Source organism: Schistocerca gregaria, chromosome 4, assembly GCF_023897955.1.
Source record: "Schistocerca gregaria isolate iqSchGreg1 chromosome 4, iqSchGreg1.2, whole genome shotgun sequence".
Classification (NCBI taxonomy): Eukaryota; Metazoa; Arthropoda; class Insecta; order Orthoptera; family Acrididae; genus Schistocerca; species Schistocerca gregaria.
Window position 1 is genome coordinate 93,462,569 of NC_064923.1, and position 72,089 is coordinate 93,534,657.

At 44.9% G+C, this 72,089-nt stretch overlaps 1 protein-coding gene and 3 non-coding genes across 11 annotated transcripts in view; all 4 read right to left on the reverse strand.

Annotated features, from left to right (window-relative positions):
- The window catches only part of LOC126365747 (adipokinetic hormone/corazonin-related peptide receptor variant I-like), a 1,043,803-nt gene extending 1,039,369 nt beyond the window's left edge, over nt 1-4,434 (reverse strand). For 3 of the 8 annotated variants that reach the window (XM_050008214.1, XM_050008209.1, XM_050008219.1), the window contains exon 1: nt 4,215-4,380. The gene's annotated coding sequence lies outside the window, so the exon portion shown is untranslated. Of the gene's footprint in view, nt 1-4,051 lie in introns of all 8 variants that reach the window. The other 5 variants (XM_050008221.1, XM_050008222.1, XM_050008213.1 and 2 more) reach the window with 4 other exon arrangements.
- A 31,663-nt stretch (nt 4,435-36,097) lies between these two features.
- Nucleotides 36,098-36,172, reverse strand: Trnas-cga (transfer RNA serine (anticodon CGA)). Its single transcript has one exon. It is a non-coding gene; the product is annotated as a tRNA-Ser (tRNA).
- Nucleotides 36,173-36,397: 225 nt separating this feature from the next.
- Trnas-cga (transfer RNA serine (anticodon CGA)) lies at nt 36,398-36,472 on the reverse strand. The gene has a single exon. It is a non-coding gene; the product is annotated as a tRNA-Ser (tRNA).
- A 225-nt stretch (nt 36,473-36,697) lies between these two features.
- On the reverse strand, nt 36,698-36,772 carry Trnas-cga (transfer RNA serine (anticodon CGA)). Its single transcript has one exon. It is a non-coding gene; the product is annotated as a tRNA-Ser (tRNA).
- Nucleotides 36,773-72,089: the final 35,317 nt, after the last annotated feature.

Genomic DNA, 72,089 nt, shown 5'->3' on the forward strand with positions numbered 1-72,089 from the left:
AGGTTTTGGCTCGTAACCGTGATCTGCGTCCCTAATTATGCATTCAAAATAACGAATCGACATTGCGTCGACATTACATTTGTGCTATATGATATACTGGAATCGTATTTGAAGTACTGCCCGCAATTTTGCTATAAAAGAGTGACAAACTTTGAGTAGTCATTCCACGCAGCGACAAAGCACACTGAAGATTAGATTTGATCGGTAATAGCACGCCTCTTCCATTTACATTACGTAAAGTAGAGCGCAGTTGCCTATATTGTCACGGCACCTAATCTGCGCAGCTGCAATAAAATTCGTAGCTCTTTTATATCCGACATTTAGTGAAGCCAGCGTACCTACGTGATTCTGGGAGCCATTTTCGTCAGCTATGAGCTCCACGTGTTCAGGAACACGTCATCTGAAGACAATGTTGATTTTGCTGTAATTTTCATCCTAATTTTCGTGGACGTGGCGAAGAGAAATGCTGTTATAAGGTAAGTTGAAACTTCTATTTTAGTGAACCGCTGTAAGTTTCCTATATTCTACCGCTTCAATTTAAGAAAATTTCTGGGATAGTGAACATTAAAAATACGTTTATCATTATTAGTCCAACGAAATGTCTGAAAGTGATGTGAATTTTTGATGCGTTCTTTGTAGTAAGTTACTTATTACATAATTTGTATTACAGCATGGCAACAGAAAGCTGTTATGGAAAGGGGAGACCATATGAACTGCATCAAAATGGGTATCATGGATTAAATGGAATAGCATACACAGACTATACAATGTGCCTAAGCTAACAATTAAGACACATGCTGAAAATAAAAACAAAACTGCAATTGGTGGTATAAAAATATATGTCCCCAGTGAAGTTTAGCCAAACGAAGATGAGCGTATTGGAAGAGCATATTCTTACATTTGAAAATACAAAGCTCGGTTTAAGCACGTCGAACATAAGAAAACTCGACTTCGACATTGCTGAAAGTAACGCATTGCGCCATGTTGTGAATGTAGTGGACGCTGCTGCAAGCAAAAAGTGAGATGAAGCGGTCTACCCAAGAAACATACTCAAATCCGAGAGAACTGAAGAAACCTAAAAGCAAAACGTGAAGTCCTAGTTGAAAAGCCTGTGCTCTGACTACTAGAAAAGAGAGAGAGAGAGAGAGAGAGAGAGAGAGAGAGAGACTGCGGGGAAACCTCCAGAAAAAAAAGCCCTTCGCAAAACAGGGATGGTACTGCGAGTTGTACTAGGTAGGCCGAATGGAAGAAATGATTAGACGTGTGAAACGTAAATTTTAGATTCATACAAAGCGTGCAGAGATGGAGAAAAGTGTGAAAATGTTGTATTGCAAATGCCTAGAAATGAGGACGTAAGAAAAGAAATACAGATAATGTTGTTAAACTCAGACCGGTACATAGCTACAAGATCGGATATGTAGTTTGTAAAGATGGTACCATTTATGCACACATTGCTACCAAATTAGGAAACGAGACTGCTAATTTTTACCACTTCCAGTTGTTTGGTAAATTAAGTGTAGCGTGTATATTTTTGTAAAAATTTCCATTCTTCGAGTCATATGAAAAACAACATATTGCAATTGACGATGGCATTATTTAAATAATTTTTATCTTACTGTTTAGGATACGATAAATGTAGTGCAATTTAGGCATCTCCTAAGTGTGTGGCGCTTACTAATGAAGCAAACGGAGGAACATTTGTTGGCACGCATCCTTAGGAACGTGATGGTCGACCATTCGTATTGTTGAGAGCAGAATCCACCGCAGAGAGTTATTTGCCAGAAGAACGTACCAAGTGCTTTTACCCGACTTAACTGTCTTGTCGACAAAGTGAAATTACTGACAGGTGCTGCAGCTTTCAAAGTTTTAGGACCATGGGAGAAACCGCAAAAGAACAGAATCGAAGAGTGTGTAAGTTGTTGACGCAGAAAGATGCTGGAAGTAGGCGGATAAAAAATGAGAAGGGTGTCCCAGAATCTACGATAGGAATATGTGGAAACATTACCTACATGAAATAACAATGATAGAAGATGCGTTAAAACGTCAGGGAATAACTTGTAATAGCACTAAAGGAACAAAATTTCCATGAAGATGGAAAGTGTAGAATAAATGATTGGGGACATTGGATGTAAGTGAATCTGTGTGTTGAACGGACGGGAAGGTGGCGGCCGTAGCAGATACGAGAGAAGAGAGCTGGCGCCGCTCTCCTTCCCCCCTCCTCCCTCCCCCCGTCATCTGCCCACCCACACAAGGCCACTTTCCTCGGCCTTCCCCTCCCATAGGCCGCTTTGTCGTCCACATTGTCACTTCGACATTTTGCCCAGGGCGACGAATTCGCAAACCCGATGTCAGTTAACGCAGTTATAAATGATCATCTTCAAATTTTTCTTTCTTATAAATTATTTCACTCTACACGTTTTACATATTGAGTAACGGTTTATTTTGCCAAAATATTGGCTGCATAATATTGGGATATGTTGGTCTAATTTTCCTTTAACGATGTGTTTATGGGTCAGGCATCAACCTGAAATAAACAAATTAGATTTACTAATATAAAAGGAACAGAGACCAATAAACCGATAGTGCCCTATATTAGGCTGCAGTGGAACAAAATATTAGAATTTATTGAAGATAATGTGGCGTATGAAAAAATGCAAGATCATCTCCATCGACCGAAGCACCAACAGTTCCAAGCGATGATGCCGCCTCTCTCTCTCACCCACTCACCCTTTCGTTTGCTGCCGAATAGTAGTATTGTCAACTGGGAGAAGCTTTAGTTGTTTACATATCTGCGGTAGCGAAAGTAGACATTTTGGTTCGAGGTCCCACAAATAAATGGTTTAAAGGAAGTCAGTTTTCTATGATTACTGTTCTTTCATTACGAAAAAAATATTTCATTTCATTATTTGGCAGCTGAATTTCTATCCCTTGGGCTTCAAGCGACAATACTTAAGGTAACATACTGTTATGTCTTATGTACGCTGGTATGGTCTGACAACCCGTAAAAAGAGTTGCACTGTTTCCATTTTAATAGAATTGTGTTTGGTCCCTTGTTTGTTCGGTACGGAGTTTGCAATTGATTTTAAAATAACTTCCCGACGATCTAGACTTCCAAACGCCTTGACATTGCAATATTAAGTTTCTTAAGTGTCTGGTGTGTGGGGGAAGGTGTTCTGTGTACCAATGCTGTTTCCACCTTTTGCTGTTCTAACTTCAAATATTTCGTGGTAAGAGCTGTGAGCTCGATCTCCTGTAATTTTTACCTTCGGGGACTTTTCGGGAGAATCGTGGGAAGCAGCACTGTGTTTGTTAGAACAAGTGAAGAAAAAATTCTGAAATTTACCACATCAGTGTTGCAATCTCATCGAAATCTTTGAAAAAATTTACACACCTCTACAATGCGGGAAATAATTATTAAATGACGTACTTTTCAAATAACGCGTTTTTAAAGCCGACTAGAAAATGTAAAATAATTATTCCTAACTCCATACTGATATTCCCGAAAATATGTACGTGTGAATTTTTAATAGCTATGAGAAAGTTTGCAGAATTAAAAACATGGAGCGCATGCTATAGATAATAGTAAAGAAGTGAACTATCCAAGCATCAATTACATATTGCATGCGCCCCACTCTTCTCGTTATAAATTCTGCAAGCATTACCATAGCTACTAAAAAATTACAATATTTTTTTTCAGAATTATCTGAATGGAGTTAGGAATCTGTACAGGACTATGAGAAATTTTATACTGTTTGGTACGTTTTAAAAACGTGTTATATTAGTTTTCCATTTAAATAATTACTTAGATACTCACTTCATTACTCTGGCAGTCCTGCCACTAGCTCTTAAGCCTTTGCGAATTTCTTGTAAGGGGTCTGTTCCTTTTGCTCACAGCAGTGTGAATATTCACTTGCTGTAAGCATAACAATTTCTATTGTGATGTACCTTCATAATGTTGCAGGCGGTGAAATAAGTTAACTTAGAAGGAAAAGGAGTTCCCTTAAAGAATTTACGGTGGCTGTGAATCGGTACAGAAAAAATAACTACTTACAAACAACACAGCGTATTTCGAGCTGCTTCAGTTGTAAGCAGATCCCCTATACATTTTGAGTGCTTTTGTCGGAGAAAGCGTTGTCTGAAGTGTTTCGAACAATAGATCACTCTTCGTCCTCAGGTAGCAACAGTCACGCGAGACAGACGTAGGCTGTATTTACCGTGTTGCTGGCGTGTCGCGCAGCGCTGGCGGCGCGCGGCAGCTGCTGGACAGCTGGTGGCGCGGAGGAGGAGCAGAGGACGCGAAGCACCAGCCGGGACTGCGCCAGTGGCCGTGGGCGAGGCTGTGCTAGTGGCCGGCGCCGCGGCTGGACCACGACTGGCGCTCGCGCTGGCGCTCCCTCTGGCGCTCCTGCTGGCGCCACCGCGGCCGGGCATGCGCTGCGCCATGCCCCTGCCGTCGCAGCAGCGTAGGCCTCCCACCGCTCTTCCGTACCGTCGTAGCGCCGTAGGCCGCCCACCGCTCCTCCGTACCGTCGCAGCACCGTAGGCCGCACACAGCTCTACGGTATCGTCGCAGCACCGTAGGCCGTCTACTGTCCCCCCGTAATGTGGCAGCACCGTCGTCCGTCGGCGCGCGGGGCGACTTCGCTAACGTTGACGTGGCGCTCTACGAGTTTTGTGACGTCACAAAGGAGCTATTTCGTCACGTCAAACATGAAAAGTTGTGCGTTATTTCGGCCACGTGTTATGCAAATTAGGACCAACACTCTCTACGTCACAAGCAGTAAGCTTCAGGCCCGCAGAAAGCAAGGCGCCATACTGGACTTGTCCCTTTTCAGTGGAAACTCATATTTGGTGGGTTCTACACTGAAGAGCCCTAACATCGTTAATGGCCCCCCAAGCACGCAGAAGTACCGCAACACGACGTGGCATGGACTCGACTGAAGTAATGCAGGAAGGAACTGACACCATGAATCCTGCAGGGCTGTCCATAAATCCATAAGAGTACGAGGGGGTGGAGATATCTTCTGAACACGTTGCAAGGCATCCCAGATATGCTCAATAATGTTTACGTCTGTGGAGTTTGGTGGCCAGCGGAGGTGGTTATGAGAATGTTCCTGAAACCACTCTGGAGTAATTGTGCATGTGTGGGATGTTGCATTGCCCTGCTGGAATTGCCCAATTCCGTAGGAATGCACACTGGACATTGATTGAACCTCTCAGTCTTATCTAGACTTCTCAGGGGTCTCATATCACTCCAACTGCTCACGCCCCACACCATTACAGAGACTCCATCTTGAACAGTCCTCTGTTGACATGCAGGGTCCATGGATTCATTTGGAACGAGACTCGTCCGACGGGGCAACATGTTTCTACTTATCAACAGTCCAATGTCGGTGCTGGCGTAAACGTTTGCGTCGTATAGTCATCAAGGTTACACAAGTGGATCTTCTGCTCCGAAAGCCCATATCGATGACTTTTCTTTGAATGATTGACACGATGACACTGCCGGCCGGTGTGGCCGAGCGATTCTAGGCGCATCAGTCTGAAACCGCGCGACCACTACGGTCGCAAGTTCGAATCCTGCCTTGGGCATGGATGTGTGTGATATCCATAGGTTAATTAGGTTTAAGTAGCTCTAAGTTCTAGGGGACTGATGACCACAGATGTTAAGTCCCATAGTCCTCAGAGCCATTTGAACGATTACACTTGCTGATGGTTGAGCACTGGACTCTTGAGAAATATGTGGAAGGGTTGCACTTTTGTCAATCTGAACGATTCTCTTCAGTCACCGTTGGTCCAATTCTTGCAGGAACTTTTTCCGGCCGCAGCGAAGTCTGAGATTTGATGTTTTGCTGGTTTCCTGATATTCACGGTAGACTCGTGAAATGGTCATAAGGGAAAATCCCTACTTCATAGCTACCTCGGAGATGCTGTGTCCCATCGCTCGTGCGATTGCAGCAGCAGTAATTGATCTAATAACTGCACAGGACACTTTTTGTCTTTTACAGGCGTTGCCGACCGCATCGCCGTATTCTGCTTGTTTAAATATCTCTGTATTTGAAACCGCATGCGTATACCAATTTCTTTGGAGCTTCAGTGTGTGTTATACCTTATACCCCATGAGTATGTTCTAAGCACCAACACATTTAATGTCTCGGGATCGAATTGTTAATAGTACGATTTATTGTAATAAAACTGCAGGGAACGTAATATTGGTGGTTAAGGAATTTTCGTGTTTAGTTACTTTCGCCTTATAGGCTAACTAGCATGTTGTCAGAATAAGCCATTTCAAGGCAACGTACCATTGAAGATTTTCTTGAAAAATATATCTCCTTGTTAGAATTTGTTATAACTAAATGTAAATAACATCGGTTATTGAAGGCTATAGATAACTATAGGATAAAATGCAAAGTCTGTTTCAGGAAAGCTACAACCTGGCTTAGTGTGTAAGGGCACCATGTTACGGTGCGGAGATGGGCTCGGGATAGGTTTCAAATCACATTGTATCTAATACTACATCACTTTCATGTTTTACGAAAGGTAATGGGACATTCTTACGAAATTAATAGAAATAATTTCTTTAATTTTTAATGTAATGTAAGTGCGTCCCCTATCTGTAGTGAGTTTCTTCGATATGGTGAACAATTTTAAAGCGATGTCCTCATTGACTCGGATATACATCTTTCTGTTTGTGAGTTACTGTATGTTCACAGACATTGAAGGTTTTATTTGCGTGTACCGCCGATAGAACACGACTAGCGCCTGGACAATGGAGGAAGTGTGCGTTTTAGCAGAGCTGACGAAGGAATTTTGCGCACGTGCGTTTTTATGAACAAACTATATAGTATGCGAGGCAAATAAAGCCGACAACTCTGATGGAGATAGCAAAATCACGTTAGCTAGCTCGTGCCGTGTGTCCCACGATGTTGGACAGAGGGTCTGCGTGCACGTCTACGTTAGCTGCCTCGTCCCGTCTGTAGTAGGCAGCCCAAGTTGCATTAAGCGAGAGGACGCTGACACAAGCAAGCTTTTACACTCGCTACAGAACTAGTTATGGCCACGATGCAGACCATTGATATTCAGATACGATTTTTTGCGTGGCAAAGTGTTAGTTCTGACCAAGTAAGAGAAATGGCGAAGTGAAAGAAGGCTGAAGTAGGTATAAGAATTTATAAGATACCGTGGAACCTGTTAGTTTCAGATTCTGTGGGTTATTTGTACTATGAATCCTAACGATGCGGAACGGTATCCTATAAACTGCACCCAGTGAAATCTCCACCCATTGAAATTTGCAACCGGAAAGGTCCAGGAAGGGTGAGCTAATCCCCCAGTCCCAACTTCGCGACTTGTCCAGCAGGTAGGAGAAACGAGCATTCGCCCAGACCAGCCCTTATATGGGATGCTCAAGAAGAGTACTGGAGGTGCTCTAACAGGGATGGTACACCTCAGTTTTTATTTAATTTTTGTCAGTCATTCTTCCGTGAATGAATACAACGTGAACTAGGAATGTTTTGCAATACAACGCAACAATAAGCCATAGAACGCTAATTCTTGCTGTGTTCTGACAGTACTTCGTACTTGCATTGTAGCCGATGTGCCAAGTCTGTGGACGCAGTGGTTCACTAGCAGGGTTATTCTGAAGTGCATGTTATGGCATAGATTCGGGCAGTTTTGCCTCACAACTTCACGCTTTGTTTGAACATAGATCAGTGCTTTTGTAGATGTGATTCTTGCACTCTGTGATGTGTGTCCACATCGTTCAACTACATTCAGGTAGTAAAGACAATTTCAAACGAGAAATTTCACTCTGCAGGACGCAGAGGGGCCACGATCATCAATTACTTAGGAAAACATTGATGCTCTGCAGAAAATGCTAGACGAAGACAGACGAGTGACCTATGAGCAGATGGAGGATACCTTAGGGCTAAATACACTAGCACTTCGTTTGTTTCTGCATGACCATTTGCAAGTAAAGAAACTTTGTTGTCTCTGGGTGCCGCATAGACTGACGGAAGAGCAGATGACACCGCCTGTGGCTTGGTGCCGGGAGATGTTAAAGTAAGTTTTCTAAGCGACAATCGCAGTATGTGAATAAAATCGTAACATTTGATAAGACTTGGCTGTACTATCATGACGTGCCGACTAACACTCAAAACAAAGTTTGGATCTTTGAAGATGACGACACACCCGTAGCTGTCAGGAAATCCCGATCAGCAAAGAAGGAAATGATGGCCTTTTTTTTTCAAATCGATTGAAATTGTGGAGACAAAATTTTGGACAACACTAGACAGTGTCAGTTAATTGGTACACTGGGCACCTGTCAGCCCAGAGTAATTCAATCTTTGAAGAATCTGCAACCGAAGTAAAGAATGGACACTTGGCTCCTCCATTATGATAACGCTCCGGCCCACCGCGCCAAAGCATGCACCGAATATTTGTGGTGTACAGGACAAACCTCTTGCTTGTCAACGTATGGTTTCGCCATACCATTATTTAAATTACGTTCGCTGATAAACTATTTGACACTAATATGTCGGTGTGGGGGACTATTCAAAGATAACGTGCCAGAAAGGGATTGAGGACACCTTTTCTCAAACGTCACAAAAACTGACTCAGTAATTGAACGTCACGCAGTACAACACGTTACTGAGCTGCTCTGTATGACATCAATTAGTTCGCTTTTTTGACAATTAAGAACAAGAACTAGAGGGTGTTCCAAAAGAAAATATTTGGTACTGTGATGAGTAATCTCCAGGATGATCCTGGGCTTTTCATGTCATTGTAAAAAGGGAAGGGCCACAAAGAACCATGATATCATAGGAAACCGCCGCATTTCTTGCATTTCAATCATATGTGGATGTAGTGCTGGGGAGATAGCTCCTGTGTATGTTACGTGCAAGGCAGATGAAATGAATAGCATATGGGTGGATGGGGGATCATATGAAACCCATTTCAAACGCTCAAAGAGTGTTTGGTTTGACCGTTCTGTTTTTACTCCTTCAGTTCTAAAAAGACGTGGCCCCAGAGTACTGATAGGTGATAATTCGAGCTCTCACCTCTGTTTCCATGCACCGATATACGTACCTTACACCACGAAAACAATATTAAATTTATTGTACTGCCATCTCGCTAAACTTATCTTCTACAGCAACTCGACGTGTCCTTTCCCTGGAAGAAAAAAAAGACACGTATCGGGAAGACTCTTTAATAATTGAAGGAAACTAGAAGGTAGAAAAATGATGACACTTCCTAGACAGTTTTCCCATGTCTAATGAAAAACGTTGATGGATGAGCTTGCTGCCAGCATTTGCGCTGTGTTCAGATCTTGTGGTTCAAAATGGTTCAAATGGTTCTGAGCACTATGGGACTTAACTTTTGAGGTCATCAGTACCCTAGAACTTATAGCTACTTAAAGCTAACTAACCTAAGGACATCACACACATCCTGCCCCTGGCAGGATTCGAACCTGCGACCGTAGCGGTCGCGGGGTTCCAGACTGAAGTGCCTAGAACCGCTCGGCCACTTCGGCCGGCAAATCTTGTGGTATCGACCCTCTGAATCGTTCAGTAGTGCTGTAACGTGATGGAGTCAACGACTGATTACTTCCAAAATGTCACTGGAGACTTTCTTTACGAACTTTGAAGGAGACGAGAGGCAATCTAGACCACGAATCAAGAGACGCAAAAATTAATGTGGTACCTGTCAAGGGCTTAACGGTTTATGAATTGCCAGAAACGTATGAAACTGCTCAAACAGTAAACAAAACACGCGAGCCTAAACAAAAGGGCAAGGTAAGACGCCGACAAGGGCATGACACACGACTTCGCGGCTGAAAACTGGAAGCCGTGGGATAGAGCCCATGACTGCGCCTTGTGGATGGCTTCCTGTAGGCGCCGCTCAGCAACACCAGTACTGGAGGAGCAATACGAAATCCAAATGTCACCCGCATACAGATATGGAGAGACCGATGGTCCTACAGCTGCTGTTAGGCCGTCAATGGCCACTAAAATAGAGACACACTCAATAATGAGCCCTGCGGGACGCCATTCTCCAGAATACGGGGGAACTATGGGAGGCATCAACTTGGACACGGAAAGTAAGGAGCGACAGAAATTTGTGGATAAAAATCGGCAGTGGGCCTCAGAGACCCCATTCATATGTGGTAAAGCTAGGATGTCCCCATGTCGTATCAAAAAGATGGCAACCAGGTGTTTACGTCTGGAGAAGGCTGTTCAGTCGGCAGAATAGAGAGAAATAAGATTATCAGTAGTTGAGCGACCCTGGCGGAAGTCGCCCTGACATGGAGCCAGTAGGCCACGTGACTCCAGGACCCTTCCCAACTGCTGACACACCATACGTTCCAAGAGCTTACAGAGAACGTTGGTGAGGCTGATGGGCCGATAAATATCCACTTCATGCGGATTTTTGCCGGGTCTTAGCACCGGCATGATGGTGCTCTCCCGCAAGTGTGATGTGTAACGCCCCAAGGACAGAAAAATTCAATTAACAAACTTTGTGGAAACTTAAAGTAGGGAAGTGAGTCATGCTGACAGTGACGGCAACTATTGACGACAAAATTTACACCTATGTTATTCAAATGCTTGGAATACAATACAAAAAGGGGAGACGAAAGGATTGTCATAGATTATTTACCAAACATCTGTAGAATAAATTCAAAATGATATGAACGAAGGTTAAATCCAAGAAAGTAATTCAGTCAAAGATAACATTTACCATTGAAGAGAGTTGTAGCCGCATCGAAAACTAAATTCAATGCGACCACTTTGCAACTCGGATATGGAAATGTTCAGTTAGTTGCTCTAGAGTACTTTTGCGATAGTTGTCTGGACGCAAACGCTATTAGATTGTTTCAGTTTTGGAAGTTTGATAAATCGTGAGGTAGGGACTGAAGTATTGCTCAGTCATTCGACTGATGAAAGTTAATCTTTACCTTTCTCAACGCGACGGCATATTACGACGAGTGTTAGACTTCGATTGAGTGATATTGGTTTATCGGACTTAACCTTCGTACTGATGAACCTTGAGAGCAATAGATCAACGACAGAAACAATTCGTAGTCTTGAGTAGAACACAATAAAACGAAGACACGAAGAAAGACAAGGACGCCGATTAGTTAAAAAGTTGTCATCAGCGTTACAATTACTGAACTGAACAGAGATTAATCTTGAATGACATATCGGTGTGCGTGTGTTCTAGGGACAAACAATTAATTACAGAAAGAACAATAAAATCTGAATCAAAAGATAAATCTTACGTGTCGCCTAACTCTTTAAACATTGTAAGAGACTAAGTGAGTACAAGAATAATGGACAGTGAAAAGTGATTAGTTTAAACCAGTATTACAGCGTATTAAAAAAAATTTACTCCAACATATGTTATCTCTGGAGTTACGTCGGACCGTTGTTATTAACTTGGAGTAGCAACGGAATAGTAGACAGCAAATTCCATCCTGATGTGAAAAACGACCGTACTGATGAAGTCAGGTCTCCTGCACGATAATGCCGCTACACCTACATTAAAGCCTTGAGAAATAATTATTCACAATAGCAATGTACACATAAAATTAAAATATTAAAAATATTATACAATGAGCCTGGTGCGACTAGAAACAAACTGTAGTTCAAGCACAGGAAGTATAAAACTGTCCATTCCTTGGACAGAGGCTGAACTCACAAAAATTCCTATAGATATGTGCAAGTCATACTCTGCTGTGGAGGACTGTACGTACATATATGTGAACCAAGTTGTACTACAACATAGAGAAATATATATATACATATGTATATCACAGTTATTGCCACACGAAGAGGAGTATGTGACCTAAAACAATAAAACATGGAGTACATATTATTCATATCATGTAGGCAGGAACAGGGCTGATTTTCAAGGTAGGACTGTACAGGAGCAAACATATTTTAATGAGTAAAGGTCTCAGCTAAATGACAGCTCTGAGTGCAAATTATTTTTGCAATAGGTCACTTCAGTAGTGTAACTAAAGGTAACACCATAGAAGAAAAATCAGCCCATTGGGCTATTGTTACTGCTACGAAGATATGGAATCCAGTTTATGTTGGCCCTGCGGTATTCGACTGCAATTGCTGGCATAACACATTTGATATGTTGCACTGGTTCGATCTGTAGACTCCGTTGGTCTTTGCCTGAGCGGTTCGTGCTCTAATGGCAGATTACTCTTGAGGCCTGAAAACGATGCTTTTTGGCGTCGAAACAGAGCATGATTTGAGTAAACGTTGGATTACAATACAGCTGTTCGTTTCAGTTATTATTCAAGTACATCATGTCCGGCAGCTGTCCTACCGTTCTCGATGGATTACCAGAGAATTAAGCCAGTGTGTGTCACACACGGAAAATTGCATGTCCAAAGCGAGGTGTAGAGCGTGTTTGCACGGTGCATCGCTGCAAATTGGCTTAATTCGCCTCAATCCGGCTTGCATGTTGATACTGCCGAATGCATTTACAGACGGTTTATTCAACACTGACAGTTACTAGAATAATGGAACAACCTGTTCCGAACAGAAGCAAAGATTTCTGGAAGTCCATTTAAACGGGATGGAAAGTTTTCATGTTTCTAAAATGTGGTACAGTAATTACCTGTGTCTACTGAAAGACACTACAGCAAACAGCATCCAGCAACAGTAGTGAAATTATAGGGAACGCCAGAGAGGAAAAGTAAGGAAGGTGCAAACTTTGTATCCACAAATGACGTTTCTCTCAATATTTTAGCATGTCTATGTTGGTTAGAGGTCCTGCGAAGTAAACTGAAGTCTCAAATCTGTATTCGTTATCGTTTTCGTTTGTATTATTCCTCACGCAATCATTTTTCTCTAATTTAGGGCCAAGAAGATGAAGGTTGCTGCGAAAGGAATCTTAGAGATAGCTGTAAAGTTGCCCTACGTTCAGCAACAAAAAATATTTTGTTGGACGTAGTAGAAACAATGAATAACACGTTAGCTCCTGCATACAACAGAATACCGCTTTCTAGTGTGATAATATTTTGGCTAATCAGCGACATTGCTGGGAATTTGCGTGAACAATTGGCAGCCGGAACTGAAAACCACCTAGCGTACTCCATCGCACTCTGATCCACGGGTATTAGTAACACGGACGAAGAGCCACATCCAATGAAAGACCTTTTGGATCTGTTTTCCATGAAGGACAATGCTCATGAGCGGATATTTTAGAAGTCGTCGAAGTTTCAGCTGAAGGATCATGGCTCAATTTGGAAAACTTTTTTTTAACCACAGACGGGGCGCCAACACTGAGCGGTAAAGTAAAAGGTTCAGCGGAAAAAGTGTAATATGTCGTATGTACCTTCCGCACATTGTTTTGAACACCAAGAGGCTCTTTGCGCAAAAGATATCAGTCTTCAACATGTGACGAACGTAGAGATGCGTACCGAGAATTACATTCATTGTCACGGGCTCTTTCATCGCCAGTTGAAAGAATTTTTGACTTTACTTGAAGAGCAGTATCCAGATATCCCCTGCCACATTGAGGAACGCTGGTTGAGCAAAGGAGAGGTGCTTTATCGTTTCTGCTAAGCCACACCGTGGCTGCTGGACATGGGACGATCGGAGCCACTTTTGCTTGATTATGAATGGCTAGTTTATTTAGGATTATTACCAAACATTATGCTTATCCGAAATGAATGAAGTTTTAAACTCGAAAAAGAAAATAATCTCAAAGGTATGATCGGCAAAATAAAAGCTTTCCAATGTAACCTTCAGTTTCTCAAAAACTACGTTTCAGGGGAAAGTATGCAATACTTCCATGAGCTAGGTAAGATATACACAAATTTTTCCTTTAATAAGGCATCCGGGTTTTTAAAAGCGTGTTATCCAAAAGGGTGCTATTGTTTTGTTTAACAGCATCTGTGCGTGACGGAGCATCCTTTGTAAGATACGTCGAGGTGTTACAACCCCTTGAAAGTGATTTAAGCGACCGATTCCGTAATGTGTAGGTATGTTATCTGTTGTGTTGGGCGAAGAGCCAACGCCGTGTTACTAGTGGAGGCCGAAATGCACGCGTTTCAGCTCATGCAGGCTGGCGCGAGGAGGGATGACTATACTGACGTGAGGTCTGGAACATGACAAGGAATTAGAATTCAGAAAGCGGACGTAATTAGTTAAGTATCAAATTTTAATCCATTAATGATGAACGTCGCTCTTGACGGTACATGAGTCACAATATTATCTGTTCACATAGTACTTATAGTAACTGAATATGGCGCCTTCCAAGGTCGTAGCAAATGACTTAGCTGAAGGCTATGCTAAACTGTCGTCTCTGCAAATGTGAGTGTATGCAGATAATGAACCATCGCTAGCAAAGTCGACTGTACAACTGGGGCGAGTGCTAGGGAGTCTCTCTTGACTAGACCTGCCGTGTGGCGGCGCTCAGTCTGTAATCACTGATAGTGGCGACACGCGGGTCCGACGTATACTAACGGACCGCGGCCGATTTAAAGGCCACCACATTACCAACAGCAAAATGAAACTGATTTTATTAAATGTACAAGTGTAACATTACATTAAAAACTGTAGTTCATAGTACGTGTTTATTAAAATATATTGCCTTTTAGTTCTTCAAAGCAACTTTATGCATGCACTGCTTTCATTCACTAAGATTTGATTTTGTTTCTGTTACAGAAAAATACTAACTTTCAGGCAACACTTGAGTTTGTAAACCCCTTTTCAGTAGCAACTGAAAGTTCCCTTCCCGATTTTCGTTTCGAACTAATCGATTTGCAAACGGATGATCATCGAAAGGATTTGTTTTTATAACACCAAAGATTTGCTCGAATTCAAACGGAATTTGTGGAAGGAAGAAGTTCCTAAGCTACACAGACAAGCAACGAATATTATTTCTATGTTTGATTCCGCATGTGTATCAGAAAGGTTTCTTCCTGTTTTCTTTGGTATGAAAACTGGATTGCGCGCAAGTATTTCTGGTTGTAATACAAAACATGATCTAAAGATTGTTGTTAGCTGATTTCTTGCTCTAGATCTTAGTAGTAGGAAATAAAGGACAAACCAAATTTATTATTATTATTAAAATCTCTTTTGGACCGATTATCTTGCCCCCCCACTCCCCTCAAACTAATCCCTCCGCTTACTGCATATAAACATTTGGCAATGACGAAGGAAACAGAGGTGAAGTTTTGGGAAAGATCGCGACAGGCAGAGCGACCGAGACTAGTTAAGGAGAGAGGGAGGGACAGTGGAGAGGGGGGGGGGGGAGAGAGAGAGGGGGAGAGGGAGAGAGGGGGGGGGGAGAGAGAGAGAGAGAGAGAGAGAGAGAGAGAGTCGCAAAGTTGAGAGGTAGTGATTTGTACCAGCGTTGACTCAGAGAAACCGTCTTCTGCACTCACAAAGGACACTCCCCATGGCACCCCCCTTAGATTTACTGGTAAGATTGGCCGGTGGACAGCCCGTCAAAAACTGAACATAGATCAAAAACGAAAACAGGAGGAAGGTGTACTGAACTGTGAAAAAAGGAGCAAAAGTGAAACAGTGAACGGTCCACGTTCAGGATGTGCAACTGCGTGTCCAATGTTTGACAGCGGAGAGGGAGATCCATGATCAAATCTCCATCGCGCCCACTTTTTTTCACCAACTTATGAACTGACGTGTCTGTTCGCTGTATTCAGATTCGGGTCTGCGTCGTGGTGTAACGTCCGTTTGCAAAATTAACGTGTAACGACGTACGTACCTCCTACTTGTTCTAGACAAGTACCGCTTGTTATGACTCTTCCGTTCCGTTTTCGAAGTTTTTACTCTTGAATTCCTTTGTTGTAACATACTTCACACCATTTGTTGTTTTCACTTCTGTGAGTAGTCTATGCGGCAACTGGCCTGCTCTCACTATTCATGACATTAACTTGCGACGGTAAGATATTCTTAACACGTGACTCGTAATCTGTAATCAATGTATAATAAGATAACTGCCAAGGCTACAGAGTGAGAATAAAAGCACATCAATGACCGGGCGGAAAGTTCAGAATTTTGTGAAAAGGAAAGGGACACGACGAAGATTTGAACGCTGATTTCCCGCTTTACAGTCCTACACCGTGATCACACAACCACGACTCCGTAGTTCTTGCCAGTCGCTCGATGTTGCACATGTTGAGGATGGAGCATTTACTGTTTCGTTTTGCTTCTTTTTTCACAGTTCAGCGATGTGCTGGTCCAAACACCGTGAAAACCCCCTGCCTTAAACGAACACCTATAGTTCCGAAACAAAAGCATGATTAAAGTCTTTAAACCATTGCATGCAACTATATGATACTTTGGTTCATATCTTTGTTCGAAAACGCTGTTTTTTTCCTTGACCTACATGGACTCTATATTTCCTTACTGATTGTACGCCAGACGACACTGTAAACCACACCCTGTTTTGTATATTTTATGTAAACCTTATCTCTCCCCGCCCCCTTTTCGCTTATTGTAATATGTTGATAAACTTACGTTTTTTATTTTCAGCACATACTTGTATTGATCGTTTTACTCATTTTTGCTACATATTGAACTCATTTTTATAAAATTTATTTTATTCCTTTTTTACCCTTCCTACGTCCTTCCTTTTATACTACATTTAATTTACTTGTCAAAAAGATCTAAATAAATATCATACTAATGCATCACTGCGACAGTGTTGGACGTTTATCTCGCTATTAGCTTTCAGCAAGCGGCCCGCTCTACACCACTTATTCACCTGGCGTTGCAACTACCAGTGTCTGTTCTTTCAACAAGCTGCACCTGTTGAAACAATCTTTTGTTTCCATACAGGACTTTATTCCATATTTTGTGCTATTTGACTTCCACTCGTTAGCTTTATAATTTTAACGTTATGGAATTCTGCAGCTAACAGTTTTATTCCGTGTTATTTTTAATGTTGTCAAGCATTCAGTATTTTACGCTTTTTATAGTATGTTTAATACGTTATAGAAGAAGATAACCTTAGTGGTATAAAAACATTGTCAAGCTTTTTACATAAAACTTGTGGAACTGGTTGGCTGTAGGTTTTATATATTGAAAATTTAGTTACGGTTGCAGCTGTCAGCCAGTGATACTGGCATATATAGAAAGAATTTACACTCGTAAATGTACAATACATTGCTTTCTGATACACCGAGTCTTGGGGAAAAGGAAGTTTAAGGAGCCTGCACCAGCTAAGAATACTGGAAAATGAAAAAAATATACAGAATGAAATTTTCGCTCTGCAACAGAGTGTGCTCTGATATGAAACTTCATGGCAGGTTAAAACTGTGTGCGGGACCGAGTCTCGAACTCGAGACCTTTCTCTTTCGCGAGCAAGTTCTCTACCAACTGAGCTACTCAAGTATGACACAGGCCGCGTCCTCACAGATTTTATTCCGCCAGTATCTCGTCTCCTACCTTCCAAACTTCACAGAAGCTCTCCTGCGAACCTAGCAGCACTAGCACTCCTGGAAGAAAGGATATTGCAGAGACATGGCTTTGTCACAGCCTGGGGGATGTTTCCAGAACGAGATTTTCACTGTGCAGCGGAGTGTGCGCTGATAGGAAACTTCCTGGCAGATTAAAACTGGTAGAGCACTTGCCTGCGAAAGGCAAAGGTCCCGAGTTCGAGTCTCGGTCCCACACACAGTTTCAATGTGCCAGGAAGTTTCGAGAAAGATATGATTGGAAAGAAGGGAGTATACGGGTAACGGGTGCGCACGGGGATAGTGATAGTCATTGCTTTAGCTGAGATGTAATTCGCTGCCTTCTGAAGCTGGAGATCTACAACGTAATGTGGGAGATTATTCCAGAGATGGGTTCCTGCTATTGAGAACCGAGGAAATGGCTGAACGATGAAGTGGGACAGAAAGGATTTTGCTCTTTTGGGAACGCATTTTTCTGCCATGTTGTTCAGACAAGAGAGTTAAGGTCGAGGGGGGGACATGTGGGACAGTAGAGAAGACGAAGGATACGGAAATGACCGTGCTTGTCTATGCGCAGCCAGTATAGCTGCACATATGATGCTGAAATATGAAGATGAATTATAATCAAAGGATCGAATATCGCAGATATAACCAACAGGGGCACTCAGGGCAGTTCCTTGAGCCGTGATCTTTCTTGAGAAAGACGTTGCAGGATAACATCGCTGTAATAAGTAATTGGAAGTGTAAATGTTTGCACAAGTTGTTTATTCACGTCAAGATGGGGCAACAACTTACATTTATGTAGGGCACAGAGATGCTAATGCCTTCAAGCACACTGCAGTTACGTGCTGAAGGACAGTTATAGTGTTAAACATGGTAAGGATTCCCGATATTTCGAGGTAATGAGTCAAGAATGACCAACCAGTACCACTCGAGTGTTCGTTTGCTTGAGGTTTAACCCTATGCGCTGTACCCATTTTGACAGTGCACACAGGTCAGTACCGAGATTCTCGATAGCTACAACCGGAAGTCGTTAGCGTACATGCTGTATTTGCAGTAGGACAAAACTGATGACACATCATTGACATACAATGAAAATAGTACTAGACCTAATATCGAACCCTGAGGAACTCCTGATACTACCTGCCTTCATTTTGATTTTATGGTGCCAGACAACGCGTTGCTGGCGAGACATCAAGTGTGAGCGAAACCATTTCACTTCCCTCTGGCGAGGGATTTAGGCTGCTAAGTTTGTTGAGCAAAACATCGAAATTTGCAGGAAATTTGGAAATTTGAGGTAAGCTCTATGGGACCAAACTGCTCAGGTCATCGGTCCCTAAGTTTACACACTACTTAATCTCAAACTTACACTAAGGACGACACAGACACCCATGCCCGAGGGAGGAGTCACACCTCTGGCGGGGGCAGCCGCGTAATCCGTGACAAGGCTCCTAGACCGCGGGGCTACCCCGCGCGGCGAAATTTACAGTGTTGGAGGCTTTGCTGGAGTGTAATAAGCATATGAGAGTCGCCTCCTGTGCGTACATGGCAAGCCTTAGGTTATCTTTTACATTTACTGAGGCAGATGATGTGCTGCGATGTTTACGGAAACCTGACTTGTTTTCGTATAGTATTTTTTTGTGGTTAGGTATTTTCTTAGATATTTTGTCAGGCCTTGGATAGTGTGGGAAGAACGCAGATAGGTCGTTAACCAGAGGGTACTGTGGCAACGTCCACATTTCTGCTTCAACGAAGAGTGAGAGGAGAATGTACGACAACACAGTAACTTTGGGAAATGTGAATGATGTGTTAATATGTATTGCTTGTAACACGCGTTTAGCTTTTCCCAATAATACATTTGTGAGTCTGCCTCATCACAGTTGTTCAGCAGGCTGTAGTTCCGCAGTGTTTAGATTCGTCTACCTGCGGAAGTCCATCATACGTAAACTCGGGGTTTCCAAGATTAAAGACCTCAACGAATGATAGAAGAGACATCTTCATGTTTTTAAATCATGTTGACTCTATTGCAACCGTTCTAGTGGGAGTGCTGCCCCATAAGCGGACATGTCTTGGTCGGGCATACATATAGTGTATACTCGATAGAGTGACGTGTTCGTGCTTCAGAGGTTGGACATATTCAGCAGGAAAATAAAGATCACGGTCATCAAATTCGGATGTGGCGGCAACAGGAGTGAGTTTCAGCATAGTTTCACCGATGGTGGTAATACAGGGACGTAAATATACAACTGGAGCGGTAAATACATCATTCACCTTAAGATAAGGGACTCAACTTACATCATCAGTGCCCGAGAAGTGTGGTGTTCACTGGACTGCCTTTTTTAAGGTGCGTGAAACAAAACGTGCGACAGTGATAAGGGCGATTTTGAAAGGTCCACGAGCGATACAAATTTGTTCATAGGAATATAAAAGAAATATAACACGAATTTACAGTGCTTGAAATTTACAATGACAATCGCATGACATCACATAGGCCGCCATTTTCCTTCAAATACATTTCAAGTCTCATGCGAGATAGACATCAACTGGCTTGGTTCAAATGGCTCTGAGCACTATCGGACTTAACATCGGAGGTCATCAGTCCCCTAGAACTTAGAACTCCTTAAACCTAACTAACCTAAGAACATCACACACATCAGTGCCCCAGGCAGGATTCGAACCTGCGACCGTAGCGGTCGCACGGATTCAGACCGCAACGCCTAGAACCGCTCGGCCACCACGGCCGGCCAGACACCAATTCCTGGATGCTGTGTGATAAGTCTCACCGGAAGACGAGATTTCAAATGACCCCAGAGGAGGAGATCAGACGCTGAAATGTCATGGAATCCTTGAGACTAGGTAATGTTCCCGTTGTTGGAGAGGAGATGACCAGGGAAGATATTCTGTAGCACGTTAATGGAATGCTGTGAGGTATGGCATGTGGCCTCTCGTTGGAAGAATGTGTTTGCAGTTACAGGAATCTGTCACTAGGAAACGGCTCTACGTGTAAAAATAACGTTCTGTATTCAAAGTAACAACAACGCCCCGATCGTACTTAAAAAAGGCCCTATTGTTACAAAAGATAATACGCCACAATGCACTACCACTTTCTGACTGAAGTGGCGTTATACTGAAGCATTTGGAGATTTTCGTATGACCAGTATCTGCAGTTTTGCTTGCGAACAGAACCTAATACGTAGAGACAGGACTCATCGCTCAAGAACAGATTGACGTACAGGCTCGGGATGTCTTTCGCGATACTTGCAACAACCCTTTCTGTGTAATTGCTGTATTGTAGAATTAATTATTTAATTTCGTATAAGTGAGTGTCGACTGCTACGTGTGGTTTTAAATATCCGCGCAGGTGTCAGTCGTAACCTACAGCGATGATAATGTAACTTAGCAGTTTAAATTCTGAATACTGTTTTTGGAACGCCACGGATGTTTTGAGCACGAGTAAATGCGTCTTAAACATATGTACCGTGACTTAATCCCAATACACAGGCAAAAAGTTATTTATTATTAATGGAAATGTTATGCTCTCTTTCAATGAATGACAACGTAACGTAACCTGCAACTAACCCAGCCATAATATAGAGCATGAAATGATTTCTTTTCCCAGCAAGTTAATCTAATGTTACACAGAAAGAAAGACTGTACCAAACACCTGCGTATTATTGAAATAATTGCAAAGAATTTCTTTAAATTTATCTCTTTAAGAACTGAGTTAACTTTTAAGCCTTTGAATTAACTGAAAATATTTTAAACCAGAGGTGAAGCCTCGCCTAAGACTTGCGGTGTTAAATCACTGAACAAATTTCATGATCAAAAATATTGACCAATTTTAATATAGAAAACTGACTAAAAATTCATAAAAACTATTAGAATTATTTTTCTTTGCGAGCGAAGCTCGCAAACACTGAAATATTCTTTAGTACACGTAATGCCCGACTCAGCGCCACCGAAACAGTCGAAGCCAGATGGGCAATCGACAGGAACGTTATTATTATCTTTAAATCAATTTCACACGAAGGGAGAGCTATTTTTAAAAAGGAAACATAAGATACTTTCAATTAAAAATATATTGTAAGCTCATAACTCATATAGACAGCTAGTTATACCCTACATCGTCTACAGGAGACAGAGAAAAACAGGGGAAAAACGGAGAACAAACAGGCGAACAACATGGCTTTTGTGTGTAATATATATATATATATATATATATATATATATATATATATATATATATATATATATATTACGCTTGAAGTTCCATGCTTTCATGTAACATATTGAATTGTCGTATTCTTTATCTTTGCGATTAATGGAAAATATTTACAATATTTGTCACATAATATTAGGAGATTCGAAAAAATGACTCATAATATTATATGCATTACTTTTTTTGTTTTGCATTACATCCGTATCAGTTGAATAAATCGCATCATACATTAGATAGGCTTCCAGGTGAAGCCACAACCGCAAAAGCGTAGTCTTTTTGGGTAGCCGTCCGCATTTAGATTTTGTACTATGTGAATTTTGTATGGGTGATATTTCAGTCCCTTGTGTAACATTCGCCATACACTGCGATCAGATACGTCAAATTTCAGCGTATACTTGTGTGCAGAACGATTGCGATCTCGGCTGAAAGCTTCTTCCACTACTGGAATGTTCTCTGGTGTGCATACCAGTTTCTGTAAAACGCCTTCGCGACAATAGCGCATTATTCATTCCCTCCCGACTGAAAGTCGATGTGTGTCAATATCAATGGTTTGTTGTCTAAATGGCACCATTGCCGTTTTCTGACTCCTAGCGTAATATGCTATTTCCAGGGTTAGCAAATCGCCTGTTTCACTAACGCACCCCTTATTTTCCAGTTTAATTTTTACACGCTGTATATTTAGACGTATGTTCCATGAATAACACAAATTCTCCAGTTCTTATCGTAAATTCGTAAGTTTTCCAACACACAAGACGAGCCTAAATCATTGTACATGCGCGTAAAATAAATGCTAAACGTTTTCACGAATTACGTCTCCTGGAGAAACGTCAATGAGAGCGCGCGTAGTACGGCTAGAAAATGCCCCTTGGTAAGCAACGCCCAGCCGACGCTACACAACCCCTCTTCCCACCTGCATCAGAATTGCAAAGCGAACGGACCGTCACTCCACAATGTGACGTTCTCTTGTCTCAGCGTCCGTCGATTGGGCTCACAGTTTCAGGTGCTACAGCTATCACCAGGAATCGGACTGCAAACTCATTCCGGAGAATGGGAGCGGACACAGTCTCGTTTCGCACTGCACTATAAGAACAAGCCGTCGTGTCCTACGAAGCTGTGTCACACGTGATGACAGAGAGTTTGTAATTAGTGTCTATTAGAATTTTCAGAAGGCTTCAGACGTGGCGGGGCATAATAGCCCGACCATGGCTCTCTTTTACCACAGTATCAATCACTGACGAACGTCATACGTTGAAACCGGTGGAACCGCGTACATGAAATAAATCGATTGAGACCGATAGTCAAATTTCGTTCCCGCTTCGATCTTTCCTCAGATTACTTGGATCGTATAGGATAAAAGCTGTAAACGTCGCGTTTAAGACTGTGCAGGACACAAGAAGCACCTCACTACACGCCTAGGTGTCAGCGTCGAGGGCGGTAATTTCGTCAATTTCGCCAGCTAGGCAACACCAGAATATTCCAGTGAACTGCTGATGAGGAAGAACCGCAAACGACAGTGACAGAAAGCGGTATTTAAGGACTGGCAACCAGGTTTTCATCATCGACCATCTACCTCTCCGTCCGTCCATATGGGTGGGTGTTTTCGGAATTTTCTAAGAGATTATGCCATACGAGCTAGTAGATAACAGGACGCTTCTTCGCTCAGATAACAATCTTATTACAAGCTCACTGAGATAGGGTTCCAGTGCCAGGGGCCTCAGGAACCCTGCATTCGTTTGTTCAATACAGCGTTGATGCCCCTGGGATTCCTGAGCTTTGTTCTGGTAAATAACGTCACTCATTGATCAGGTGCAATACATTGGTTGTTGGCTCTCAGCGCGACTTTTCCTTCCGCTCGTAATATTGTCGGCGGCAGACGCTCTCGCCCGTGTCCGCTGCTGTTAATCTACCTGCGCTGGCATAAGTGGAATCTGCTGTCTCAGCAGCAGGGCTACGCCTTTGCTAAGGCGTGCCACAGCAGATGGAGCCACGTGCCACGGGTCTCTGTTGTGATCGCGGCTGAGGGGCTGCTGTTGCTGGTTGGTAACTGCTGGAACACCAGTCTGCATAGGTTGTACTTCTCTCTCACTGACCTCCACTGGATGGAGAGACTTCTTTGGTGACGTGATTGTGAGGACACCGTCCGATGACGGTTAGGCGTGCAGCTGTTCAGTCACCACGTCCTTCGGCAACAATTAGGGATGGTGCATGTGGCGTGGTACGTAACTGTGCTCATCTTGATGCTCTTCATGTTTTGCGTCTACCACCACACTGGTGTCGGCCAGTGTGACTGAGCGGTTCTAGGCGCTTCAGTCTGGATCCGCGCTATCGCTACGGTCGCAGGTTCGAATCCTGCCCAGGGCATGGATGTGTGTGCTGTCTTTAGTTTGGTTTAAGTAGTTCTGAGTTCTAGGAGACTGATGACCTCAGATGTTAAGTCCCATAGTGCTCAGAGTCATTTGAATCACATTGGTGCCCACCACTTTCACCGTCAGTTTCTCCGGTTGGAACTGCTGGACGTCTAGATTAACATTGAACCCATCTTTGTTGTTCTGGATTGTAGATACGCCAGAGTTAAGAGCCGGCAAATGACGTGATCTGTAGTAACCAGACAGAACAGGAACATCAGACAGACGAGGGAAAAGCAACTCGTCATTTGTCAACCACCAGCCGAAAAGCTGATCGAATGACATGTGACAGTGGGCATCGTCCAACAAGCGGGAGATGATCTTCAGCAAAAAACATTATTTTCACTCTATCCGAGTGAAGAATTCCTTCGGTTGTAGTAAACTCTTTCATTTCCATCGATGAAAAACTAGATAAAATAATCACTTTTACATACATTGCAACACATGGATCTTATGAAATAGCCTTTTAGAATCTTTATATTCCTCACACCAATGCACTAAACTACAATGGGCTGGTTAGTTTTCAAATCTTAAATATTCTTGTTGAAAGTTATTCTAGACTTTAATATGAATACAGGGTGGTCCACTGATCGTGACCGGGCCAAATATATCACGAAATAAGCGTCAAACGAAAAAACTACGACGAACGAAACTTGTCTAGCTTGAAGGAGGAAACCAGATGCTTAGCCCGTTAGATGGCGATGACCTAGGTCAAACGGATTTAAACAGGAACACCCATTTTTATTACATATTCGGGTAGCACGTAAGGAAATACGAATGATTTAGTTGGACCACTTTTTTCGCTTTATGATACATGGCGCTGTAATAGTCACAAACATATGGCTCACCATTTTAGACGAACAGTTGGTAACAAGTAGGTTTTTTAAATTAAAATACAGAACGTAGGTACGTTTGAACATTTTATTTCCAATGTGATACGTGTACCTTCGTCAACTTGTCATTTCTGAGAACACATGTTGTTACAGCATGATTACCTGTAAATACCACATTAATGGAATAAGTGCTCAAAATGATGTCAATCTCAATGCATACGTGTAACGAAATTCATCTCAACAGCGAGTAGTTCGCCTTCCGTAATGTTCGCACATTCACTGACAATGCGCTGACGCATGTTGTCAGGCGTTACCGGAGGATCACGATAGCAAATACTGTCCCCACAGATAGAAATCCCGGGACGTCAGATCCGGTGAACGTGCGGGCCATGGTAAGGTGCTTCGACGACCAATCCACCTGTAATGAAATATGCTATTCAATACCGCTTCAACCGCACGCGAGCTTTGTGCCGGACATGCATCATGTTGGAAGTACATCGCCATTCTGTCATGCAGTGAAACATATGGTAGTGACATCGGTAGAACATTACGTAGGAAATCAGCATACATTGCACCATTAAGATTGCCATCGATAAAATGGGGGCCAATTATCGTTCCTCCCATAATGCCGCACCATATATTAGCCCGCCAAGGTCGCTGATGTTCCACTCGTCGCAGCCATCGTGGATTTTCCGTTGCCCAATAGTGAATATTATGCCCGTTTACGTTACCACTGTTGGTGAATGACGCTTCGTTGCTAAATAGAACACGTGCAAAAAATCTATCATCGTCCCGTAAGTTCTCTTGTGCCCAGCGGCAGACCTGTGCACGATGTTCAAAGTTGTCGCTATGCAATTCCAGGTGCATAGAAATATGGTACGGGTGCAATCGATGTTGATGTAGCATTATCAATACCGACGTTTTTGAGATTCCCGATTCTCGCGCAATTGGTCTGCTACTGAAATGAAATGTCGTGTGACGAGGGCCTCCCGTCGGGTAGACCGTTCGCCTGGTGTAAGTCTTTCGATTTGACGCCACTTCGGCGACTTGCGAGTCGATGGGGATGAAATGATGATGATTAGAACACAACACAACACCCAGTCCCTGAGTGGAGAAAATCTCCGACCCAGCCGGGAATCGAACCCGGGCCCTTTGGATTGACAGTCTGTCGCGCTGACCACTCAGCTACCGGAGCAGACGGTCTGCTACTGATGTGTGGATTAGCCGCGGCAGCAGCTAAAACACGTACTTGGGCATGATCATTTCTTGCAGGTCGTGGTTGACGTTTCACATGTGGCTGAATATTTGCTGTTTCCTTAAATAAAGTAACTATCCGGCGAACGGTCCCGACACTTGGATAATGTCGTCAAGGATACGGAGCAGTATATACAGGATGTTACAAAAAGGTACGACCAAACTTTCAGGAAGCATTCCTGACACACAAAGGAAAGATGTTATGTGGACATGTGTCCGGAAACGCTTAATTTCCATGTTAGAGCTCCTGCACATTTCAGTCGAAGTGTTCGTACGCTTCTCAACAACAGATTCGGTGACCGATGGATTGGTGGAGGCGGACCAATTCCATGGCCTCCACGTTCTCCTGACCTCAACCCTCTTGACTTTCATTTATGGGGGCATTTGAAAGCTCTTGTCTACGCGACCCCGGTACCAAAGGTAGAGACTCTTTGTGCTCGTATTGTGGACGGCTGTGATACAATACGCCATTCTCCAGGACTGCATCTGCGCGTAAGGGATTACATGCGACGGAAGGTGGATGCATGTATCCTCGCTAACGGGGGACATTTTGAACATTTCCTGTAACAAAGTGAAGTCACGCTGGTATTTTCTGTTGCTGTGTGTTTCCATTCCATGATTAATGTGATTTGCAGAGAAGTAATAAAATGAGCTCTAACATGGAAAGTAAGCGTTTGCCAACACATGTCCGCATAACATATTTTCTTTCTTTGTGTGTGTGAGGAATGTTTCCTGAAAGTTTGGCCGTACCTTTTTGTAACACCCTGGATAGTACACGCTCGTTGGGCATTATGATCACAATAACCATACATCAACACGATATCGACCTTTTCGCAATTGGTGAACGGTCCATTTTAACACGGGTAATGTATTACGAGGCAAATAGCGTCCGCACTGGCGTAATGTTACGTGATACCACGTACTTATACGTTTGTGACTATTACAGTTCCATCTATCGCAAAGCGAAAAAAGTGGTCCAACTAAAGAATTCATATTTCTTTACGTAGTACACGAATATGTAATAAAAAAGGGGGGTTCCTATTTTAAAAAACGCAGTTGATATCCGTTTTACCTATGGGAGCGCCATCTAGAGGGCCAACCGTAGCGTCATCTGGTTTCCCCCTTCAAGCTAGACGAGTTTCGTTCTTTGTAGTTTTTTTGTTTGACGCTTGTTTCTTGAGATTGGCCCGGTCAGTATGAATGGGCCATCCTGTATAGAATGTTGGTATTTGTAATGGTAGAGAGACGAGCTGCTAATTTTCAAGCTATACCCTGCCGTTGTTCACAAAATAGTCTTCTCCTGGATAGTTGTGAAACAGAAATTTTATTTTTGGTCTTCTTGTATTTTCCTTAACCTTTTCCGTAACTAAAAGAGTAAAGCCACATTTGTGTAACAAGTGATACCTCTCTTCAGGTGGATGACAAAAAGACGGACCGGGGCCGGCGGCAGCCGGTGCCGACGCCAGAGACGGGAGGACGCGCCGCGCGCACACACCGGAACATACGGAGACGTAGGGACGCCAGAGGGCGGTGTAGCGTCGCGGTGCACGGTGACAGCGCCGGGGAGGGCGCCGCCATCGCCATCTCTGCGCTGTCACAAGCTGGCAAGTCCCAGGGCGGAGGAGACGGGGCTGCACCCACTGGCGACAACGGCTGAGGCGACGATGGCGTGGGGGGGGGGAGGGGGGTGCAGATGGTCCGACCGCAGCAGCAGGCTGTGGCAACGGCCCTGAGGCCGGAGGCGAACCAGCGCCCGGCTCTGGGAAGCTTGTGCTGCGCCACTCTTTAGATACAAGGAGCTCGTAGGGATATACTATGTGAACAGGCTCGAACAGCACTGCAATACGAGGGTGAAAGGCAAAGTCGGCCAGTGTCTCACTCTCGTAATACTACAGTAACTTGTCCTGACAAGATCTTGCCTGCGCTGAACGACGTAATCTGTGTGATATGGAATAACAGTCTGACTGCGTGGCCCCTCCCACCAGAGGTTCGAGTCCTCCCTCGGTTATGGGTGTGTGCGTTGTTCTTAGCATAAGTTAGTTTAAGTAGTGTAGAAATCTAGGGACCGATGATCTCAGCAGTTTGGTCCCTTAGAAATTCACACACATTTGAACATTTGAATAATCGACTGCACTTACACAACGACGTCACGTAAGATTTGATATTCAGCTTCTCACGATATAAATTACACTACGGGTCGCTACGACATCACAAGGTACAAATGCAGAAATAACACTTTTGTGGTGTAATGGGGTCGGTGAAATTAATAACAACAGCCCATCTGAGTATCAGGGTTCATTAGGTTCTGTGCCGATGGTAACATCGCCACACGTCCGACGCCTCTGAATGCAGAGCGCAACCTTCCCGCGCCGGTACTGCGTTTGTCACCCTCTCCCGACTCCCATGAGGGACGGCCGAAGCCAGCTATGTGGAGAAGGGTTGCGATCAGAGAGAGAGACGGAAGAGCGGAGCTACGGTCTGTGTCACCTGCTACACGACATGTTCCGGATAGAAGATCCCTTTGGCCGGTATCGGTGACACCGTGGATAGTACCAATCATTAATCTTTTTGAGTTCTAGTGAGTTGGAATGGTCATCGCCAAAGGCCTGAATACCAGGCGTCTTCTATATGGCTCAGCTGTGGCGTATATTTAACCAAGAGAACTCTGCCGGAAGGGGACTCCGAAAATATGTCATGCTACTCATATATACTGTATTCAGATGGTTATTTTCGTGTCCCTTCCAGAGACAAATTCTGATAGTTGTTTCCTTTTCTAACTGCTTGCATTGAGAAAAGGTAAGACGAATGAGGAACTGCAGTAATTTTAAAAGGATGAGCGCATATGTTATATTCACGTCTGGTTGTAAAGTTTTTCTTGGCCAACGTACCACATTAAATTAAACGTTTCATTGTAAAGTTGTTTTGACATATTGTTTAAAAAACACTTATTTCGCGTTGTTTTTAAAAGTTTGGTTTTAAGTGTATCAGTGGATTTTACTGGATGGTTAGTTACAATAAAATTATGCTTATAACTGTTGTATTACGCCTCCCTCCTCGCCCCCAGCCCTTCCACTCAATGCTCTGTTACAGTTTCGAAAGATAAACTACCACCAAAGCCCCAGAAAACACGAAATGCGTGAGTCTGTGTGGAGTAGTAATGATACATTTACTTTAGTAATATCAACAATTTATAGCGAAGCTTACTCTGTGTATTCGGACAACACAGCTAAACACTTTCTCAACAACGTGGGTACCAGAGACGACAGGAAAACTGGAAATTTGTGGTCAGTTCCTATGGGACCAAACTGCTGCGGTCATCGGTCCCCCGGCTTACACACTACTTGGTCTAACTTAAGGGGAGTTAAAACGGAATTTTTCTTCAAATTTTCGGATTTTTATCTCATAAAATTTGCAATTTTCCAAATCTGGAAGTATTTTATTTATTTTATTTCTTGAATGTAATCCACACTGGTTGAAAACATTAAAATTTAAATGCATTACTTAAAGATCCTATAAAATCAGCAATTTTTTAAATAGAAAGCTGTAGATTGCTGTGTTATAAAGGTTAAATTACGTGTTTGTATTGGTAGCACTGTCAAAAACAGTATCGTATCGTTTCATAGTATAAACACGCGTTGTATGTGGAAGTGCTAACGTTTTTCCGAGGAAAATTGAATAGATTGGTAAATCTCTCAAAAAGTAAAGTACGACGTCAAAACGAATTTTTTTTTAAGAAACTTGGGTTTCATGGTAATAGATTTTCGAGTAAAGGGAAACATTGTGTTCAACATGTGGCGCGTGAAGTTACAGACAATGAAATACAGGCAAACTCGTTAGTATTTAGAGAAACACCCATTAGTGTTTCGAAGATTAAAATAAAAATTGTGATACACAGTTTACTCAAAACGAAAGTGATTTAAATGATAGGTTACGTTATATTCTGATATATATACACATCCTAACAAGAGTGTTCTGTGAAGGCGTGAGTTGTAAAATATGTGGGGGGGGGGGGGGGGGGCGTATAGTTTTTCAAGAAGACAGTGAGTTATCAAATGGACTAGCCAGTAAACATCATTAATTGTGCCAGTTGTATACATAAGTGTAAACATAATTATTTTGGTTCTAGGGACATAGTTATTTGCAAAGGACACATTGCAGCAGAAACAATGTTTGCCGTGATGAATATGCCAAGCACACCTTGTAAAATCGACAAGTATGCAGGATTTATTGGAGCTGCTGTGGAATCTGTAGCATGTGAGTCAATGAATGGTGCTGCAAATGAAGCTGTTAAAGTAAATGATGGTATGACTGACATACCAATAGCTTTTGTCGGCACTTGACAGAAGCGTGGCTGCAGTTCTAAGAATTTTGTTGCCACAGTGAACAGTGTGGGTACTCCAAAGGTAATATATTTCCGGATTGTAACCAAACATTGTTATAAGTGTAAATCAGATAATGAAGAAGGGCATATCTGTAACAGAAATTATGAAGGAACAACTGGTGGTATGGAGGCCTCTACAGCTATTGAAATTTTTAGTCAATCTGTGAACGAAAGGTGAATTTACACTAAGTTCTTAGGTGATGGAGACTCAAAATCATATAACAGTGTAGTAGCCGCTGAGCCTTATGATGAGAAGATTATCACAAAGTGGAATGTGTTGGTCATGCCCAGAGGAGGATGGGTACCAGTTTGGGGAAGTTGATTGGTTGGTTGGGTGTGGGATTGAAGGGAACAGACTGCTAAGGTCATCGGTCCCTTGTTCCACGATAAAATCACACGAAATAAAAACCGTCAGTCGTTAAAAACGGAGAACTGAGACAAGGGACGACACAATACAAGAAAGACAGACAAAGACCAGACAAACGGAACTAAAATCACACCGAGTGTGAAGGTGGTTGGCCGACCACGAAAATAAGGAAAAGCCAACCACCAAATGACATTAAAACCCACAGTTTAAAACCACAGGCCAAAGGCCCAAGTCAATACAGGAAATAAAAGGACAAACACTCAAATCATACGATAAAAACCCCCTGCCCGAATAAAACTCAACACGAGGTCCGCCATAGCAACGTCATCACATAAAACGGCAGGGAGGGTATCAGGCAACGCAAACGTCTGCCTGAGTCCTGTTAAAAGCGGGCAGTCCACCAAAATGTGGACCATCGTCAGAGCTGCCCCGCAGCGACATAGCGGTGGGTCCTCCCGGCGCAACAAATGGCCGTGCGTCAGCCACGTGTGGCCAACGCGCAGCCGGCAGAGGACGACAGAGTCCTTCCGAGAGGCCCGCATGGAGGAGCGCCACACACCGGTCGTCTCCTTCACCGCCCGAAGTTTGTTGGGCGTGGGCAGGGTGCGCCACTCGTCACCCCAGGCACCAAGCACTTTCTGGCGCAAAAGCGACAGGAGATCACACTCCATAAGGCCGAGTTCCAGAGCCGGTGAACTCACTGCCTGTTTAGCCAGCGTGTCGACCCGCTCATTGCCCGGGATGCCGACATGACCTGGGGTCCAAACAAAGACCACGGAGCGGCCGCAACGGGCAAGAGCATGGAGCGACTCATGGATGGCCATCACCAGACGGGAACGAGGAAATCACTTGTCAAGAGCTCGTAAACCACTCAGGGAGTCACTACAGATGACAAAGGACTCACCTGAGCGGGAGCGGATATACTCTAGGGCGCGATAGATGGCAACCAACTCGGCAGTGTATACACTGTTCCCGGGTGCCAGCGACCGTTGCTCACAATGATCCTCTAGAGTAAGAGCGTAACCAGTGCGACCAGAGACCATCGAACCGTCGGTATAGGCCACGGCAGATCCGGGAAACTCGGCAAGGAGAGAAACAAAGCGGCGGCGGAGGGCCGGAGGAGGGACCGAGTCTTTCGGACCCTGTACCAAATCCAGCCGAATGCATGGTCGGCGCACACACCAAGGGGGCAGACGGAGATTGGCCCGGAAAACAAGCGGGAGAGGAAAAAACTCAATCCCACACAGTAGAGCCCGGATGCGAACCGCGATCGTACAACCTGACCCGGGCCCCCTGTCTGGAAGATGGACGATCGAGTGCGGGAACAGGAGACGGTAGTTGGGATGCCCTGGCAAGCTACAAACGTGGGCAGCATAGGCGGCCAGAAGCCGGTCGCGCCGGATGCGCAATGGAGGAACACCAGCCTCCACAAGTAAGCTGTCAACAGGGCTTGTCCGAAATGCTCCTGTGGCGAGTCGGATCCCGCAGTGATGGATGGGATCCAGCAATTGCAATGCTGATGGCGATGCCGAACCATAAGCCACACACCCATAATCAAGGCGGGACTGGATCAGCGCTTGATACAGCCGGAGAAGGGTGGACCGATCGGCACCCCATCCGGTGTGGCTAAGGCAACGGAGAGCGTTTAAATGCCGCCAGCATGTTTGTTTAAGCTGCCTAATATGAGGCAGCCAAATCAACCGGGCATCAAATACCAGTCCCAAGAACCGATGCGTCTCTACCACAGCAAGAGGTTCACCGTCAAGGTAAAGGCGTGGCTCAGGGTGAACCGTGCGACGCCGGCAGAAATGCATAACGCAGGTCTTAGCGGCCGAAAACTGGAAGCCGTGCGCTACAGCCCACGACTGCGCCTTGCGGATAGCGCCCTGCAGCTGGCGCTCAGTAACTGCAATGCCAGCGGAGCTGTAGAAGAGGCAGAAGTCGTCTGCATACAACGAAGCTGCGACGGACGATCCCACCGCCTCAGCGAGCCCATTGATCGCAATTAAAAACAGGGAGACACTGAGGACAGACCCCTGTGGGACCCCGTTCTCCTGGACCCGGGAGGAACTATGGGACGCAGCAACTTGCAAGCGGAAGGAACGAGACGACAGAAAATTCTGAATAAAAGTCGGGAGCGGGCCCCTAAGACCCCACCCATGAAGTGTGGCCAGGATGTGATATCGCCAAGTCGTATCGTACGCCTTCCGCATGTCGAAGAAGACGGCAGCCAGATGTTGGCGGCGTGCAAAGGCTGTACGGACGGCAGACTATAGGGAGACCAGATTATCGACGGCAGAGCGGCCTTTACGGAACCCACCCTGAGACGGAGCCAGAAGGCCTCGAGACTCGAGGAGCCAACTCAACCTCCGGCTCACCATACGTTCTAGCAACTTGCAAAGAACGTTGGTGAGGCTTATGGGGCGCTAGCTGTCCACGTCCAGCGGGTTCTTGCCAGGTTTCAACACGGGGAGGACGATGCTTTCTCGCCATTGAGACGGGAACACACCCTCAACCCAGATGCGGTTGAAAACATCTAGGAGGCGTCGCTGGCAATTCACAGAGAGGTGTTTCAGCATCTGGCTGTGGATGCGGTCTGGCCCAGGAGCCGTATCAGGGCAAGCAGATAGTGCACTCTGGAATTCCCAGTCGCTGAAAGGAGCATTGTACGACTCCGCGTGGCGCGTGTGAAAGGAAAGCCTCCAACTTTCCAACCGCTCTTTCCGGGAGCGGAAGGCCAGTGGGTAATTTGTAGATGTGGAACACTGAGCAAAATGCGCTGCTAACCGGTCCGCAATCGTGTCGGAGTCAGGACACACCACTCCATTCAGCGAAAGCCCAGGGACAGAGACAGGCGGCCGATAGCCATGGAGTCGCCTAATCTTAGCCCAAACCTGCAATGCAGAGGTACGGACGCCAATGGTGGAAACATACCGTTCCCAGCACTCCTGCTTCCGTTGGCGAATAAGGCGTCGGGCACGGGCACGGAGCTGTTTAAAAACAATGAGGTTCTCCAAGGACGGGTGTCGCTTATGGCGTTGAAGAGCCCGCAGGCGGTCTCTAATCGCCTCTGCGATCTCGGGCGCCCACCAAGGCACAGTCCTCCGCCGAGGGGACCCGGATGAACAGGGAATCGCAGATGCCGCCGCAGAAACGATGCCGGTGGTGACCGACTGAACCACCGCATCAATGGTGTCAGGGGAAGGAGGTGCGACAGTGGTGAGAGAGGAGAACAAGCCCCAATCAGCCTTATTCAGAGCCCATCTGGAGGGGCGTTCAGAAGAGTGACGCTGTGGTAGTGACAGAAAGATGGGGAAATGGTCACTACCACATAAGTCGTCATGGACACTCCAGTGGATGGATGGTGAAAGTCTGGGGCTGCAGATAGAAAGGTCGATGGCCGAAAATGTGCCATGGACTACGCTGAAATGTGTCGGCTCTCCCGTGTTTAAGAGGCAGAGGTCAAGCTGCGAGAGAAGAGTCTCCACATCTCTACCCCGGCCAGTAATGGCGGCGCTACCCCACAGGGGGTTATGGGCGTTAACGTCGCCCAGTAACACAAAAGGAGGAGGCAGTTGTGCTATCAATGCAGCCAACACATGACGCGAGACATCACCATCTGGCGGAAGATACAAACTGCAGACAGTAATAGGCTGAGGCGTCCACATCCTTACAGCGACAGCCTCTAAAGGTGTGTGAAGAGGTACACATTCGCTGTAGACAGAGTTAAGGATGTAGACGCAGACTCCACCAGATACCCTCTCATAAGCTGCCCAGTTCTTGTAATAACCCCGATACCCACGTAGGGCAGGGGTCCGCATTGCCGGAAACCAAGTTTCCTGTAGGGCAATGCAGAGGAAAGGGTGACTGCTGATGAGTTGGCGAAGCTCAGCAAGGTGGTGGAAAAAAGCGCTGCAGTTCCACTGGAGTATCGCTTTGTCCATGTCCGAAAAAGGCGTGAAGGGGCCGAGGAGGCAGATCACGCCACTGGGTCACCTGCTGCCACCGATGTAGGACAAGTACAATCTGCTTCCATGGTGTCTGAGGGTCCGGCGAGATCCAGGTCCTCATTTGGCGCCCGGATCTCCACCTTATCCTCGGACGCAGAGCCTGTAGGGAGCAGTGGGGTGGATGCCACCGCGTGGTCCTTGGCCTTAGAGGTCTTCTTCTTCGTCTTGTCTCTCTGGTCCTTGGGTTTCATTGGCTGGGAGGGCTCCAGCGAGTCTCTCCGGGACGGAGGAGGAGTGGGACGCCCTGCGATCAGCCGCTGGTCTGCTTTTCTTCCATCGGCTGACGTCACCCTTCCCAGAGGCGGAAACCTGGGAAAGAAGGGACCCAAGGGACCCTTTCCGTGCTATTCGAGCCGGGGAAGTTTGAGACTTCCCCAGCTTAGAAGTGGGGACTGATGTCCCCGATGGTTGGGAGGTTGCTGCTCCTGAGGCAGGTAGTGCAGGAGCAGCAGGGAGTGAAGTGCCCCCCACCATCAAGGGGGCAGGTGTAGCATTCCGGCTCTGAGAGGTGGCAGTCTGAGGGAGAGCTAATGGGGCCATAACAGTAGTAGCCGCGGCGTAAGAGGCAGTCATTCGAACAGGATGGAGGCGTTCGAACTTCTGCCTGGCCTCAGTGTATGTCAGGCGGTCCAGGGTCTTATACTCCATGATTTTGCGCTCTTTCTGGAAGATCCTGCAGTCCGGCGAGCAAGGCGAGTGGTGCTCTCTGCAGTTTACACAGATGGGAGGCGGAGCACATGGAGTATTGGGATGTGATGGGCGTCCACAATCTCGACATGTGAGGCTGGAAGTACAGTGGGAAGACATATGCCCGAACTTCCAGCACTTAAAGCACCGCATTGGGGGAGGGATATATGGCTTGACGTCACAACGATAGACTATCACCTTGACCTTTTCAGGTAAAGTATCACCCTCGAAGGCCAAGATGAAGGCACCGGTGGCAACCTGCTTATCCCTTGGACCACGATGTACGCGCCGGACGAAGTGAACACCTCGCCGCTCTAAATTGGCGCGAAGCTCGTCATCGGACTGCAATAGAAGGTCCCGATGGAATATTATGCCCTGGACCATATTAAGACTCTTATGGGGCGTGATTGTAACTGGAACATCCCCCAGCTTCCAGAATGAGATTTTCACTCTGCAGCGGAGTGTGCGCTGATATGAAACTTCCTGGCAGATTAAAACTGTGTGCCCGACCGAGACTCGAACTCGGGACCTTTGCCTTTCGCGGGCAAGTGCTCTACCAACTGAGCTACCGAAGCACGACTCACGTTCGGTACTCACAGCTTTACTTCTGCCAGTATCCGTCTCCTACCTTCCAAACTTTACAGAAGCTCTTCTGCGAACCTTGCAGAACTAGCACTCCTGAAAGAAAGGATATTGCGGAGACATGGCTTAGCCACAGCCTGGGGGATGTTTCCAGAATGAGATTTTCACTCTGCAGCGGAGTGTGCGCTGATATGAAACTTCCTGGCAGATTAAAACTGTGTGCCCGACCGAGACTCGAACTCGGGACCTTTGCCTTTCGCGGGCAAGTGCTCTACCAACTGAGCTACCGAAGCACGACTCACGTTCGGTACTCACAGCTTTACTTCTGCCAGTATCCGTCTCCTACCTTCCAAATTTTACAGAAGCTCTTCTGCGAACCTTGCAGAACTAGCACTCCTGAAAGAAAGGATATTGCGGAGACATGGCTTAGCCACAGCCTGGGGGATGTTTCCAGAATGAGATGTTCACTCTGCAGCGGAGTGTGCGCTGATATGAAACTTCCTGGCAGATTAAAACTGTGTGCCCGACCGAGACTCGAACTCGGGACCTTTGCCTTTCGCGGGCAAGTGCTCTACCAACTGAGCTACCGAAGCACGACTCACGTTCGGTACTCACAGCTTTACTTCTGCCAGTATCCGTCTCCTACCTTCCAAGCTCTACAGAAGCTCTTCTGCGAACCTGTATAACCAGAGAATGACTGGACGGAAGGGGAGGATAATCACAGTTGGAGGGAAGTGGGAGCTGTTTCAAACAAAGTTCTGTGTGGAGTGTTGGTTGTCTGTTGTCAGTGGAATGCAGGGCAGTTGTGTTTCTACTGCAGAGAATCAGTAAAGAAAAGAAGGTCATTTAAAAGTCCAGCATGGCTGAATTTAGGTTTTGGTCTAAAGATGAAAGTACTGAGACTTCTGACACTCCTTTTCTCAAATAGCTCCCCAGATATGACCATTCATGTCAGGCTCATGAACCACCAACAGTGCTTCCACTTTGACAGCTGCCATAATTTCCATGTGAAAAAATCTCTTCCAAGCAGCATCACCAATAATGGTGGACGCTGTATCTACAGTGGTATGCAGGCATCATCAAAACATACCAATAACCTTTCCATATCAGAGCCTTTGTTGACAGATAATATCCAATGCAGCTCATCCATAAACAGATCTCCCATGCCATCACCTACCTTGACACCACTAATCCTGGTAACCAGCCACCAGTCAGCAGTCCTCTAATCACCCACCAGTCAGCAGTCCTCTAATCACCCAGGATGATCCTGGCGTTTAAAAAGGTCAACCACATCCTTCATCAGGACTGTGACTACCTCTCTTCATGCCCCGAAATGACGGATATTCTACCCACATCACTCAAAGCAGTGTTCTGCCACTCACCAAACCTACAGAAGATCGTTGATTGTCTCTAGTCCAATCCTGCACCCCATGGCTCGGCCCAGCTGTAAGACCTGTTCCATATATCCACCCACTGCCTCATGTCACAGTCCATCACAGCCATCTCCTGCCCAATTAAAGGCAGGGTACCATATGAAAGCAGCCATGCAATTACTGTACAGCATTCTGTGTGGCATACAAGTAACCAACCATCCATTCATGTGAATGGCCACTACCAAACTGTGGCAACAGCAGATTTGTCCATCCAGTTGCCGAACATGCTGTGCAGCACAATATTAATGACTTCAACAGCTGCTCTGCTACACAGGCCATTCTGATAATCCCTTCTGGCACTAGTTTCTCTGAACTGTGCATGTGGGGATTGTCATTCCAGCACATTGCAATCCCACTGGCCTAAACCTCCACTCATTTGTTTCTGATTGCCCCACCTTGACTTAACATTTCCCTTCTCTCTTCAGTTCACCACTCCTCCCACATCTTGATTGTGTACTGCCTTCTCTCCCTACTCTTTGTGCCGCTCCCTCTCCTTCCATGTGGTCGCCCTCCGCTTCCCTCTTTTCCTCCCCTCCCCCTTATTCTATCCCCTCCCTATGTCTCTCTTCATTACTTTCTGTTGTCCTCCTCTCCCCCTCATTTTCTCTCTGTCCCTTATATGCTCTACCTTTTAAACTACCTTCATAGTGTGCAACTACTGAGTTGAAACTTCCTGGCAGATTAAAACTTTGTGCCGGACCAAGACTCGAACTCGGGATCTTTGCCTTTTGCGGGCAAGTGCTCTACCAACTGAGCTACCAAAGCACGACTCACGCCCCGTCCTCACAGCCATGTCTCTGCAATATCCTTTCATTGAGGAATGCTAGTTCTGCAGGGTTCGCAGGAGAGCTTCTGTAAAGTTTGGAAGGTAGGAGACGGATACTGGCAGAAGTAAAGCTGTGAGTACCGAACGTGAGTCGTGCTTCGGTAGCTCAGTTGGTAGAGCACTTGCCCGCGAAAGGCAAAGGTCCCGAGTTCGAGTCTCGGTCGGGCACACAGTTTTAATCTGCCAGGAAGTTTCATATCAGCGCACACTCCGCTGCAGAGTGAACATCTCATTCTGGAAACATCCCCCAGGCTGTGGCTAAGCCATGTCTCCGCAATATCCTTTCTTTCAGGAGTGCTAGTTCTGCAAGGTTCGCAGAAGAGCTTCTGTGAAGTTTGGAAGGTAGGAGACGGATACTGGCAGAAGTAAAGCTGTGAGTACCGAACGTGAGTCGTGCTTCGGTAGCTCAGTTGGTAGAGCACTTGCCCGCGAAAGGCAAAGGTCCCGAGTTCGAGTCTCGGTCGGGCACACAGTTTTAATCTGCCAGGAAGTTTCATCCCCCAGCTTGTTACAATCGAGTAACCGGCGGGACTGGGCGGAGGACGCCGATTTGATCAAAACCGAGCCCGAGCGCATTTTGGACAAGCCCTCCACCTCCCTGAACTTGTCCTCTAAGTGCTCGACGAAGAACTGAGGCTTCATGGATGTAAAGGATTCACCATCAGCTCTCGTACACACCAGGTAGCGGGGCGAGTATGGTGCGCTGGCATCCTTAGTCTTTCGTTCCTCCCATGGTGTAGCCAGGGAGGGGAACGATTTGGGATCATATGTAGTTGCGTTGTATTGAGCCCTGGAACGCTTAGAGAACGCTGGCGGCTGGCCCCCAACAAGAGATGATGTACCACGCTTCATTGCGGGTCATCCGCCCTGATGCCACCCACTCCGACCGAGGGCCCTCCCCACGGGCGCCACCCAGCCTCAGCAACGACCACCTGGCAGGATGGCCATTGCCGGGAGTCCCAATGCCCCAAGGAGATAGGCATCTACTCCTTGGCATACGTGGGGAGTTAACGGCGCTGGCATCAGCAGAGCGATCCCTGTGTAGTCAGGGGGCTACAACCAACAGGGTACATGGCGGCCCCACCACAACGGACTGGCTACCGTGCTGGATTTCAGGTGATGTAGTCCAATATCGTCATTGGCGCATAAAGCGACACAGCAAAGCAGACTGCAATAAACTGCACCCAAGAACAAATCCACGCCCAAGAGATGGTAGGTGAGCGGGACTGCTAAGCGATGACGACGAACCTGGCTAGAGATGGTAATGCATGATGGACACATCGCTCCTTGTAAGGCGCCCTTCCCCAATCGGCTCGCTCTTCGGAAAATTTAGAAAGATGGAGGTCAAACCCGTTAGGGGACCATGTCACAAGGCCAAAACGTTTGAGACTCCTTTTAGTCGCCTCTTACGACAGGCAGGAATACCGTGGGCCTATTCTTACCCCCGAACCCAAGGGTGGGGGGGGGGGGGGAGGGGGGGGGAAGCTGAAACAAAGTTTGATAGACAAGAAATTTTCTGATGGTAAAACGATAAGAGGCAGGCTGACAGACAAAATGATTCATGAACTACAGCAGTATTATGGGATGGCCATAAGAAATAATACCGAGGATTTGTTGACAATGAAGCAGGCAGACTGTCAATTGATGAGAAACAAGTACACTATCTTCCCCCTCCTGGACCAGGTTCGTCGTGCAATTACGGCGATGCCCAGTATTCAAATAGTTCATACAGCCATAAACATTCCATCCCAACTGCAGTCCCGGATATCATAAAACCTATTTCCAGAGACCTGGACAATCCTGAATTGCTGAAGAGGTGTCTGCATGGTGAGACTCAAGATTCCAATGAGTCGTTCAATAATCTTATTTGGACTCTCTTACCAAAAAAATGTTTTTGTTGAAATTAAGACGCTAAATTGGGGGGGGGGGGGAGGGGCGCAATGATGCTGCAATTGCTCTTAATGATGGCAACATTGGTAGGATGAAAGTGCTACAGCATATGGGAATTAATCCTGGAGCAAACTGCATCAGAAAACTTGAACGAATTAACAAGGTTCGCATTGATAAAGCAGAGTATGCAGCATTAAGGAGTCCAGAAAGAAGAAAAACTTGTAAAAAGATCAGGAGAATTATATACAGTATGGTGCAAGGTGCTTCTGAGTAACTAAAAATAAAAAAATTAAGCATATATTAAGTGAGTTACAGTATTTTGAAACTTTAGAAGCCGTTCCTGAAAACTGACATTTTTTGTTGCATTTTTCCCTGAATCTTAAACCACTTGAGTAGAGTATTCAAGTTTTTAGGGCGTAATAACACACATATTCAGAGTCAACCGAACTAAAAGGACATAATGCTGTTTACAATTAAAATTAATTAGGATGACATACGCAAAAAGTACACTAAATTTTAACCGTTTAATTAAAAACTCGCGTTTCCGAAAGCAGTGGCTGAAATTGAATTATTGTAGTTCATTAGACTCAGAACATTCAGTTTAATATCGTGTAAAAGTTTCATGTCAATGGCTACAGTGGTTCCTGAAATACAGGGAAGCCAAATCACCAAATTTAACATTGTCGGGATAGTGCGTTCAAACTCCCCTTAAACTAATTTACGGCACACGAAAGATAGAGAGAACTCGAAAATCCGACGGGGGAAGCCGCGTGAACCGTGGTAAGGCGCCGTAGACTGCACGGCTACCACACTCGGCCAGAAACGAGAGATTCCGTGTATAACTGATGAATACGTCAAATAGATGCGGTGCGTCCTGAAGTAGCTCCTCTTTTGAAGCTTCAGCGAATAGTCTTATATGCAAGCAATCAACATGATCGTTATAAACTTTTGGTGTAAATTGGAGAATACGTTCATAGGGCAAAGATGTAATTTAATATTTTTCATATTTCTTTGTCAGTCAACGATGATCTCGGTAAGTAGGGCCTTGCTACAAGAATATCCTTGACTCTTCGAGATTTTATCGTAATAAGTACTTCGTCAACATCAACCTTTCGGTATTAAATGAATAGCTTTTCATTTATAATCAGTCACTTTTCAATAAAACGTAAACTTGGTTTTCCTGTCTAAATAACGATTAATTATCTTGCTTTTCGTTGCAAGTTATTCCTTCTTTTTAGGGTTTTAATGTGTCTGAACTACCAGTATTTCAGTCTTTTAGTTTATTGGCCTTTGGACTTACTTCGTTACAAAAAGATATATTCGAGATTTTAGGCTGCTTTCAGGTAAGCCTTCGAACATTTCTCTTGTTTGGGGATAAAGGACAGGTCGTGTACTGATTTTTTTTATTCAGTTTAAAACAGTTTAAATCTTTATTCACCCTAAATAATTCAATTTGAGGTACAAGTCAGTGCTTTAGGCTACTTTAGGTGTGTTGGTTCACTATTCAGAGCCCCACTAAGCGGAAATGTAACAAAAAACAAAATAAAATACATGTGTGTCACAGCCACTTTTTAACTGTTATATGAGTTTTAAATGATCAAACTAATCACCACTTCGGAAGTTGACTTCCGCGACCTACTAATATTTAAAAATCAAAATACAGCAATTTATAATCTCTTTTTGGGAGAAAAAACCTGTTCTCTAATAAATGGTTACTGATTTGTCATATAGGGACAAGGGGAAAAGCTATCAATTTCTCAATAAACTTCCGATTATTTCTCAATAAGTAAACATAATGTAGGACGAGCGTTCTCTTTAATATAGACTACACAGTCATTGCATCCAACGAGAATTTCTAAAATTCACTTCATTACGACCCTCGCGCCGAAGTCATACAATAGATCCTAACGAAATGTCACTAAGTCATTACTCCTCAGTGCTTGTGTACGCCTATACAACCACAATAATGCAATCCAACAGAAAATTTCAGAAAAATTTTGAAACACAGTTCACCTGCAAACGCTTGGCTATGAAGCAGCACAATTCACCATTAATGACAAATAGGAGAAACTAAACTCACACTTCAATGAATGGAGCTTTTCGTGTACCTGGCGGGTCTACACTCCACCAAAAGCGACGAAATCATTTTTTACAAAAGCCTATAGTGTTCTCAAAATATCTTTATAAACGACTTATAACTGCTTTGAACAAATCTGAATCTTATGCCCGTTGCAGGCAAAATCACGTATCATGTGAGCCGATCTCATCACACTCTTGAGATTATCTCTCTCGAGGCTCACTACTGAAACAATACAATGATACTACTCAAATTCTAAAAGGACAAACTAAGAAACATTCTCTAAGAACAAATATATCACGCTAATGCTTTGTTTAACAGAAAGTGTTTCTTCTTAGCAGTCGTCGGCAAACGTTCGTAATGGCCAGCTGTATCGTAGATGCCGCATGACACGATTCAACGGTTAGCTGGGTTTAGCAAACTCACTGACTTGACAGGACACAGCTTTTCTCGACCATTAGGTGTCACCGTTCCTCACAAGCGACTTCTAATCAAGCTGCGGAGCTATGGGGTATCGTCTCAGTTGTGCGACTGGATTCGTGATTTCCTGTCAGGAAGGTCGCAGTTCGTAGTAATAGACGGCAAATCATCGAGTAAAACTGAAGTGATATCAGGTGTTCCCCAGGGAAGCGTCCTGGGACCTCTACTGTTCCTGATCTATATAAATGACCTGGGTGACAATCTGAGCAGTTCTCTTAGGTTGTTCGCAGATGATGCTGTAATTTACCGTGTAGTAAGGTCATCCGAAGACCAGTATCAGCTGCAAAGCTATTTAGAAAAGATTGCTGTATGGTGTGTCAGGTGGCAGTTGACGCTAAATAACGAAAAGTGTGAGATGATCCACATGAGTTCGAAAAGAAATCTGTTGGAATTCGATTACTCGATAAATAGTACAATTCTCAAGGCTGTCAATTCAACTAAGTACCTGGGTGTTAAAATTACGAACAACTTCAGTTGGAAGGACCACATAGATAATATTGTCGGGAAGGCGAGCCAAAGGTTGCGTTTCATTGGCAGGACACTTAGAAGATGCAACAAGTCCACTAAAGAGACAGCTTACACTACACTCGTTCGTCCTCTGTTAGAATATTGCTGCGCGGTGTGGGATCCTTACCAGGTGGGATTGACGGAGGACATCGAAAGGGTGCAAAAAAGGACAGTTCGTTTTGTATTATCGCGTTATAGGGGAGAGAGTGTGGCAGATATGATACACGAGTTGGGATGGAAGTCATTACAGCATAGACGTTTTTCGTCGCGGCGAGAGCTTTTTACGAAATTTCAGTCACCAACTTTCTCTTCCGAATGCGAAAATATTTTGTTGAGCCAACCTACATAGGTAGGAATGATCATCGAAATAAAATAAGAGAAATCAGAGCTCGAACAGAAAGGTTTAGGTGTTCGTTTTTCCCGCTCGCTGTTCGGGAGTGGAATAGTAGAGAGATAGTATGATTGTGGTTCGATGAACCCTCTGCCAAGCACTTAAATGTGAATTGCAGAGTAGTCATGTAGATGTAGACATATCTACATTTTAACATAAAAGAACACTAAGCCCATTAAAATTGCTACACCACGAAGATGACGTGCTACAGACGCGAAATTTAACCGACAGGAAGAAGACGCTGTGATATGCAAATGATTAGGTTTTCAGAGTATTCACACAAGGCTGCTGCCGGTGGCGACACCTGCAACGTGCTGTCATGAGAAAAGTTTCCAACCGATTTCTCATACACAAATAGCAGTTGACCGTCGTTGCCTGGTGAAACGTTGTTGTGATGCATCGTGTAAGGAGGAGAAATGCGTACCATCACGTTTCCGACTTTGATAAAAGTCGGATTGTAGCCTATTGCGATTGTGGTTTACTGTATCGAGACATTGCTGCTCGCGTTGGTCGAAATGCAATGACTGTTAGCAAAATATGGAATCGGTGGGTTCAGGAGGGTAATACGGAACGCCGTGCTCTATCCCAACGGCCTCATATCGCTAGTAGTCGAGATGACAGGCATCTTATCCGCAAGGCTGTAACGGATCGTGCAGCCACGTCTCTATCCCTGAGTCAACAGATGGGGACGTTTGCAAGACAACATTCATCAGCACGAACAGTTCGATGACGTTTGCAGCAGCACGAACTATCAGCTCTGAGACCATAGCTGCGGTTATCCTTGACGCTGCATCACAGACAGGAGCGCCTGCGATGGTGTAGTCGACGACGAACCTGGGTCATTTTTTCGGATGAATCCAGGTTCTGTTTACAGCATCGTGATGGTCGCATCCGTGTTCGCCGACATCGCGATGAACACACATTGGAAAAGTATTCGTCATCGCCATACTGGCGTATCACCAGGCCTGATGGTATGGGGTGCCATTGGTTCCCGTCTCGGTCACCTCATGTTCGCACTGACAGCACTTTGAACAGTGGACTTTACATTTCACATTTGTTACGACCCGTGGTTCTACCCTTCATCTGATCCCTGCGAAACCCTACATTTCAGCAGGATAATGCACGACCGCATGTTGCAGCTCCTGTACGGGTCTTTGTGAATGTAGAAATTGCTGGCCAGCACATTCTCCAGATCTCTCACCAACTGGTGGCCGAGCAACTGGCTCGTCACAATACGGCTGCCACTACTCTCGATGAACTGTGGTATCGTGTTGAAGCTGCATGGGCAGCTGTACCTGTACACGCCATCCTAGGTCTGTTTGATTCAATGCCCAGGCGTAACAAGGCCGTTATTAGGGCCAGAGGTGTTTGTTATGGGTACCTATTTCTCAGCATCTAAGCACCCAAACTGCGTGAAAATGTAATGACATGTCATTTCTAGTATAATATATTTGTCCAATGAATACCCGTTTATCATCTGCATTTCTTCTTGGTGTAGTAATTTTAATGGCCAGTAGTGTATAAGAAAACTATGTGAACAACTTCTTTCTCCTAGGGCATAAAAATAGATAGTAGGTTGAGGCGGTACAAACAGTGATGCCCTAGTTTAGGGCTGAAGACGGTTTGGCGCGATACAAGCTGGAACCCGAGGGTGACACACGTGGTCACTTGCATAACAGACGACGAAGGTGTCGAGGCGGAGGGCGACAGGGTGGGCTGCAGCGACGGGGGCTGCACCCGCGAACGGTAGCTTCCGACGACGAGCGAGGACGCTACTGATCAAAGAAGTTGCGCTAACAGCCCGTCGGACGTGTGGACGTCACAAAGGCAGCATCGCCAGCCAGCGAAGCGGCTGGACGAATCCCACTGTGGCAGGTGCGGCGCGGGCAGCAGAAGGTGGAGGAGCGTGCGTGGCTGGCCAGCCGTGAAGCACCTCAGCCGGGCTCCGCTCCACCGTAGGCGTCAGGCGATAGGTGCCGAGGAGACGGACATAGTGTCGCGAAAAATCCAAAGTAACTTCATTTGGGAATGACACACGCACTAGGCGTTCCTCCTCGCCGTTTGATTGAGAGTGGAATAGTGGAGCCGTAACACCTAGATCGACATCTGCATAGGTACTCTAAGCACCACACGATGCGTGGCGGAGGGTACCCTGTACCACTGATTGTCATTCACTGTTCCACTCACACTGTCTGTACGCCTCCGTATGAGCGCTAATTTCCCGTATTCTATCTTCGTGGCCCTTACGCGCTATGTATTTTGACGGCAGTACAATCGTTCGGCAGTCAGCTTAAAATTCTGGTTCTCTAAATTTTCTCAATAGCGTCTCTCGAAAAAGATCGTCGGCTTCCATCCAGGGACTCCCATTTGTGTTGCAACATTTAAGTTTTCTTCGAACCTACCGGTAACAAAACTAGCCGCCCACCTCCGAATTGCTTGGATGTCTTCCGTCAATCAGACCTGCTAGGATCCCAAACACTCTTACTGTACTCAAGAACAGATCACAGCAGCGTCCCATATGCGGTCTCCTTTAAAAGTGGACCACTCTTTCCTAAAATTCTCCCAATGAACCGAATTCCACCATTTCTTTTCCCTATCACAGTCGTCATATCCACGTTCCAAAATGTTCAAATGTGTGTGAAATCTTATGGGACTTAACTGCTAACGTCCTCAGCCCCTAAGCTTACACACTACTTAACCTAAATTATCCTAAGGACAAACACACACACACCCATGGCTGAGGGAGGACTCTAACCTCCGCCGGGACCAACCGCACAGACAATGACTGCAGCGCCCTAGACCGCTCGGCCAATCCCGAGCGGCCATCCTCGTTCCACCTCATATCGGTTTGCAATGTTACCCTCAGATTCCATAATGAGATTTTCACTCTGCAGTGGAGTGTGCGCTGATATGAAACTTCCTGGCAGATTAAAACTGTGTGCCCGACCGAGACTCGAACTCGGGACCTTTACCTTTCGCGGGCAAGTGCTCTACCAACTGAGCTACCGAAGCACGAATCACGACCGGTATTCACAGCCTTACTTCTGCCAGTATCCGTCTCCTACCTTCCAAACTGGCAGAAGTAAGGCTGTGAATACCGGTCGTGAGTCGTGCTTCGGTAGCTCAGTTGATAGAGCACTTGCCCGCGAAAGGCAAAGGCCCCGAGTTCGAGTCTCGGTCGGGCACACAGTTTTAATCTGCCAGGAAGTTTCAAGTTTCTTACCCTCAGATGTTTAAACGATTTGACTGTGCCAAGCAAGACACTAGTAATACTGTATCCGAACGTTACAGGTTTGATCTTCCTGTTTATCCACATGAATCTGCAGCTATTTGCCATTCATCACACCAACTAGAAATTGTCTCAGTCGTCTCGTATCTTTCTACAGTCACTCAACTTCGAGATCTTACCATACACTTCGATATCATCAGCCAACAACCGCAGACTGTTGCCCACCCAGTCAGCCAAATCATTTATGTGTAAAGAAAATAATGGCGGTTCCATCACACTTCCTGTCGATATCCCTGTGCCTGGTTAACACTCGCCGTCGAGTACAACATATTGGATTTTGTTACTTAAGTGTTCGAGCCACTCACATATCTGAACTTATTCCATATGCTCGTACCTTCGTTAACAGTCTACATGGGACACATTGTCAAATGCTCCCTGGAAATCTAGAAATAAGGAATCTACCTGTCGCCCTTCATCTGTAGATCTCAGTATATCAAGTGAAGAAAGGGAAAGCTGAGTTTCGCACCAATGACTTTTTCTAAAACCATGCTGATTCGTGGACATAAGCTTCTTAGTTTAAAGTAAGTTTATTATATTCGATTTGAGAACATGTTCAAGGATTGTGCAACAAACAGAAGTTAAGGATATTGGTCCTTTCTTTTACCTTTCTTGTATACTGGAGTCACCTGAGCTTTTTTCCATTCAATTGGCGCTTTGTACTGGGCGAGAGATTCAGGATAAATGCAAGGTAGGGAAGGAGCTAACGCCGTATAGTACTCTTTGTAAAATCTAACAGATTCCATCCGGACCTGGTGATTTATTTGTTTTCATATCTTTTAGTTGTTGGTTTACGCCATCTATGCTTATTACTATGTCGTCCATACGGGAGCCTGTCCGATGGTCTAATGACGGTACAGTGTACGGTTCGGCTGTGTGAAAGATTTCTTAAACGTGAAATTGAAGACTACGCATGACGAATGCCACTACAAGAACAAACAAAACACCAGAAATTTGTGATCAACGATCTGGGGCACATTATCGGAAACTAAGGTACAAGGCAACCTCTCAGTAGAAAAGTCATCAAAAGCCCATGTCAATGCACACTGGAGAATGTAAAGAAATTGGGAATATGCATCCTCAACCAACAAATAATAGAAATTTAAGAAGGGACCCGCAAAGTGTCGATGAATGCGTCGGCATGGCTGGTATGGAGAGTGCCAGGGTGACAGACGTCCTCGGAGCAGCCTGTTACAGGTACGCTACTCATGGCGAAATTATCAGCTGTGTCGCAGCTTATCTCCCTGGCCAAAAAACATGTCTCGTAGCTAATAGTTTAGTGCGTGAAACTCTAAACATTCATGGTGGTGTCTGATTGTTCTATATCGTATCTCCCTACCACTTTCGCGCAACGACGGTCTGAGCATGTTTTTTAGGGAATTAACTTTGCTGGTAAAATAACGTCGAAAAAGCAGTTAAGTTTACCATTGGAAATTTTATTCTACTCACAAAACATCGTTTATAAATTGCACTATTGATAAAAGGAAATGTTTTAATACAGGATGGTAAAAACCAACTGCGTTCAACAAAAATCTGAACGAATATCCCCTGAATGGGTTTCAAGTTCTACAATCGATCGAAGGATGACCTATGCCATATCACATCTATAATCTAGGTTTAATTTAAGTATCACAAAAGACAAAACTATCAAAATGGTCTACAGTGACCCTCAATTATCTTTAATTACTTATCTAACTTGTCGTAAATTACAGTGGCTGATGTGGCTTCTCAATAACTATATAACAGAAAAATCATCGCGTTTCAGATATTTTCTTCAAGTGGCAAATGTGAACACCATGAGTTTTAATTAACGATCGACACTAGTATTACGCAAAAAAGGGGTGTAACAGGAGTCTTCTGCAGTTCTGAGTGAAGCCTTATGCGCTCAAAAATGCGGCATCGCGTGCGTTCATTACCTTGTCGGTGTTTAGGCAGCGTCAGGGCGACAGCGGCCGGCGCACCAGCCATCCAGCTCGCCGTCTCGGAACTAACTCTCTCCTAACTTCTCCTTACTTCAATTTACCAAAGTTGGTTTAAAAAAACTATCTGGCTGTGTTTTCATCTGACCAATCAGGGTCAGAATGTTAACCTTAAGCTCCGCCTACAAAAATTCTCTCTATCCTATGAGAAACGTTATACTTTTCGTGGTGGGGCAATGTTTTTAAAGTTTGAAACTTAACAGACGCAAAAAGACTCACGCTAAAACCTGCAGCTGGTGTGGTCCTTTTAGCGTTATCATAAGATCTATACTGTTCTTCTGGAGGGCTCTATCTTTTAACATGGACTGGGGGGTGGTCCTTGACGTAACAGAGACGCGAAACAGCCTCACGCTAAAACGTGCGGGTGGTAGACTTAGCGGTAGGCTAGCGACGTGGGTGTCCACTCCGTCCGTTATCGTAGGGCCTTCTAGCTTAACACGGTTCTGCTCTCGGCTTCTGTCCTCGTTTCTCCCCTCGGAACTGCGTCTGCCTCGCGGTGGGACGGTACGACATGCATTTAGGCATTCTTGTGTTAGTCTGTGGCATTCCACTTGCTCACTCGTTACTTTTATTACTTTGGTTAATTTAATGTCACGATTTATTCGGAGCTATGTGACATACTTGTAGACTTGCTTATTATGTCAGGGTTTTCATGGAAGGTGTTGGATTTACCTGACACCTTACAAAACTTTCCATGGCCCTGATGGAAAAGTCGTAGGACCTCTCTCCGTAACGTAGCGGAAATGGCTACTCTGGGAGAGAGGTCTTCCTTGGACAACAGAAAAAAGCCTTCAGAAACAGAGAGGCGACACCTTACGGAAAAATAGCTGCGTATACCGACCGAAGGCCAACATGACGTTTATCTATGGCCAGCCTTGTTGCACAAACCGAACCACCTGGCGGAGAAATGGGCCAGTGGGAATGTCCGCTGCTATGAGCTTGCTCATAATGAGTAAATGTCGTCAGCAGGCCGTGTTTCAGTATCAAGATGGAAGCAAAGCAATTACTCATTATCAAAGTCGGGATCAGGAATCACAACAAGGTGGGACAAGGCGTCCACATTGGCATGTTTGGATGTAGATCGAGAAAGGATTATATGATTGTAGCGAGACAAGAACAGCACCCAGCGTTGTAAGCAATGTGCTGCCTTGTCAGGCAAGGAAGTGTGAGGGTTAAATTAGGAAACCAAGTGTTTGTGGTCAGTAATAGCATGAGACTTGGAGCCATACAAAAAAACATAACGTTTCTTGACGGCATAGACTAAGGCAAGAGACTGTTTCCACCTGAGAGTAACGATGCTGCGCAGGAATCAGATGTTCAGAGGCGAAAGCAACAGGTCGTTCAGAGGCGTCAGTCGCCAAAACCATGTGCTGGTCCGGAGAGAACGTAGCAAAACAAGGGCCGAGAGTAGTTTGTATTTCAATATTTGAAAAGCATGTACGCAAACAGGTACATTCTTGTGTAACAGGGCATGCAACGGGTGGGCCAATGTGACCGCCCGTGGCAGGAATTTAGGGTAGAGCGCTAACCTGCATCGGAAGGCCTGAAGTAACTTCGTTGACAAGGGGCGAGGCATAGACGTAATAGCGAAGATAAAGTCTGGCGGTAGGCGAACCCCATCCAGCGAGACTTCGAACCATAATAAACAATTTAAGGTTGAAAGAACAGAGTTCGCGTGGGTACGGATTGTAAGACACAAAAGGACGCAAACGTTTCAAGTGAACGCCCTTGGAGGAACCCGTGACAACAATATCGTCCAGATAACTAATGCAACCCGGGACAGGCTCCGAAATCGTTGAAAAATGGCAGGGGCGCTGGCCACGCCAAATGGAATGTGCAAATATTGATAGACACCAAATGGGCTATTCAGAACGCGAACTCGCCGAGATTCTTCGTTCACTTTAACCTGCAGGTACACATGAGAAATCAATTTTGGAAAATTAGTTCCCACTCGAAATTTTCGCCAGCAGTTCCTCCTGGGGTGGTACAGGATACGTATCCACGATCGACTGCCCGCTCACAGTAGTACTGAAGCTGCCACAGAGGCGAGGTTTCCCCGATGGCTTCTGAACTACAACCAGTGGAGACGAGCGTTCACTAGCCATAACAGGTTGCACCACCTCAAGAGATGGAAGGCTGTCCTTTCACTAGGATCTTTCAGGGCGTCAGGAACAGGACGTGCATGACAGAAATGGTGCCGAGCCGTGGATTCAAAGAAATATGAGCAGAGAAATTCTTATCACACCCTATACCTTCTAAAAACAAGCCCGAAAACGCCTCACAGAGTGTGCAATTGAGAATACGGTACCTGATCGAAAGCAAGGTGAACTGCGTCGGTGATAGGAAATCCAAATCCCTGAAAAGCGTCCTCCCAAACAAGTTCTCAACACCGGTATAAGTAAACACAAAAAATAATAGAACCAACAGTTCACTTAAGACACACATGCTATAAACAGTCCCAACAGCCCTGCCCTGCTAGGCGAACGACACACGGAGCCGTTCTGAACAGTCCGTCACTCTCAATGGCTCCCTTTTATAGTGGAAGGCGCGAAATCTAGAGCATTTTTTCCGGTCTTTGTATCCACTTCACAAAAGGCACAGGCTCTCGCTCTCTTCCTCCTTATCTTCCTTGCCTTTACCGTCTTCCCCATTTTCATTTGATACACCTGTTCCTCCTGGTTTTCGTATTTTACTGCTTTAGTTCGATTCGTTCCACTTGCTTTTGTCGTCAGTGGCCTCACTGGTTTCATGTGGCCCACCGTGACTTGCTCCTCTTCCCTCAGTTAACACCCTAAATAATCTGGAAGTTACGTTTCATTCTTTCTTCCCCTCTAATTTTTGCCTTCTGCAGCTTCCTCTAATACCACGAAGTTATTCCCTGATACCTTAAAATATGACCTATCATCTTGTTTCTTCCTCTAGTATTGTTTTCCAGACGTTCCTTTCCTCGCCAATTCCACATAGAACTTCATGATCTCGTCAGTCCACTTTTAGCGTCCTTCCGCAACAAACGCTTTTAGTGGTTTCGAGTTCCCCAGAATTCATGATTTACTTCCATACAATGCTGTGTTCCAAACGTACATTCTCAGAAATTTCGTCGTCAGACGGCCAGGTTTGATACTAGTAGATGCGCTCTCTGAGTGAGCTACACAGCTTCAGATATTCGTGCTTCTTCATGTGTTATTTTGTTCCTAAGATATAGCCCAGCAGAGAGCGCTCTGAAAAACTTGACTTGCAAAAGGTGCAGTAATTTGCATTTTCATGTATGTTATATGTGCTACCCTGTCATGCAAAATCCAAGTTTCAGAGCTTCTACTTAGCGTGCGTTACCCACTTTTGTATCCTGCCTGGAAGGTGGCGCGTGGGTCTTCTCATGAAAACAGAAAGGTTGGCCGAATGAAGGAAGCGAGTAGGAGCAGGTGAGGTAAAACACGTCGGTACTGCAAGCAAGTGAAAGTGGTTTACTGGTGCATGAATATATACAGAGGCATACATAACTTTGTACCGATGAGCACGTAGGTGTGAAGACTTAGACCCGTTGTAAGTTGTGCAAAGTCTCTATATGAAGCGAAGTGTCCCGGCCGTCTGCTCTTGATCGAAAGGGCAGAATCTACAGCGACGCTCGTACAGCTGAAGAGCGCCTGCTAGAGGGCGCTGCCGTCGGTGTCGTATGCCAACCTATAAACTTGCACCTACGCCGTGGCATCGTAGCTATCGACACCACACCCACGATCTTGAAGAAAACGCTGAGAAATGGATATGAGCGTATGGTATTGTGGGCCAGGAGTCCTCCATTCTGGGAAGTTCGACCACCGAGGGCAAGTACTTATTGCATTCGACCCCCACATTTGGTGACGCGTGCGTCGGAGATGGGGATGAAAAGGTGACGACAACAAGGCCCAGTCGTAGAGCGGAGGAAATCTCCTGCCCCAGCCAGGAATCGAACCCGGCCCCCTTGGAGTGGCACTTCGCGTTGACCACTGAGCTAACGGGGGCGGACTTTTCCCAATACAAAGTCTTCGAAAATGAGGAACAGCTACAGAGATACAAGATCCTGAAACTCTGCAAAAATGCCAAGATCTGTCAGTGGTTTCGCCTAAATAACTTTCCGTTGGTGTAGTTTTGTGCGCAGTTTATAACAACCAATGTTTCAGAGGATTTAATTTTTTTAAAGATTGAGACAAAATATTTGTAATTAGTCCTTATGCACGTCGAGAAATATTGCGTTAGCAATTTTAGTGAAAGTGGACTCTACACTAAAAATACCATCCTCAGTCACAAGTAGTTTTCCTCGAAGAATAATCTTTATGCCATTATCTAAGCCGTATGTACATGAAATTCATTCTCTCGCCATGTCGGATTGACATCGGGATGTATGCTTTAACTGGGCAGAAAGTTTAAGGAAGGTGAAACGTCATCATGGAAAGAGAGCAGTGCAGACGGACTTCTTGAGTCGAGTGCAAAACAAACTTTAGCACATTCTGGTTTCCTAAATAGTGTAAACGAATTCAGGTCTTTTTTTCTTCGTTCCAAATGAGATTTAATAATGTCAAGTTCGCTGCAGCTGACTACAGAAGACAGGCGTCCAAGTCTGCAACTAGTCCGTCCCTCAGATTGCTGAATGAATATGTTTACAATTTCAAAGATTACTGCTTTCTCTCTGATAAAGTACCTAAGTCACGGGAAAAATTCAACCCATTTCCGCTCTGCGTGAGTGAACTGTCGCAGTAGCAGCTAATATAGATGACAAAAAGTATGTTGCATCTACATGATTACTCTGCAACTCGCACCTGGCAGAGGGTTCATCGAACCAACTTCAAGCTATTTCTCCACCCCGAGACAGCGCTCGGGAAATACGAACACTAATCTCTCCGTGCGAACCCTGATTTCTCTTTTTAACTATGGTCATTTCTCTCATTTAGTGGACGCCAACAAAATATTTTCACATTATGAGAAGAAAGTTGGTGACTGAAATTTAATGATAAGATCCTGCCGCAACGGAAAGCGCTTTCGCTATAATGATTGCCACCCCAACTCGCGTGTCATATCTGTGGCACTCACTCTCCCCTATTTCGCAATAATGCAAAATAAGCTGCCCTCCTTTGAGCTTTTCCGATGTCCTCCGTCAATCTTATCTAATGCGGATCCCGTAACGTACAGTAATATTCCAAATAAGGACGGGCAAGCGTAGTGTAGGAAGTATCTTTAATAAACCCGTTGCATTTTCTAGACGTTCTGCGAATAAATCGCAATCTCTGGTTAGCCTTCCCCTAAAAATCATCTACGTGATTGTTCCAGTTTAAATTACCCGTAATTTTAGTCCCTAAGTGTTTCTTTGAATTTACAGTCTTAATACTGATTTTAGACGATGAACGAACCTGTAATTGATTGATAAACAGTTGCGTGAATTGCTGCCGTCTACCGTATGATCACGATGGTTCTGATACTCTGGTCTCACTGTTCATGCACGAGATGGTAGCTGTCTGATGAGGTCAGATCCCTGCTGAGCGCTGCGTCTGCCATATTGCTGTCTGGTGCACATACCGTATGTTGAGTTTTGTTTCAGTTTTTGGTCGTTTCGTTAACACGAGGAACGTTCTGAGCAAGTGGGTACAGTGCACGTTTCGTAAATATTTTACCAGAAGTATTTAAATCTCTGTAAATTTCGTAATTAATGATACACTAATGTGAAACTTTGTGCATGTTGTAGACATGCAATGGAACAAAGTGGTTCAAATGGCTCTGAGCACTATGGGACTTAACATCTGAGGTCATCAGTCCCCTAGAACTTAGAACTACTTAAACGTAACTAACCTAAGGACATCACACACATACATACATGCCCGAGGCAGGATTCGAACCCGCGACGGTAGCGATCACGCGGTTCCGGACTGAAGCGCCTAGAACCGCTCGGCCACAACGGACGGCTGAACAAAGTGGCTGTTCTACGTTTGATAGAGGCGCACAGCGAAGAGCTAGCCCTTTTTGAGGATGGAAAGAGTCTGTAACAAAATAAGGTACGCATTTTTTCGTTGATAGTCACAGAAACATGAAAACATCCATTAAAGCTTGAAGTTATAGCAGCATCTGACTTCTTTGCTATGTTACAGCAGACCAGACAGGGAAAATTTACAATTAGTTGTCAAAAATGTGTTCGTCGTTTTGCCGGCGTCACGGGCGACTATTGTAAAGTTAAATTTAACTCTCTTCGATCACACTACAGAGCAGAAGTAAAAAGTGAAATATAGTGAGAAGTCTAGCTGCAGAGCTATGTCAGTGTACCAATATAGAGTGCGGTAGTTCTGTTGTATCCTGCCTACTCGTTCAAATGTGGGGTGCCTAGGAAACCTGCTTTCTCGGATCGCTAGGCGACAATTCAAAGAAATCGTATTAAAAAGTTTTATTACGCAATGAATCAATTATAATACTTAACTGTGACAATAACACGGAAGTGTCACAGGCAAAGGCCGACATGTATTACAATCAATGTCCGTCAGTATAACGATTCCAATAAAAGTGAAGTAATACAGTGGATGCTTCTGTCGACGTCGTTGGTCTTGACGCTTCTCTAGAACTCGCCGAACTGGTCCGCGGCCAGTCGGTAGGGCACCTCTTCGCCTTCCTGAGAAGTATTCATAAAGATCTTGATACAAAATATATTTAAACCTTATTTGGACCGGTCCTTCCACTCCTGGGCAACCTTACGCTTTAGTGTGTAACAGTAGGTACAAGAAGACCGCTGGTACCCCACTTTTCAGCCAGTCTTTTACTAATCAGGAGCTTATTCGCCTTTCTTTCACTGTTTGTACAAGGGCTATTCCGAAAGTAGGGTCCGATATGGTGTGAAATGGAAACCACATGAAGCTTTGCATTGATGGGTTGGACAGTGTCTCTAGTAAGTTCGTCGATCGCGTCACATCGCTCTTTTCAGTTCTGAGCGCACATTGAGCGCGTAAAGACGGTTAGAACAATAGAATCCCACGCCAAGAATGGGGGGATAGTGTGAGATTACGCCTGATGTATGCAGCCCGTAAACATAGCTCTCATACGCTACCCTCTGCATGACAATTCTCGGCCGCACTTGTAAGGTCACAGATTAAATGAAGGTCAAGTTCGCAACTTACATGAGAGATTTTATACATAGAAGAATGTTTAGTCAATGTATACAGTGTTGGAAAACATATGTATGTGCACAATGAAGTTACTCTTGCGTTATCAGCAATCGTTGGTTGGCAGAGCAGGATATAATGTACAGCCATTTAAGGGGATGTTAAGAGAATGTGAATTCATCTTCAGTGAAGATGACGCGAAGAAACAGTGTGCAGTGAGAGAAACCAATGGTAGGGAGAATAATAGTAACTGACAGGCCTTCAGTAATGCATACAATGGCAATAATGTTGGGAAAGGTAATCGTTTTGGAAAGAATAGTAATTGCCCATGGGTCGTTTTGGCAACTCACAGGGGTCAAACAATAACGTTTTGTGAGCCTCGAAATTACAGTAATGGCTTTGATCCCAGAAACTATGGTGGTAACTATAATTCGCGATATAATCACCGTGCAAACGAAGCAGGAAGGTTTAGAGGTTTTCCTCCAAAAAAACCAACTTGCTCAGGTGGAATTGGAATGCCTAGCACGCAGAAATGTTGGGAGAATCAGACTTCACCAGAACAACACACCCAAAATGAACTCTTACAGGAAGTACCACCTAACCCCCAGTAAAAGACAGAACTGACGAGATGAACGTTACGAAGATCAGTCACAAATAATTCAATCGCCAAATGAAGTTCATTTTATAAGTAAAAATGTAAATAGACTTAGCTTTGATCAGCAAGATTCTGAAGTAGGTTAAAAGGGTGATCAGATACAAACACCAACATGCTGGGAGACAATTGACTGGGAATGGACGGATGATGAACAAGAGTTAACAGTATAGACAGTTGTAAGAAAATTAGTGACTAAATTGTGAAGGATGTAATTCATTTATACGAAACGACCGAAAAATGGTATGCCAAAATGATAATGCACCTTTGGCAACACGAGTTTTGATACCCAAGTCGAAATTAAATTCCCACGAGCACCCAGAGTATAACAACTAGTAAAGGCTACGGCGTTAAAGTAAGTTCTCAGTAGATCAAAAGCATAATTGTGAAGGAAAGTGTAGCAAACTGTTGCAAATAACATTTTTGATTTTCACAGTGGTTTCCATTTTGTGACCGATCGGACCTTACTTTCTGAATAGGCCTCGTAATGGAAGTGAACTCTGAGATCACGTTTCAACTTCCCACGTCAGCAGACGACGCCAGTGACTAGTTATTGCTCACGCGCAGTGTGTGGCACACTCAAGAATTCAGAACTCCACAGTCTGCACAGCCAGTTGGTCACTGAAGTGACTGCCCTCCCCACCCCCTCCCTTTTGGCGTGGCTGGCCAAAGCGTCTCTCGTATAAAACGAGCTCGAGGTATCATTGTGAGGGCGTGTTAACCGTGGCAGGTGGCATTGTGGACGCAGCCAATGGGCGGCGGGCGCGCTTGGCTCTCACGCACATGACTGCGGCTGCGACCTGGACACTAGGCGCCCTGATTGGCAGGGTCACCGCGGGTCAGGGATCCGCAGCCATCATCTGTCGGCCGGCCGGCCGATCTCTGGTCGCCGCATCGTTGTGACGTTGCTCTGGACGCAGCGCCAAGGCGCGCGATCACTGCCACTGCGGCGCAGCTGGCAGCTACTGCACGCCTCAGCAGCTGTGTTCTCCAGGTAGTGCGAAGCTACTGTCTCCTCTTACATACACTGGTTTCGAAAATTAAAGCAACAAACGGCTATTTCCCCGTCCTGCGTCTAATTCACGCCGTACTCATACAGACTCAACAGGTGTCCGTACCATCGTGTTCTGCACGGGAGGTGGCATTCCAGTCAACGTACAACCACGCCAACTGTGGCCTATCAAACGAGGTAGTGTTTGCCGGGTAGTTCCTCATCCACAACTGCTGTCTGTACAGCCATAGACGGTGCAGTATGGCACAGAGAAGACTCCTACCAGACGCTCTGCAGTGTATGGCCATAGGAAGAATGGAAGCAGGACAATCGCAAACTGATTTGGCCTGATGGCTTAATACGATTGTGAGTCAAATAAAAACCTTAAATTTTTTACTATTATTTATTGGGCAGAAGTGGTACAAAGCTGTATCATGTTTCAACATAATCTCTCCCACGCTCAATGCAAGTCCTCCAGCGCTAACAAACTACATAAATTCCTTTAGAAAAAAATTTTGGTAGTCCACAACCACTCATGCACCGTGTGGCGTACCTCTCCATCAGAACGGAACTTCTTTCCTCCCATTGCGTCTTTGAGTGGTCCAAACATATGGAAATCACTTGGGGGCAAGGTCTGGTGAGTATGGTGGATGAGAAAGACATTCAAAATGCAGGTCTGTGAGTGTTGCAACTGTTGTACAGGATGTGTGGGGCCTTGCATTGTCATGTTGCAAAAGGACACCTGCTGACTGCAATCTACGTCGCTTTGATTTGATTGCAGGTCGCAGATGATTTTTTTTTTTAGGAGTTCCGTGTATGTGACCGTGTCCCCTCTAGGCATGTAATGCTCCAAAATGACGCCTTTTCGACCCAAAAGAGTCACAATAACCTTCCGTGCTGATGGTTCTGTTCGAAACTCCTTTGGTTTTGGTGATGAATGGCGCCATTCCTTGCTCGCTCTCCTTTTCCGGTTGGTGGAAGTGAACCCAGGTTTCGTGTCCCCCAGAAACGATTCTTGTAAGGAAGCTATCACCTTCTCGTTCAAAGCGCCGAAGAAGTTCACAAGCATCAACATGTTCTCTCTTTTCAGGAGTCAGCTGCCATGGCACCCATCTTTCATACACTTTATGAAACTGGAGCACATCATGTACAATGTGGTGTGCTGACCCATGACTAATCTTGAAACATACTGCAATTGTCATTCAGTGTCACTCGGCAGTTTTCCTTCACTATGGCTAATACTACTGGATTGTTCTGTGGAGTCAATTCGTTGTGCCTGACCTGGACGAGGAGCATGTTCCACTGAAGTCACCATTTTCGAATTTCATACTCCATTCGTAGACTTGCTGCTGTGACAAACATGCATCACCGTACTGAACCTTCATTCGTCGATGAATTTCAATAGGTTTCTCACCTTCACTACTCAAAAACCTTATAACAGAACACTGTTCACCCCTGGTGCAAGTCGCATGTGGGGCTGGCATCTTTATACTGATACTGCGACGGTATGTGTGCATCTGCACTATGCTGCCACCTACAGGCCATTCTGCACACTGTTTTTATCACGCTTACCAACCTACAGGATAACGGCGCGAAATTTCGATTTGTTATTACAAATTTATATTTTTCATTTGACTCAATTGAATATGGATCTTTGTTTTACGGATGTGGCGACAGTTTTAGAGACCAACACTGCATCTCAGAAACCGAGGCAGGGCCGACTATGTGACGAAGAGAGGACCGTTATTTGGCTATAAGGGAACAACAGTACCGCATTAGTACGGCACGGTAACTGGCTTCTCGTCTCGCAGCATCCACTGGACATGTGTGTCTAGGCTAACGGTGTACAGAAGGCTTCGGCACAGTGACGGTTATTGTCAGAGATCTGCTGTATGTGTACCAGGGACGCGTCTTCACAGGAGGGAACGTCTAGAGCGGAGTCGTTTACATGCCACATGGACCGTCCAACAGTGGGCAAATGTTCTTTACACAGACGAGTCCCGATTTGGTCTGGGGAGTGATTCCCGACGGATTGGCATCTGGAGAGACCGTGGATCGTGACAGACCGAGGCATTGTGGAAAGAGACCGATATCGATAAGGATCCCTGGTGGTGCCGGAAGGCATTCATGAAACTGCAGGTGAACTGGCAAGGTTTACCTGTTGTCAGGCATCGTGACGAGACCTTGGGAAATCATATGCGCTTCCTGCAAGGTTCTGTGGGCCCAGACGGCGCATTGGACGAAAATGATCGATCTCATTGAGCACGAATGGTTGATGTTTTCTTGGAAACGGAAGATATTGTACCCAGACGTGACCTGCTCGCTTTCCCCATAGGACATGTCCGGGATGCACTACGGAGACGGGTCGCATGTCACCTTCCACCAACCACTCTCCAACACTTGTGAGCAGTTCTGCAGGAGGAATGTGCGTTATTGCCTCAACATGAGATTGATGACGTCACAGCATGACCCGTCGTTGTCAGGGAAGAGATGCTTACACCCCATACTGAGCACCTTAATCAGTTGTCAAAATGTGTGTGCGATCCGTTAAGTTGGAAAAACCGAAGAACATTCTACAACTAATAATTAACTGAAAGCCAGCCAAAGTGAATGCAGTGTTGCGTTCTGTATTCTTCACATTGTTTCTACTTTACTATCACCTTTATATACTGTTTTATGGCGAAATAAACGCAACCTTGCAAAATTTCCTTTTGTTGCTTTAATTTTGGGTACCTCTGTATGTGCACGTTCCCATTGAAGGCACTCTGTAGTTCAGCATACCTGCCTTTATTGCAAATGCATGCATCTGTCTACAGACGCAGCAGTAGCATATGCCTGGTATTAATGGCTCATTCCTTATTGATTACTTCGACTGATTTGTTGAAGCTTTGCACGCTACCGTATCATGTAAAGGCCTCTTCATCTCTGCGTAACTACGTCAAAGAACATCCATTTGAATGCTTATATTAACCAGTTGCCAGAATATGCGTGAAGATCCATTAAGTTGGAAAACAAGTATTTTGTGTCCATCTACATTTTTTACCCAGTATGCAGACTGACAGGTAATTTGAAAAGGCTAAGCAGGAATGGCCAAACGTACGGATTTAGAAGCATATTTCACTAGGGGAAAGACCGATAGCACTTACAGGAAAATTAAAGAAGCCTTTGGAGAAAAGAGAAGCAGCTGTATATCAAGAGATCAGACGGAAAGCCAGTACTAAGCAAAGAAGTGAAAGTTCTGAGGTGGAAGAAGTATACAGATAGTTTGCCCAGAAGAGATGAACTTCAAGTCGATATCAGAGAAATGGAACAGATACTGAGATGGTAGTTGCAATACGGTGAGCAGAATCCAACAGAGCACTGAAAGACCTAAATCGAAACAAGACCCCTGGAGCAGATGATAATCAGCTATTAACTACTGATCTCCTTGGGCGAACCAGTCGTAACAAAACTTTTCCTTCTGGTGACAGGCGAAACTCCCGCAGACCTCAAGCAGGATATGATTATTCCAATTCCAAAGAAAGCAGTTGCTGACATCCGAATATTACCGAACTATAAGTGTAATAAGTCATGGTTGCAAAATACTAAAAAGACTTCTTTACAGAATAATGAGAAAAGGTAGAAGCCGATCTTGGTTAAGATGAGTTTGGATTCCGAGGAAATCTAGTAACATCCGAGGCAATACTGACCCTACGACTTCTCTACTTCCCGTAGAAGATAGGTCTACCATTTGTAGACATAGGGGAAGCTTTTCACAATATTGACTGGAATTCTCCAGTTTGAAATTGTGAAGGTGGCAGGGGTAAAATACAGAAACCAAAAGAACATTTACAACTTTTACAGAAACAGGACAGCAGATGTAAGGGTCAAGGGGCATGAAGGGGATGCAGTGGTCGAGAAGGGAGTGAGACAGGATTGTAGACTATGCCTAATGCTATTCAATCTGTACATTGAGCAAGTAGCTAAACGAAACCGAAGAAAAATATGGAGAATGAATTAAACTTCTTGGAGACAAAACAAAAACCTTCAGGTACGCCGATGATGCAATTCTATCAGAATGAGCAAAATACTTAGAAGAGCAGTTGAATGGAACGAGAAATGTTCTGAAAGGAAAATATGTGATGAACATTAACAGAAGCGCAACAAAGATAATGAAATGTAGTCGAATTAAATCGGGTGCTGGTGAGGGAATTTTATTAGCAAACGAGACTCTTGAAGTAATAGACGAGTTTTGCTTTTTCGGCAGCAAAATATCTGATGGTGGTGGTGGTGGTGCTTGTTAGTGTTTAACGTCCCGTCGACAACGAGGTCATTAGAGACGGAGCGGAAGCTCGGTTTAGGGAAGGATTGATAAAGAAATCGGCCGTGACCTTTCAAAGGAACCATCCCGGCATTTGCCTGAAACGATTTAGGGAAAGCACGGAAAACCTAAATCAGGATGGCCGGACACGGGATTCAACCGTCGTCCTTCCGAATGCGAGTCCAGTGTGCTAACCACTGCGCCACCTCGTTCGGTTATCTGATGACCGAAGGAAAAACACATAAAATGTAAACCGGCAAAGAAATATTTGGTAACATAGAATATAGCTTTAAGTGTTAGGAAGTCTTTTCGAAAAGTATTTGGTTAGTGTGTAGCTATGTATGGAAGTGAAACATTGATGACTAATAGTTTAGATAAGAAGCGAATGGAAGCTTTTGAAACATGGGTCTACAGAATAATTCTGAAAATTAGGTGAGTAGAGGTACTAAACAGAATTTGAGAGACAAGAAATGTGTGGGACAACTTGACTAGCTGAAGGAATCAGTTTATGGGACAAATTCAGGGCCAGGATGTTAAGGGATCACCAGTTTAGTACTGGAAAAAGTTTGGTGGGGGGAGAGGGGGACGTGTAAAATCCTAGAGGGAGACAGATGAATACAGAAAGATTCAATAGGGTGTAGGTTGCAGTAGTTATTCGAAGATGAAGATGCTTGCACAGGATAGAGAAGCATAGAGAGCTGCATTCAACGAGTTTTTGGACTGAAGACAACAACAAAGTCTCCATTACCAAACTTGATGTCTCTGGCGATGTGTCCAATCAATCTTTTTTTCAGTCGAGACATGCCTAATTTCCTTTTCTTCCTAACCAACTGAAAGGTGGCATGCCTCTCTCGCTCTGGTTTTGTTAGCTCAGTCAAATTCATATTCATATTTTAGCTCATGATCTCGATGTTCCCCAATAGTACATTTGCTGTATGTAATTAATGACTTTTTACATGAGGAAATTATGGGCAGAATGTTCACATAATTGCACGTGTAAGCTGAAACGTCCCCTTAGAAAAATTATACAAGACTGTGCTTAAACTGAGACACAATCTCTTTAGCGCAACGCAATCTGACTCAATCCCTACAAAAGAATGGCCCTGACTAACATTAACCTATACCTTTCACAAATCACTTACCTCAGAAAAATCTTCGTTACTCAAGCTACTGCAATACAGCGAGCGCCACTACTGCCAGCTAAATAAAAGATTCTAACTACTGAAGGCACTAACTACCGATAGGCATAGCAAATGAAATATTTTGATAGAAAACAATGTATTTACCTTACTAGTGTTCAGAAGTCATAATGTATATAGCACTTGGTGACATCCAGTATTACAAATTTCCGCCATCTCTCTCCCCACATCCACCACTGCTGGGGGCTCACCTCCAACTGCGCAACGCTACGCGCTGTTAACATCCAGCTGCCCAACACTACAATGGCAGACAACAATGCAAACTAGCCACAGACTGCACACAGCACAGCCAGTGATTTTCAGAGCGCTACGTGGCGTTACCAATATAAGACCCTTAACAGCCTACTTACAAAGCTGTAGAGAATTTCTACCAGCTGGTCCATAGTGGATGCGATGGACGAAAGGGAGGGAGATGGAAAGTGGGCCATAAAATGCTGAGTGCAGCGACCTGGCTGTGGGGGGCGAATCTGGGAAGCAGCACTCTGGACTGTATCTGCAGAGGGACTTCTGGCTGTAGCACTCCCCACTTAGGGTCAGAACATGAGGGTGCTGGCTCACAAAACATTTGACGTGAGCCGGGTGGAAGTCCATCGCAGAAGCAGCCAGTTGGCGGAATGTGGGTGGAGGAAGCTATTTAAGATAGGCTAATGTTAATGGAGCCGTTGTGCAGATGATGGGAAGGTCATAAAAGTCCGTTGATTCTCATGTTAGAATCTAGGATGACAGAGCGGTGGGTGCATATGTTTAGTGGAGGCGAGACTAACTCTGTCAACAGGAAATCGCCAAGTTTTTAGCAAGAGACAAAAATATATATATTCTATGGGCTCGACTATCTGTCTTTCAGAAACTGGAAATGGTCGGTGTGGAAAGATCTCTCTCTAAACTACAGTCTGTGGGCCCATCTAGTTATTTTTTTCTTTTCTCTGATAACATGGTCATGCTTACCCTAAGAGCGACACCTCCCTACTATAAAATCTTTTTCAGGCGAGAGACATTTGTAGTCGCCGTTTGGCTCTTCTCAGGCTATGCAAAGTAGAAAGTTGCTACCCCAGCGTGGTAAGCGCGGTGCTGTGTCTGGATTGGCAACCAGGCCAACAGAACAGTTCAGTTGACTTGTTCAGTGTGAGAGCGGCTTCGTTTTTGTTAATTTGGCTCATGTACTGAGACTTGGGGGAAAGTGGTTTTGATTCTTTGTTTGTTCGTCTTCTGGTCCCCCCTGGTGGAGAACTTCAGGTTTTTCCTAGTGGGAGAGACATGTGGCCTGCATCTTATGGTAGGCTAAGAGCCAGTGGCAGTTTCAAACTGTACCAGCAGTGGAACTGCATATCTCGGACGGAACATGAGTCACAAGGGTGAACTTATTCATCCTGAGTCGGCTGTCTGACGTTTGACAATTCCAGCATGTGCCATCGTGCCCGAGTCCAAAATTGGTTCGACCAGACCAGCGAATGGGTGCACCCTACACTGAAATCTGTCGGGATTTCAGGGCTCTGGTAGGGAAGTGTCCCGTATTTTGATAATCAACGCCAGTCCACGTATTGAAAATTTTCGTGGATGCGTCAATATTACGGCTGCCGCTATCAACGTTGAATGATAAAATACCACTGCACTAGCGTAGCATTGTTAAATGAGATTCACTCGTCCATCGTCTAACCAAAATTTATGAAAGATGTTTATATTTTATTAATAGGATTAAGTAGAAACAATATTTGTCATGTTGGAAATAATTGTGATAGCGGGGAATGTCTGCACCGAAGTATTATTGGCAAGAGAGACCGCACATTGACATTTTAAAAAGCGTGGGAGAGAGCGTATGGATACATTTTAAGAAAAGGGCGGGAAAGAGCGCATTGATACATTTTGTAATGGTAGCAAGGATTGTCTGCACCAGAAAGCATTGTTGGCGGGAGAGACCGCACTTTAGCGTTCGTAGGAAGTCAGGAGTAAGCGAGAAGTGAAGCGAGTCGGTAGCAGGTCTGAAGCGAGAGGTTGAGAGGAGCGGTGTGCCTGCCAGCTACCAGCTATGGTTTAGACCTACATCTACATCCACACTCAGCAAGCCACCTGACGGTGTGTGGTGGAGGGTATCCTGAGTACCTCTATCGGTTCTCCATTCTATTCCAGTCTCGTATTGTTCGTGGAAAGAGGGATTGTCAGTATGCTTCTGTGTGGGCTCTAATCTGATTTTACCCTCATGGTCTATTCGCGAGATATACGTAGGAGGGAGCAATATACTGCTTGACTTCGGTGAAGGTATGTTCTCGAAACTTCAACAAAAGCTAGTACGGAGCTACTGAGCGTCTCTCCTGCAGAGTCTTCCACTGGAGTTTATCATCTCCGTAACGCTTTCGCGATTACTAAATGATCCTGTAACAAAGCGCACTGCTCTCCATTGGATCTTCTCTATCTCTTCTATCAACCCTATCTGGTACGGATCCCGCACTGGTTTGCAATATTCAAGCAGTGGGCGAACAAGCGTACAGTAACCTACTTTGTTTTCGGATTGCATTTCCTTAGGATTCTTCCAGTGAATCCTAGTGTGGCATCTGCTTTACCGACGATCAATTTTATATTATCATTCCATTTTAAATCACTCCTAATGCGTACTCCCAGATAATTTATGGAATTAACTGCTTCCAGTTGATAACCTATTTTGTAGCTAAATGATAAGGGATCTATCTTTCTACGTATTCGCAGCACATTACACTTGTCCACATTGAGATTCAGTTGCCATTCCCTGCACCATGCGTCAATTCGCTGCAGATTCTCCTGCATTTCAGCACAATTTTCCATTTTTACAACCTCTCGATACACCACAACATCTGCAAAAAGCCTCTGAACTTCCGATGTTATCCACCAGGTCATTAATGTATATTGTGAATAGCAACGGTCCTGTGACCCCTGCGGCACACCTGAAATCACTTATTTCAGAAGACTTCTCCATTGAGAATGACATGCTACGTTCTGTTATCTAGGAACTCCTCAATCCAATCACACAGTTGGTCTGATAGTCCATATGCTCTTTGTTCATTAAACGACTGTGGGGAACTGTATCGAACGCCTTGCGGAAGTAAAGAAACACGGCATCTACCTGTGAACCCGTGCTTATGCCCCTCTGCGCCTCGTGGACGAATAGCGCGAGCTGGGCTTCACACGAACGTCTTTTTCGAAACCCATGCTGATTCCTACAGAGTAGATTTCTAGACACCAGGGAAGTCATACTCTAACATAATACGTGTTGGAAAATTCTACAACTGATCGACGGACATATAGGTCTATAGTTCTGCACATCTGTTCGACGTCCCTTCTTGAGAACAGGAATGACCTGTGCCCTTTTCCAATACTTCGGAACGCTACGTTCTTCTAGAAACCTACAGTACACCACTGCAAGGGGCAAGTTCCTTGGCGTACTCTGTAAAATCGAACTGGTATCCCATCAGGTCCAGCGGCCTTTCCTCTTTTGAGCGATTTTAATTGTTTCTCTATTCCTCTGCCGTCTGTTTCGATATCTGCCATTTTGTCATCTGAGCGACAATCCAGAGAAGGAAACACACTGCAGTCTCCCTCTGTGAAACAGCTGTGGAAAAAGACATTTAGTATTTCGGCCTTTAGTCTGTCATCCTCTGTTTCAGTACCTTTTGGTCAGAGTGTCTGGACATTTTGCCTTGACCCACCTACAGCTCTGACGTAAGACCAAAATTTCTTACGATTTTCTGCCAAGTCAGTACATAGAACTTTACTTTCGAATTCATTGAACGCCTCCCGCACAGCCCCCCTCGCACTACATTTCGCTTCGCGTAATTTGTTTGTCTGCAAGGCTTTGGCTATGTTTATGTGTGCTTTGAAGTTCCCTTTGCTTCCGCAGCAGTTTACTAACTCGGTTGTTGTACCACGGTGGCTCTTTTCCATCTCTTACGATCTTGCTTGGCACATACTCATCTAACGCATATTGTACGATGGTTTTGAACTCTGCCACTGATCCTCAATACTATTTGTACTTGAGAAGAAACTTGTGCTGAGGCGTCAGGAACTCTGAAATCTGCTTTTTGTCACTTTTGCTAAAAAAAATCTTCCTACCTTTTTTAATATTTCTATTTAGGTCTGAAATCATCGATGCAGTAACCGCTTTATGATCGCTACTCCCCTGTTCTGCATTGTTTAAATAGTTGGGTCTGTGTCACAAGAAGGTAGTTTTCAGATAAAGCACTTAAATTTCACTGGATTCTTTGTCCCTGCCACCCGTTATGAACGTTTGAGTCTCCCAGTCTATATCCGGCAAATTAAAATCACCCAGAACTATAACATGGTGAGGAAATCTACTCGAAATATTTTCCAAATTATGCTTCAGCTGCTGATCCACAACAGCTGCTGAGCCCGGGGGCCTATAGAGAAATCGAATTATCATGCCTGAGCCTGCTTTAACCGTGAAATTCACCCCAATCATTTCACATTTAGGATATCCGTCAATTTCCTACGATACTATTGCACATATTGCTATAAACACGCCTCCCCCTTCATTGTCCAGCCTGTTTCTGCGGTATACATTCCAATCTGAGTTTAGGACTTCATTACTGTTTACGTCTGGTTTCAGCCAACTTTGTCCCTTGTACTATATGGGCGTTGTGACCGTTTATTAATGAGAGCAGTTCTGGGTGCTTTCTACAGACTCTCCTGCAATTTACTATCAGCACATTAATACTGTTATTTCCTGTTGCATTTTGCCTACTATCTCGCTGCATCTCAGGTGTCCTATAGGGCCTAGGGAGGGAATTCTCTAGCCTAAAAACCCCCATGTGCACTCCACACGTACTCAGCTACCCTTGTAGCCGCTTCCGGCGTGTAGTGCACGCCTGACCTATTCAGGGGGATCCTACATTTCTCCATCCAATAGCGGAGGCCGAGAAATTTACACCCCCAGATCTCCGCAGAATCGTCTGAGCCTCTGGTTTAAGCCTTCCACTCGGCTCCAAACGAGAGTACCGCGATCGGTTCTGCGAACAATACTACAAATAGTTTTCTCTGATGCCACCCTGCGGGCGATGCTTTCCGCCTTCAATTCCGCCAACCGCCTATACGAACTCAGGATGACCTCTGAACGCAGACGGCAGAAGTCATTGGTGCCCACATGAGCAACAATTTGCAGTCGGGCGCACCCAGTGCTCTATCGCCGCCGGTAGGGCCGCCTCCACATCTCGGATGAGACCCCCCGGCAAGCAGACAGAGTGAACACTGGCCTTCTTCCCCGACCTTTCCGCTATTTCCCTAAGGGGCTCCATCACCCGCCTAACGTTGGAGCTCCCAATAGCTAATAAACCCGTCACCCCGTGTACCTGCTCGGACCTTGCTGAAGGAGCAGCCACATGTCCACTCACAGGCAGAGCGTGCGATGCCACACGGCCAACCTCCACATTTACCCTCCACCTCGTGCGCCGCGAACGCCGCTGAACCCGCCACTCCCCTTGGGGAGAGGGTGGCCCAACCGTGCCCAGTACCCGCGAAGATGTCTCGACAAAAGGGACAGTGGGTGAAGAATGTAACACCTGGGGTGTACCTTGCGACGCACCAGACTCCGCACTGCCGCTACACACCGAGGCAGCAGCCTGAAGACGACTGGCCGCGGCCATCGACACGTTCAGCTGTTCGCGAAGAGTGGCCACATCTGCGTCCGTACACAGCAGTCACACATCCTATCCATCCTAAGGGATCAATTTACTGAAGAGACTTAATCAACTTTTAACTAGACTGCTAATTCACTTAAGGCGGCTGTGATTGCTATCCACTTCTTGTAGAAAACAATGAAAATAACACTGGCTGTTTCTGGACTGTATTCAAAACAAACACTAGCACTACTGGCACTATGGCTGACTGAAGGGACTCTCTGACCGTATTCAAAGCAAACACGAAATCTATGGAACCCTATCGATACCACTGGACAATTTAAGCTTCCTAAAAGCAAAAACACACGGAAGAGGAAGTGACAAGTAAGAAAAATACAGTTAATACTTATTTTAAGGTAGCTCGCTGCACAGCAGACGGTGGTTACGACGACACAGACTATTGGCACTATGGCTGACTAAAGGGACTCTCTCTCTCTGACCGTATTCAAAACAAACACGAAATCTATGGAACCCTATCGATACCACTGGACAATTTAAAATTCCTAAAGGCAAAAACACACGGAAGAGGAAGTGACAAGTAAGAAAAATACAGTTAATACTTATTTTAAGGTAGCTCGCTGCACAGCAGACGGTGGTTACGACGACACAGACTATTGGCACTATGGCTGACTAAAGGGACTCTCTCTCTGACCGTATTCAAAACAAACACGAAATCTATGGAACCCTATCGATACCACTGGACAATGTAAGCTTCCTAAAAGCAAAAACACACGGAAGAGGAAGTGACAAGTAAGAAAAATACAGTTAATACTTATTTTAAGGTAGCTCGCTGCACAGCAGACGGTGGTTACGACGACACAGACTATTGGCACTATGGCTGACTAAACGGACTCTGACCATATTCAAAACAAACACGAAATCTATGGAACCCTATCGATACCACTGGACAATTTAAGCTTCCTAAAAGCAAAAACACACGGAAGATGAAGTGACAAGTAAGAAAAATACAGTTAATACTTACTTTAAGGTAGCTCGCTTCACAGCAGACGGTGGTTACGACGACACAGACCATTGGCACTATGGCTGACTAAAGGGACTCTCTCTGACCGTATTCAAAACAAACACGAAATCTATGGAACCCTATCGATACCACTGGACAATTAAAGCTTCCTAAAAGCAAAAACACACGGAAGAGGAAGTGACAAGTAAGAAAAATACAGTTAATACTTACTTTAAGGTAGCTCGCTGCACAGCAGACGGTGGTTACGACGACACAGACTATTGGCACTATGGCTGACTAAAGGGACTCTCTCTGACCGTATTCAAAACAAACACGAAATCTATGGAACCCTATCGATACCACTGGACAATTTAAGCTTCCTAAAAGCAAAAACACACGGAAGAGGAAGTGACAAGTAAGAAAAATACAGTTAATACTTATTTTAAAGTAGCTCGCTGCACAGCAGACGGTGGTTACGACGACACAGACTATTGGCACTATGGCTGACTAAAGGGACTCTCTCTGACCGTATTCAAAACAAACACGAAATCTATGGAACCCTATCGATACCACTGGACAATTTAAGCTTCCTAAAAGCAAAAACACACGGAAGAGGAAGTGACAAGTAAGAAAAATACAGTTAATACTTATTTTAAAGTAGCTCGCTGCACAGCAGACGGTGGTTATGACGACACAGACTATTGGCACTATGGCTGACTAAAGGGACTCTCTCTCTGACCGTATTCAAAACAAACACGAAATCTATGGAACCCTATCGATACCACTGGACAATTTAAGCTTCCTAAAAGCAAAAACACACGGAAGAGGAAGTGACAAGTAAGAAAAATACAGTTAATACTTATTTTAAAGTAGCTCGCTGCACAGCAGACGGTGGTTACGACGACACAGACTATTGGCACTATGGCTGACTAAAGGGACTCTCTCTGACCGTATTCAAAACAAACACGAAATCTATGGAACCCTATCGATACCACTGGACAATTTAAGCTTCCTAAAAGCAAAAACACACGGAAGAGGAAGTGACAAGTAAGAAAAATACAGTTAATACTTATTTTAAAGTAGCTCGCTGCACAGCAGACGGTGGTTACGACGACACAGACTATTGGCACTATGGCTGACTAAAGGGACTCTCTCTCTGACCGTATTCAAAACAAACACGAAATCTATGGAACCCTATCGATACCACTGGACCATTTAAGCTTCCTAAAAGCAAAAACACACGGAAGAGGAAGTGACAAGTAAGAAAAATACAGTTAATACTTACTTTAAGGTAGCTCGCTGCACAGCAGACGTTGGTTACGACGACACAGACTATTGGCACTATGGCTGACTAAAGGGACTCTCTCTCTGACCGTATTCAAAACAAACACGAAATCTATGGAACCCTATCGATACCACTGGACAATTTAAGCTTCCTAAAAGCAAAAACACACGGAAGAGGAAGTGACAAGTAAGAAAAATACAGTTAATACTTATTTTAAAGTAGCTCGCTGCACAGCAGACGGTGGTTACGACGACACAGACTATTGGCACTATGGCTGACTAAACGGACTCTCTGACCATATTCAAAACAAACACGAAATCTATGGAACCCTATCGATACCACTGGACAATTAAAGTTTCCCAAAATCAAAAACACACGGAAGAGGAAGTGACAAGTAAGAAAAATACAGTTAATACTTATTTTAAAGTAGCTCGCTGCACAGCAGACGGTGGTTACGACGACACAGACCATTGGCACTATGGCTGACTAAAGGGACTCTCTCTGACCGTATTCAAAACAAACACGAAATCTATGGAACCCTATCGATACCACTGGACAATTTAAGCTTCCTAAAGGCAAAAACACACGGAAGAGGAAGTGACAAGTAAGAAAAATACAGTTAATACTTACTTTAAGGTAGCTCGCTGCACAGCAGACGGTGGTTACGACGACACAGACTATTGGCACTATGGCTGACTAAAGGGACTCTCTCTCTGACCGTATTCAAAACAAACACGAAATCTATGGAACCCTATCGATACCACTGGACAATTTAAGCTTCCTAAAAGCAAAAACACACGGAAGGAGACGGGTGTTAGAACGAGATTATAAACGGATGTACAGAGACATCAGTTAACTATTATCATAAGTGGAAATAATATTATTGAA